This window comes from Hevea brasiliensis, chromosome 8 (assembly GCF_030052815.1).
Source record: "Hevea brasiliensis isolate MT/VB/25A 57/8 chromosome 8, ASM3005281v1, whole genome shotgun sequence".
NCBI lineage: Eukaryota > Viridiplantae > Streptophyta > Magnoliopsida > Malpighiales > Euphorbiaceae > Hevea > Hevea brasiliensis.
Genome location: NC_079500.1, coordinates 13,606,654 through 13,667,601, shown reverse-complemented (window position 1 = coordinate 13,667,601; position 60,948 = coordinate 13,606,654). Strand labels below are relative to the sequence as shown.

At 33.7% G+C, this 60,948-nt stretch overlaps 5 protein-coding genes across 6 annotated transcripts; 2 read left to right on the top strand and 3 right to left on the bottom strand.

Annotated features, from left to right (window-relative positions):
• Positions 1-2,516: 2,516 nt before the first annotated feature.
• LOC110660911 (protein VACUOLELESS GAMETOPHYTES-like) lies at positions 2,517-3,454 on the bottom strand. The gene has a single exon (XM_021819367.2). The coding sequence runs from the start codon at positions 3,445-3,447 to the stop codon at positions 2,737-2,739; it is 711 nt and encodes a 236-aa protein (XP_021675059.1). The 5' UTR covers positions 3,448-3,454; the 3' UTR covers positions 2,517-2,736.
• Positions 3,455-6,869: 3,415 nt separating this feature from the next.
• Positions 6,870-10,633, bottom strand: LOC110660913 (uncharacterized). The gene is made up of 3 exons (XM_021819368.2): positions 10,444-10,633; positions 7,412-9,810; positions 6,870-7,164 (listed from the first exon to the last, which is right to left on the bottom strand). Exons 1-3 carry the CDS (start codon positions 10,631-10,633, stop codon positions 7,090-7,092), a joined length of 2,664 nt encoding a protein of 887 aa, XP_021675060.2. The 3' UTR covers positions 6,870-7,089.
• Positions 10,634-18,844: 8,211 nt separating this feature from the next.
• Positions 18,845-19,504, top strand: LOC131182489 (uncharacterized; the record flags this gene model as incomplete). Its single annotated transcript, XM_058152045.1, has 1 exon — positions 18,845-19,504. A coding segment is annotated over exon 1 (618 nt), but the record flags the coding sequence as incomplete, so codon positions are not given.
• Positions 19,505-25,612: 6,108 nt separating this feature from the next.
• Positions 25,613-34,235, top strand: LOC110660914 (aspartate--tRNA ligase, chloroplastic/mitochondrial). 2 transcript variants are annotated; one of them, XM_021819370.2, is made up of 15 exons: positions 25,614-26,069; positions 26,220-26,363; positions 26,642-26,751; positions 28,029-28,140; positions 28,252-28,323; positions 28,666-28,757; positions 29,313-29,433; positions 30,673-30,795; positions 31,594-31,789; positions 31,908-32,095; positions 32,188-32,259; positions 32,668-32,766; positions 32,843-32,923; positions 33,421-33,478; positions 33,816-34,235. In XM_021819370.2, the coding sequence occupies exons 1-15, from the start codon at positions 25,707-25,709 to the stop codon at positions 33,983-33,985; spliced, it is 2,001 nt and encodes a 666-aa protein (XP_021675062.2). In that variant the 5' UTR covers positions 25,614-25,706; the 3' UTR covers positions 33,986-34,235. The 2 variants fall into 2 exon arrangements, 1 of the variants encoding a protein (XP_021675062.2); XR_002496026.2 differs by lacking the exons at positions 33,421-33,478; positions 33,816-34,235 and adding an exon at positions 32,352-32,391 and having other exon boundaries at positions 25,613-26,069; positions 32,843-32,858.
• Positions 34,236-41,255: 7,020 nt separating this feature from the next.
• Positions 41,256-42,070, bottom strand: LOC110660880 (squalene monooxygenase SE1-like). The gene is made up of 2 exons (XM_058150683.1): positions 41,786-42,070; positions 41,256-41,540 (listed from the first exon to the last, which is right to left on the bottom strand). The coding sequence occupies exons 1-2, from the start codon at positions 42,068-42,070 to the stop codon at positions 41,256-41,258; spliced, it is 570 nt and encodes a 189-aa protein (XP_058006666.1).
• Between the last annotated feature and the right edge of the window lie 18,878 nt (positions 42,071-60,948).

The window sequence follows — 60,948 nt, the reverse complement described above, 5'->3', positions numbered from 1 at the left end:
TATAGTAGACTGCAGAGACATTTTTATTGGCCTGGCATATATACTGAAGTCTTGCAATGGGTGCAACAATGTGCAGAATGTGCTAAATGTAAGGGAATGACTTCCGCTACCCCTGGGTTATTGCAGCCTTTACCAATACCTTCTCAGGCATGGCAGCACATCACTCTGGATTTTTTTGAGCAGCTTCCTAAATCTGGAGGTAAGGACACTATCCTAGTGGTGGTTGATAATTATACAAAATATGGCCATTTCATTGGATTGGCTCATCCCTTTACTGCATCTTCTGTAGCAAGGGTCTTTATAGAACACATTTATAAGCTTCATGGTGCCCCTGTCACAATTGTTTCAGATTGAGATAAAATATTTACAAGTGTGTTTTGGAAAGAATTTTTCAAGCAGCTGGGCACTACTCTTTCTTATAGTAGTGCTTACCACCCTCAAAGTGATGGTCAAACAGAACGTTTGAATCAGTGTTTGGAAACCTACCTGAGATGCATGACTCATTAGCATCCCAAAGCCTGGTTTCAGTGGTTGCCACTTGCAGAGTGGTGGTACAATTCCTCATACCATTCTGCTATAAAAATGACTCCATTTGAAGCCTTATATGGCTATTACCCTCCATCATTACCTGCTATTCCTTCTTTTGCATCACCAGTTCAGGCTGTTGACCAATTTTTTCAGGAGAGGCAGCAGTTGAATGATGTTCTCAAGAGTAATTTGGAGCAAGCTAGGAACAGGATGAAACAAAGAAGTCGATAAGGGTAGAGTTGAGAAAGAATTTGAGGTAGGGGATGTGGTATATCTAAAGCTTCAACCTTATAGACAAACATCTGTTGCCTTAAGAAGGAATTTAAAGCTAGCTGCTAGGTATTATGGACCATTTCAAATTCTGCAGAAGATTGGCAACGTAGCATACAAGTTACAACTTACTCCTAATGCTGCTATTCACCCTGTCTTCCATGCCTCGCTTCTCAAGAGAAAACTTGGAGACAATGTTGTGCCACAATTACAGTTACCAGAAATATTGGAGAATGAAATAATAGTGGCCCCTGAGAAGATATTGCAAACCAGAACCATTACAAGGAATGGTCAGGCTGTAATTCAAGGACTCGTCAAATGGTTTAATCTTCCATTAGAGGATGCTACTTGGGAGGATCAGTCATTCATCCAAGCCCAATTTCCCACTTTCATACATTCTTGGGGACAAGAATGTTCTCGAGATGGGGGTATTGTCACGTACAGAAGAAGGAAGTATAAGAATAAGTGAATTGATTAATTAGTTGTGATGGTAGTTGAAATTGTTGTAGCTTTCTGTTAGAGGTTGTTGGAGAAATTGTAGCCAGGGTTAGGCAGTTGTTTTTGGAGGGAAAGTGGCAATAAATAGGGCTGTGAGATATTGTAAAGATTCATTCAAATTCTCAATGAAATATTATCTTCTTCCTTACAATTCTTTTCTCTCTCTCTCTCTCTCTCTCTCTCTCTCTCTCTCTTCTTTCTGATTTTCTGTTCTTTTAATTTCAACTCTGAAATAACTGCTTGTTAGGGTTTCTACCTAACATTATTTTCACCAATTTATCCATAACCCACGTAGAAAATGCTCAGTTTTTAGAGAAAATGACTATTGGAATATATTCTTGAATTTTTTTTCTAAGAGGCTAAATGAGATCTCTTTTCCTCCCTCAAGGTTTTCATAAGCGAATAGAAATTTTATTGGATTGTTCTCATTTGTTTTATTTTATTTTATTTTAATTAGAGAAATATGGAGAAAGCAAGTTTCTTTACTAACCAACAAGCAACAACAATTTTTACAACTTGAAAGCTTGATTTAGTTAGTTTAATAGCTATCTGCTGCCAATTATATTCTTCTTGTCATTAACCCTCATAAAGTTAATTTTCTTTATTAGAATATCTTTGTTGTTTAGTCTACGCAAATAAAGCTAAAATAATTTGTAGTTTTGACAATTTTATCTCAATGTCAAATTAAACTTGATTGCATTGTCATGAGAATCGGATTGGCCAAGCTGGTTTGATCAAAAGCCAGATCAGTGACTTGTCTGGTTTAAGAGTGAAACTCTATTTTTAAGAGAATCGGGATGACTATTATGAGCCGGTGGATAACCAGGTGAACCGGCCAACCCGATTATTCAAAACGTATTGATCAACTCAATAAAAAATATTTTGAGGGAAGCTTGAGGAAGGACTCGAACCTGCACCCTAGTAATCCCAAATTATAATTTTCTTTTTTTTATTAGAATGTTAGTAATTAATCATTTCTCTCCATATTATGTCTCTAAAATGTCCATGCATTGTAATTATGTCCAATCAGTCAAAATTAGTTAAAATTGAATTTATAAATAATAGTTTATCATTGATTTGAATAAAAAGAGTTTAATTGCAACTATTGAGGAATGAGTTGCAGCTAATTTTGACTTAATTTTTTTACTCAAATTAGTGATAAAATGTGATTTTCTTTATTTTACTTTTGATTGATTGGATAAAATTTTAATTAATTTTTAAAATTAAGACAAAATTATTAAGAATAGAAGTTTTTGATAAAATTGAATAAATAAATAAAAGATTTATTTTATTTTACTAATTTATTTTGCCATTAAGCCTTACTAGAATAAAATGCAACTCATTTGCTTGTATGAAATGAGGGTCTTATGTTTATTACCAGCATACATGTAAAATGACTCACAAAGACTATTAAATTGAAATGTAGCTGATGTAATCAAGTCAACGCCATGCCCAAGTCATCAGATTTGCCATCATCCTGGTCCTGTTCAACTGATTTTGCAATCTCATCATCTCAAGCTGATCTTCCATCATCTGGTTTGCTGCTTGCCTAATTGGATCCAATGCATCATTAACTCTTATTGGTTGCCCACCCGCTGTATCTGGCTGGTTTTGATTTAATCCTGTCCCTTGATCAGTCTTCACACAGTTCAAATGGCAATCAAACCCACAATCAACACATTTGTAGATCCAAAAACGCTTGTCCACTCCACCACCGCACACATCACACACAATGGAAATGTTCCCATCATAAGGAACATCAAAGGTGAGTTTAAGCTCATGAGGGTGTGCATCAATAACTACTGTGCTAGGCAAATTGGCACAATGGGTATGCAAATCAAACTCACATTCAGCACAGCTAAAGCTGAAGGAGCTTCCAGGAACCCCACATGCATTGCATGAATAGGACCCATAAGGGTATGTTGGGGTAGGAAGGAGTGTTAGTGGGTGAGAATTGTGAGATGGGTGGTGAAGCCAGCGAGGTAGATTGAGGCATTGGTCATGGAGGAAATATTTGCATGAAAGGCAACCATGAAATGGTTCAGTAGCAATGATGAGTCTTTCACAGGCCTTGCACTTGATTTCTTCACTTTCTTCATTAAAGTGATGAGGTATCAAGAGATGTCTATGGCTGAAATGTTGATATTCCATCTCTCTTTTAATTTTCTGTCTCTTCGTGATTTGGAGGTTTACAATTTTTATATGGAACTCATATGCAGTTCACAACCAAACAGGCTTGTTCTGAAGTCAAGGTCAATTGCAATTTTAAAATTGAGGCTTGAAGATGTGCAGCTTCCATTGACCCATGAAGGCTTGCTTGTTCATAGAAAGCGGCATTTTATGCTGAAATATAATGGTATGGAAGGATGGAGTGATTGATGATAATTTTTAGAGCTGAAATTATGGGTATGTAATTTTAATTGATTTCAACTTGTTGGGTTTTACTCTTTTCATTTTCAACTCAGGCCAATCTTTATAATAGTGATTCAAGATAATTGCACATGGTTATGATTTTATCAGAAAATTAAGTCAGCCACAATCGCCCAAAAAAAATTCTGTGGAAAACATTAGAAGTATTCTGTACAACATTGCGTAAGATGCTGAATGGATTGTTTATTTGACTTAAACTAATAAAGAAAGGCAACCATGAGATGGTTCAATACGGTTGACAAGTCTCTCACAAGCCATGCACATGCGATTCATGTCTTCTTCTTCATCATCATCATCCTAGTGAAGAGGTATCAAGAAATGTCTATGGCAGAAATGTTGAGATTCTCTCTCTCTTTTTGATTGCTGTATGTATGACCTATGTACTTATGGGTACAAATTTTTGTGATGGTGTTAGGTAGGCAAGTCATGTGGTATAGAATTAAACAGGCTTATTCTGAAGTCAGGGTCAATTGCAATTTTTAAATTCATGCTTGAATACATCTTCCATTGATTCTGTTGTAAGTTACTCTTTCTTGCAGAACCATAAAGTCAAGGTCAATTGATAGGAAGATCTTCCAGAATATTCCAGTTATATTCTTTGTTCAACAAATGCTGCGTCCTTGAATCAGAATCTGTATATAATCTTTCTAACTGTGCTATTCAGTTCTCCGTTAGAAGTTGCTCACGCTCCTTTGGATCTCATCTAGAGAAATTGTTAGCCTTTGAAAGCTTATTTAGAAACTAGAAATTTTGCAAGAATTTAATTTAATTGATTTACATTTTGTTAATTCTCATATTTTGAAAACATAATTTTTCTGCTTTAAAAACTATAATTCAATTCAATTGATTTTTTTTAATTAATTTTTATATTTGAAATAAAAAATTTAAATTTTTTAAATTTAAAAAATTTATTTAAAAATAAAAACATAAATAAATATCATTGAATGAAAATTCAATTGAATTCTTCTCTTGTAAATTATTTATTTTAATAAATAAAAAAAATCATTTTAACTTAAAAAATAATTATTTTAAAGAAAACCCAAATAAAGTAAAAAATTATGATTGTGTAAAAATTTAATTTTTTTTTATTACAAATGCTTTATTCCAAAGGAAGTTTAAGCGAGCCTTGGCTGAAGAGTTTATGCAGAATTGTTAATTTTGCCCTCCGATTTTTCATACCATTTTATGTAGGCCAGGCTATGGACGGGATTCGGCTCAAAACCAGCTTGGAATCGTTGATTTTGATTCATTGAGAGTATGAACTTGAACTCATCCCAAAGGTCCTCCCATGGTTTTGATTTCAATTTAGATTCAACCTGATTTGATCCAATATTTTTTTTTCATTTGTAAATAAAATCAGTTCCAAATTGATTCAATCGCTGTTGAAGTCAACCAAAAAGTTGACCGTTTTCAGTCTAATTTAAACCAATTCAATTTCTATCTAACATACAGCATAACCAAACCGTTTTCAGTCTAATTTAAACCAATTCAATTTCCATCTAACATAGAGCATAACCAAACCGGCCAAGCCAAATTTTACTTTCTTTTTTTTTTCAATTTTCTTTTAAAAAAATAAAATAAACAAATTCTAGGTGTTACTGCTCTTGCCACTAAATTATTTGATTTAATTAAAGACCCAAAATTAAAAATAATTTATTTAAATTAAAGAAATAAATTATCTCAATATTATTATTTATTTTTAAACAAAAATTGGAAACTTATGTGATTCACCTTAAAATAAAACAATTTATCACACTAATTTAAGCCATAAATTATATTATAATAAGAGAATTTATTATTAATTTTAAACCATAAAGTATCTATTTTTAAAATAAAAATCAAGAGTTTATTTGATTTATGTATATTTTATTTTTATATTTATTTTTTTTATGATTGTAATTCACAAATGAATAATTTAAATAATATTGAGATAATATATTTATTTATTTTTTATACTACATATGTGTTTTCGGGCAATTATATCAGGACCCTGCTCGCAATGAGTCGACTCACTAAAGACAGCAATATCTAAGAATAAGTTGACTTGATTATATGAACCCTAATCTCCCCTAAATTCTCCAAATTTTTCAAATTATCGAAAAGAAACAAATGTAGGTATATGCCATATAATACAAAATTTTCAAATAATCGATAAGAAACAGATACAGATAGATGCCAAAATTTTCAAATAAAGAAAATGAATCAAAATTGATAAGATCACTTAGGTCGTTAAAATCACTGGGGTGTCTGGAAGACCAAGGGCGTGTCTCTCCCTTTTCAGATGAGAAATTCTTCAACTAAATCTTGTTTTGGCCTCCTCCTCCTCTCTCTCTGAATGTCACAAGGCCTATTGGATGAGAAAAGAGCATCAGAAAGCATCTCACAGCCTCTAGTGTGCCTAAAGTGAATCCCATAGCTACCCATGCGCTCTCCTTGAATCTCACAGACCCCCTTGCGCCGCCTACCTCTAATCTCACAAGAAGACATGAGATGTTCTGCCTCTATGCACAATATCCATTTTTCATCAATTCTTGCATTAAATGAATACATTTCAATTAAACAGAAGAAATTAACTTAATTAAACTATGAAATGCAAATAAAAATTAATTAAAAGACTAAATATTTACAAAGATTAATAAAATTTACCCTATAATTATACTATTTATCAGCTGCCACTCCTCCCATTTCCAAGGATCAATAGAAAACAGAAGAAATTGTAGATTGAGATGTTCTGCCTCAATCTACAATATCCATTTTTCATCAATTCTTGTATAAAATGAATACATTTCAATTAAAAACAGAAGAAATTAACTTTTAACTTAATTAAACTATGAAATGCAAATAAAAATGAATTAAAAGACTAAATATTTACAAAGATTAATAAAATTTACCCTATAATTATACTATTTATCAGCTGCCCCTCCTCCCATTTCCAAAGATCAATAGAAAACAGGATGAGTTTTTTCACTAGATTATGTGTTCATCTTTCAGTGTTGTATAGCCCCTCATGCATTGGTTTTCTGGGAAAGAAAAAATTGGTTAGCATTAGTAAACTGATAACTCGATTCCTTTGTCAGAAAGAGAAAATCCCAATTGTTTAAAACAAAAATGGGATACAAGTAATTGCAGCAATCATTGGTATATAAAAGAATGCAATCAGAATTACTGGAACTTCACACTATAAAACAATGCAAAAGAATGCAAGGTACAGAGAAAAGGCACAATAGTTATATGCCTATAAAATAAGTTCAAATTGGATTAAACTAGCAACCAGAACTACATAACTATAAACAGTCAAAATAAAAAACAAGCACTGCACAACAGGGAGGACGTAGCGTCACTTGAACTTCTTCTGCATTTGTGTCATGGAGAAGTGACATGGGTTCTGATTCTGCTAGAGCGCCTAACTGGAGTAAAAAACTCTTCTTCTCCATTTCCCTTGAAAACCAAAACAATAAATCAGGAAAAAAGAAGATATAAAAAAATTTTGAAATATTGTTAAAATGCAGGTACAAGTTACAAAAAGTGAAAAAAACAAAGTTCAAATTTTTGACTCACTGACGGTGAAATTTGATAAAAGGACTAACTTGTTTCTTATTAAAAAACAGAGGGACTAAACTGTGATTTTATTATAATTGGAGACTAAATTGTAAATTACCCTAATAATAAATGAATAAATACTTACATTCTTGCTGAGAATTTTCTCATATGTGGTAAAACTTCCATAAGACAGTGACCCTGTAGAGTAGTCGGATGAAGCTAGAGATTCTCTCTTGGAGTTCTTTCGAGGCTTCCTTTCATGGCTATGAGCTTCTCTTGTCCCTTTCTTTCCTTCCTTGCTATAAGATGAGATGTACTCGAAACTACTCATTTCTGATGGACATGACTCTCCAACTGTTTCAACCTCTGTTGTCCTCTCCTGGAATGTGTGTGCCGCGGTCACTGACAGGGGACTGTAATCCAGTTTCTTGGTCAGTGGCGCTTGATCATCTATTGTAATTGCGACATTTGGTCTGGTGGATGTTTTATTCTTCACATGAGTGAAAGCAAAAGCTGCAAGTAGACCCAAAACAAGCAAGGAAATACCCTTGACTAGCTGCAAGTCCACTGATTCTGAACGCTTTGGATACTTCATTGCAGAATATGAATCTAAGCTTTTAGGTTTGTTCCCTGCTATGGAGAACTCCGTTTCAGCTGAACTCTTATCATTTTCAGCTGGAGGTTGTACAGAATAAGAGTCTTCTGTCTGAATTTCAGCAGCCTGTGAGATTGGAACTGGCAGGTTTACAACATCTCTTTTACTTTGCAGCTCACCAATGCTACCAGAAGTTTCCACACTTTTTTGGGTCACCTCTGTAGTTGTATTACTGGGTTTGGTCACTTCAGTCTGCAGAGTCATATTTACTTCTTCAGATTCCAGAACACTACCGTCCACTGAAACATCAAGGTTGTCATGTGCTGCAATCACTTCATCCTCATATTCTTGGTCATTCTTTTCTTCTTCTACAGATTCTTCAATATTTTCATCAGTTTCCTTCTCATCTCCTTCTAGTTCTCCAACGTTCTCATCAGTTTCCTTCTCATCTCCTTCTAGTTCTTCAATGTTCTCATCAGCTTCAATTGGTTGAACCTCCTCTTCTTCCAATGATTTAATATTAACCTCTCCCTCCCTTGGCAGCCTTAACTCATTCCTTTCGTACTTGACTGCTGCACCAAAGGGACTATCATCCCCCAAAAGGCAATTATTATCAACCAAGCTATCCTCTAGCAAAGTGGTCAAGTTGGCAAACTGTAATGGACCAGGTTTGAGCCATTCTCTGAAGCTGAAGATCAGATTATTAATATAAGAGAAAGAATCATATATCCATTGCCGAAACTTCTGAGCTAGACCTTCCAAATTGTCTCTGATGAATTCTGAGATTTCAGGTGGCACATACGGATTAGGGAAGCTTAAATTATTAAGTATAGAAGGGTCCATAACTGGTGAATTAGTGACTGAGGCCCACAAACAAGCAATAGCCAGGATCAAAAGCAAAGCATTGAACTTTGTTTTTGTAAAGAAATGTCGCTTAGACACCCTTTTTGCTTCAGCAACCTCCTCAGATACACTCATGGGATTTGGTCCAGACACAAGCAGCTCTTCTTCTTCTTCTTCTTCTTTGTTCACCACATCACCTGACGAAGCATCTTCAGATTCTTTCTGGGAATAATCAGACAGGGTTTCTTCTTCTGTAATTTCAGCATCTGAAGTTTCAGATGCAGAACTCTCCTCAAGCTGCTTGCCATCTCTTTCCTTGTTTAGATACAGCTGGATTCGTGGGTTAGGCTTATAATGAAGAAATTGAGGCCTTGGCGAGAGGTAATTAGTCTTGGGATCGTAAGGAGGCAATGATGGATCCGCATCAAGAGGTGCCAAAGGACAGGCCCTTGGACTAATCTTAAAACTTGGATCAAGATTAACACAATCATTTTCAACAGCTGCACTTTCTGATAACGAATCCCATTCATCTTTAGTAATTGAAAAAGGTACCATAGAATCAAAATCTTCACTATGTGTCAAGTTATCTTTGTCCTCCAAACGAGTAATTGTTGGATCAAGTGAGACCTCCTCCTTCTGACTGAAGTGAGACCTCCAACCCTTTTCCACAGTTATACTTTCTGGTAACTCCCAATCATCTTTAGTACTTGAATGTACCATAGAATCAAAATCTTCATTACTTTTTGAGGTGTCCTTATCCTCCAAATAAGTGATTGTTGGATCAAATGAGACCTCTTTCTTCTGATTCAAACCTTTTTCAGGCTTCAAATCCAAATCTTCCTTCACAGGGTTTTTACAATCAGAGAATGAAACAGAAGTACAAGTTGGCTCATTCCTCTCAGTCAGGATTTTCTTTCTTGGGGATGCATTTATTTTTGAGGTTGCAGAGATTGTTGGAGACATGAAGTTCTTCGTACCCTTTGAAGAAGCTGGCGATCGAACTCTGGCCTGCTTCAAATTTTGATCTTTACTGTTTTCTTTGTCCTCGGAATCATGCAAGGACACTACTATATTTTCTCTGCCAATGGAGCTTCTTCGAGGATGATCTGCCACTCAAAGGAAGAGTAATACTAATCAGAACCAGGAAGCCAAATTAGGCCACACAATTTGGCTGCTATGAGAAGTGAAGAAATTATAAACTTTACGCCAACCTTATATACTAGAAAAACCAGATTCTAAACAAACATTATCTACTCTATTCTTTCTGAGGTAACGTTTGTTTCAAAATATAATATTTGCTGATAAAATTTTCCCAAGAAAATGAAGATCCACTCTCACGACATTGTTTTGCACGAAATTGTACCAACAAACTAGCCTCCATCAAAGTAAAAAGATAGCAGACAATCAATTTTCCTATCCTTTAACATATTCTCTCCCTATTTTCTTGATAATTAAACAAATCATTATGAACATCTGATTCCACAGCCTGAAAAATGCATAAATTCATGCCAAGACTACTTTTTCTACAAAATCAAACAGATAATTAGATGAAACCCGCATGCAATTATTCATAACCCGCATGCTACAGTCACTAGTTAACTAGAATTATCTACTCCCTATTTAAAACCAAAATAACAAATACCCATTAAGTCTTTCTCCTCATCCCATCATTTCTTCCAATTTCTCATCAACCAAACAGAAAAACAAAAAATAAAACAAAAGAAGGAAAAGTAACAAACCTAACGGACTATTAGCGGGAGTATTGGGGTTAAAGCCGGGCCTTTGACTCGTAATAATAGAAGGTTTCGTAAATGGGCTTCCGCTAAAACTCCTCCTAATGGGGTTGTCAACCTCTGAGTTTCTTGGATTAGATGGCCTGCTAGGTATTGGAAAGAAAGAAGAAGAGTTTTTGCTTGGAGGTGCAGCCATGGATGGCGGATTTTCTGTATTGGAAAGAAGAAAATTTCTTTGAATGGAAAAGAATTAAAGAATTGAGTCTTTGAATGGTAAGGTTATGAATTCGCAGTATCTGGCAGGATTTGATTAGAAGGAGATACGAGGGCTGTTTACAGAGGGAAATGGAAATGATAACGGCTAGTTTTGGAAATGAATCGCGGCCCTTGGGGATTTCAATAATGGGTTTTTGACCGTTGAAAGGAGAGGATTTGAATAGTGAAAAGGTTCAGGAGCCGTTAGATTGTGTGCGCTTGGTTGTTCATGATTTTGCACAGAGAGAGACAGAGAGAGAGAGAGATGATGTGGCCGTTTATAAATGAGATTTATTTAGTTACTTATTTTAATTTTTCCCCATAGAATAAAATAGCTTGAATTGTGTTTCGCTTGACAGTGATTCGAATCCCAATTCTTACAGTCTCTTAAAATCTAATTTTTTGAGGCCTATTATTGTGCACGATCCTTGGAGAATTGAATCGAACTAAAGAATTATATTGAATCGACAGAAATCGTACTAAATCGAATTTATTTGGATACTTTAATTCAATTTTGATTCTTTACTGATAATCGAATCAGAATCGTATCGAAACTAAACTAAAATCGTATTTAACCGAAATCGAACTAAGAATAGAATTTGTATATATGTTTTCTTATATTTTTTTTTAATATGTATTATATACTTTCAATATAATTATATATACTTATGCATATATATATAATTATGAACTAAATATAATTTAATATTACATTTTATTTTTCTATATTTTCTTAATAATTTTAGTTATAAATACGTTAAATTACCTTATCATTTTTAATTATAAATATACTATTATCTTATATATATATATATTAATTATTAATTATATTTGTATCTTATAGTTAAAAATTATATGATTAATAAATAATTAAAATTATATTATATGATATACTATTATATTATATAATATATTTAATCTTAATTTATATATGTATATTATAATTAAAGATTATATAATTTATGTATAGTTAAAGATATATTATATGATATATTATGTATTAATAATTCAATTCAAAACTTAAATGATAATTCAAGTATGACTTTTTAAGAAAATAATTACATAAAATTATTTTAAGAACTGAGAGCCGAACTAGAATCGTACCGAACCAAATTGGAACCGAAGAACCGAGAACTGTACAAAACTAAAATCGAAACAATGAAGAACCGAACCGGAACCGTACCGAAAATTTAAAATTTCAGTTCAGTTCCGATTCTTAGAAAAATCCCGAACTGAATTGAAACTGAACACCTCTAATTCTAACTTTGTGCTAAAAATTGTAATGAAATTTTATTATTTAGTTTTTATATTTTAATAAAATTAATTATTTAATTTTTATAATTTTTAAAAATATATTATTTAATTTATGTATTTTATTTTTAAAAATTATTTAATTTCTTCATTAATTTTTTTATTATTCAAACTACTATTTAATACTTTTATTTTAAGTAAACTAATTAGTTAATCCTTATATTTTAAAAAATATTATTATTTAGTTTTTTTATTTTAGTAAAATTAATTAGTTGATCAACATATTTTAAGAAATATATTTTTTGATAAAAATATAAATTTTGCTATGTGAAAACTAAATATGAATTAATATATATTTTTAAAATTTTTTGATTCTCTGAATATTATTTTTATATTTTCTCTACTTGAAAGTAATTTTCCTTGATTATTTAAAAATTTAAGAAAAATGATTAATATTTTTATGTAAATAGCTTATATTAGGGGTGACTATAGTTTAGGAATCATCGATTATGATTTTTAAACTACTGATTCAGATTCAATGAAACCATAAACTGTGAAAATCCATATATATTTATTATTATTTTATTTTAATTAGCTAACAATAATTTAATATATTTATAAAAATATATATATATTTTATTAGATGGTCTGCTTATTTATTTTTAGATATATATATTATTTTTGAAATTAAATATATATCTGCAATCTTAACAACCCAGTTCAATAATAACTCTTATCCCATTCTACACCTAATAGAACTCTTGAAATATATATATATATACCCTAATCATCTCTTCTGCTAAATTTTGCTCTCAAAACTTGTTTGTCACATCCTTTTTCTATCAAATATTCTCAACAGAGAATTCCTAAATTTTTACTTCTCTATTCATCATATTTGATTCTGTTTTCAAGGTAAGAATTCTCATTTCTTATTTAATAATGGGTGAATCTAATTTTATTTTATTTTATTTTATTATTATTTTTTATCTGTTACAACTACTCTAAAAAAATTATTTTCGATCATTAGTATTAAATTGAATTGATCATAATTATTATTAGATAATAATTGATTATTATATATATATATATTTGTTTTTGGAAGCGTCCCTGTTCACATAACAATTGAAGCGTTCCGTCCACGTCCACTGTTCACCGAATTATGAATTCGTCTCTGTTCACCCAATCATTATATATATATATATATATATATATATATATATTAAAGTTATTTTATTTTATTATTATTTAATATTTTTCATTTATTTTTGGGTATGTAGGAGATTTAAATATTCATTCTGTCAGCTGAAATTGTCTCTCTTTAATTGAAAATAACTACTGTCTTGGAAGTTCCAGGTGAGTGGTAATTATAGTACATGACACCATTTTTGTCCCTTTTAAAATTTCTTAGTATTAAGTTTGTTATTAAATGAAATTTTAAATCAATATTTTAACAAAGATTTTATATGTGATTTTCTAGAGTTTTATTTTATTATTGAATTTTATCTCGATTTTGATTAAATAATTGATTTTATCAACTATCTCTGCATTAGACCCATTAGGATTCCGGGAACAGGCCTTTAATGTATTTATATTTATTGATATTTGACTATAAAATTTACTTATGTGTTACTGAATTGATTTGATTTTATTGAATTGATTTGAGATTGATTTGATTTTATTGAATTGATTTGAGATTGATTTGATTTTATTGAATTGATTTGAGATTGATTTGATTTTATTGACTCTCTGAAACCATTGAAATACACTATTGGAATTGCACTATCAGTTATTATTTGCTATCTAAAATTTTTATTTATTTTGATTGATTTGTACAAATTGATTTTCTGCTTTGAATTGGTACCTGTGCCCAATATCTATTTCTGTTATCTGGCCCCGCCGTGTGGACTATCACGGTATTAGGTTGCATTGTTGAGTCATGCATCATTGCAGTTTATGGTTTGCATTAGTATCATATGCATTGATATATGAGAAGGAGGAGGAAGGTATCTGATATCTGGTAGCGCGCTTACCATATGGCCTTTGGTGATATGGGGTATCATCACCCTGGTGCACTGTACCATAAAATTTTTATTGAATGAATTTATTTTATATATATGTTTTATGAAATTATTTTATTAATGATTTTGACAGCATGAGCATAATTTTATTGAATAGAAAATTTATTGTGAAATTAATCAAGCGCCGCCTGCTCCTATTCCGCTGTGTGCTATAATTATCATTCATCGAGCATCTAGCTCAAACCACGTTTTCTCGTCATATCCTGCTTTGCATCAAGAGAATTCGCAAATTGATCCAAATATTCAGTCCATTTTCTGGAGAGGGACAACTTTAATTTGTTCTCATGGTATGCCCGAATTCATGTTTTCTCGGGCTAATAATTAGTTTAGTTTATTGAACAGTTTAAGTTTTTATTTGAAATCTATAGAGACTCCGCAGTTTACTTATGGGATATTTATGATGTTATTCAGCATTTTGTTTATTTGGATTTTGTCTATTTTTAGGATTAGTAAGTAACAATATATTCATTCAAGATACTCTGATAAGGCTTGCATGATTTAAAAATACTTAAATTATGCGCCGGTCACGGTTCAAAATCTTGGGTCGTGACAAAGTTGGTATCAAAGCTCGGTTGAGGTCTAGTAAACTTGCGGAGCATAGGATCCTTAACGTCTTTTCAGTTTATCATTGCTTCAGATATCTGCGTCCTTTGTACTTTTTCACCTGTCTTAATTTGGCTCACATTTTCAAATTTAATGCTTGTTTATTAAAATGAATAGGTGCCTGGGTCTATTAGACGTAAGAGGAGAACTAAGGCCAAGGGTCTTAATGGTGCAAACCTTGATCCAACAGGGGAGGTACCACCCCAAACCATTAATCAGACATCTGAACAGACACCTATGGCTAAGACTGGGGCACAACCATTCCAATTAGCTACTGCAGCTCAAGCACCTAGGGCTGATCAAGTTATCGTGGGCGATCCGCAATGGATTGCATGCAGAAATCGTGTTGTTAATACTATAGCCGAGTACCTTACAACTCAACCACAAAGAACCGCTGGTTGGCTCTACTTCAAAGACCACCAGATAGGGCTCGATTCCTTGACTCTACAGACTTTCTCAAGCTAAAACCAAAGGAGTTCACTGGAGAGGATGCATTAGCTGATCCCTTAGATTTTCTAGATGACATGGAGAGGTGCTATGACACTATGGGTTGTAGTAGTGCTAGGATGGTGATGTTGGCAGGAAATCAGCTTAAGGGAGTTGCTCGTGAGTGGTATATCTCTAAGAAGAATGGGCGACCTGAAGGTTCTATCCTCTGGCCTGAGTTTCACTCTCTCTTCTTAGAGCGATTTCTCCCTCCTAGTGTTCAAGAGGCTAAGGCCTTGGAGTTTGAAACCTTGAAGCAATGTAAAATGACAATTACAGAGTATGAGATGAAGTTTACCAAATTATCCCGTTTTGGTAAACACTTGATTCCAAATGAGGAGAAGAAGGCTCGCAGGTTTGAAAGGGGCTTACGAGACAGGCTAATTGATCGTGTAGCTCCTTTATGACTACCTAAATATGAGGAGGAGGTTGATCGGGCTAGACAGATGGAGATAAATGATGATGAATGTTGGGCTCGTGAGCAGCGCAAGCGATTTAAGAAAGATAGTCAAGGTAATCAATTTAACACAGGACAGAGTCATCAGGGTTCTTATCAGGATAATAAGCAGGGTTCTCAGTCTACAGTTGGCAATAGGGCACATCAAGTCGAGTTAGTCGTGGACGGAGCAGAGGACACATGCGTGGAATGCTCAGATAACCAAATTAGCACCGAGCCTATTACCACTCTTTGTCAAGATTGTGGTAAGCCACATAAGGGCACTTGTCATTGGGTCACCGAGCATGCTTTAGTTGTGGATACCGGGACACCGTGAGACAGGATTGTCTTACTAGTGAGACAACTGCAGTGCCGGTCAAGCAACACATTCTCGCTCCTCTCAGTTCAACCAGCCACAAGATAGTGGTAGAAGTCAGGGTTTTGGTGGTCGTGGATAGGGTGGTAGAGGTTCTGGTGGTAGAGGATTTGCTCAAACTCAGGGACAGATATCTGGTGGTAGAGGTCAAGCTAGAGTTTTTGCTTTGACTCAGCAGGATGCTCAGGCATCTAATGCAGTAGTGACAAGTACACTTCCTATTTGCTCATTTGATGCTAGAGTACTGTTTAATCCTGGTTCCAGTCATTCCTTTATTTCTCCATACTTTTCCATGAGATTTAGTACACCACCTACTTTGTTAGAGTGTCCTTTATCTGTATCAACACCTATGGGGGATGCAATAGACACTGATATGGTGTATAGGGGATGTATAGTTCACATTGGAGATAGGGAATTAGTTGCAGACCTTGTTTCTTTGGATATGTTTGAGTTTGATGTGATTTTAGGCATGGATTAGTTAGCCACTTATCATGTTTCATTGGATTGTCATAATAAAGTTGTACTCTTTAAAATTCCTGGGGAGGCAGAATTTCAATTTCAGGGAGATCGCAGTATGGCCTCTAGTAATCTTATCTCTGTAGTGAGTGCTAGATGATTATTGTGAAAGAGGTGTAAAGGGTATCTAGCTTATGTTAGAGATGTTCAGGTAGAAGGTGTAGGTTTGGATAATGTTGCAGTGGTTAAAGAGTTTCCTGATGTGTTTTCAGAAGATTTATCAGGTTTACCCCCGGAGGTAGAGTTTGGTATAGACTTAGTTCCTAGAACTGAGCCCATATCTATGCCACCTTATCGTATGGCACCCGCAGAACTTAAGGAGTTGAAGGAGCAACTACAGGACCTACTAGATAAAGGATTTATTCGCCCTAGTGTTTCTCCATGGGGTGCTCCTGTGTTATTTGTACGGAAGAAGGATGGGTCTTTGAGAATGTGCATTGATTATAGGCAATTGAATAAGGTAACTGTGCGTAATAAGTATCCTCTTCCACGCATAGATGACCTGTTTGACCAACTTCAAGGTGCAAAGTATTTTTCCAAGATTGATCTTCGATCTGGGTATCATCAATTGAGGGTCAAGAAAGAAGACATACTCAAGACAGCCTTTAGGACTAGGTATGGACACTATGAATTTCTTGTAATGTCTTTTGGTCTTACCAATGCTCCAGCCACTTTTATGGATCTCATGAACAGAGTTTTCAAGCCTTTCTTAGATCAATTTGTTGTAGTGTTCATCGATGACATTCTAGTGTACTCAAAGAGTAAGGAGGAGCATGAACAGCATTTGAGAATTGTCCAGACCTTACGAGAACACAAGCTATATGCCAAGTTCTCAAATGTGAGTTTTGGTTAGATAGTGTGGCTTTCCTAAGCCATACAATATCTAAGGATTGGGTGTGCGTTGATAAGAAGAAAGTTGAGGCAGTGCTTCATTAGCCTAGACCCACAACTGTGTCGGAGATTCGTAGTTTCTTGGGTTTAGCAGGGTATTATAGACGGTTTGTTCAAGACTTCTCTCGTATTGCAGCACTTTTAACTAAGTTGACACAAAAGAATGTGAAATTTCAGTGGTCTGAGGCTTGTGAAAAAAGTTTTCAGGAGCTTAAGACTCGCTTAACTACAGCACCAGTGTTAGCCCTTCCATCTGGATCAGGTGGTTATGTAGTATATTGTGATGCTTCTAGGATTGGTTTAGGATGTGTTTTGATGCAGCATGGACGGGTTATTGCATATGCTTCTCGTCAGTTGAAAAGGCACGAGCAGAATTATCCAACTCATTATTTGGAAATGGCTGCAGTAATTTTTGCTTTGAAAATCTGGAGGCACTATTTATATGATGAGACTTGTGAAATTTTCACTGACCACAAAAGTCTCAAATATATATTTGACCAACGTGATCTTAATCTTAGGCAAAGGAAATGGGTAGAATTGCTGAAGGATTATGATTGCACCATACAGTATCACCCTGGAAAAGCTAATGTAGTGGCTGATGCTCTAAGCAGGAAGTCTTCTGGTAGTTTAGCCCATATATCTATCAAGATGAGGCCTTTGATTGGTAAATTACATGAGTTGCTAGATCAGGGAGTAGAGTTTAAAATCATAGCTGGATCATTCTTAGCACATTTTCGAGTTAGGCCTATCTTGATTGATCGAATTAAGGCGGCTCAAAAGAGGGATTCTCAGTTGTGTGAGATTATAGATAATATTCATCAAGGCCAAGCTCAAGGATTCATGTTGAATGATGATGGAGTTCTTCATTATGGCACTAGACTTTATGTCCCCAATGTTGATGAGTTGAGAAGAGAAATCATGGAGGAGGCACACCATTCTGCTTACACAGTACACCCAGGTTCAACTAAGATGTATCGTGATTTAAGGGAGCATTATTGGTGGGGTGGCATGAAGAGGGATGTTGTAGACTTTGTTGCTAAATGTTTGACTTGTCAACAGGTTAAGGCAGAACATCAAAGACCATCTGGGTTACTTCAGCCGTTGCCTATCCCTGAGCGGAAGTGGGAGCATATTGCCATGGACTTTGTTGTGGATTTACCTAGTACACGAGGTGGTTACAATGCAATTTGGGTGATAGTGGACAGATTGACAAAATCCGCTCATTTCCTTCCTGTGAAGACTACATATGACTTTGCTAAACTCGCACAGTTGTATATAAACAAGATTGTTAGTCTTCATGGAGTTCCAGTTTTCATTGTCTCTGATCGTGGTACTCAATTTACTTCTCGATTTTGGAAGAAATTCCAAGAAGCTTTAGGAACATGAGTAGACTTTAGAACTGCTTTTCACCCTCAGACGGATGGACAGTCAGAAAGGATCATACAGACATTAGAGGACATGCTTTGTGCATGCGTTATGGATTTTGGTGGCTGTTGTGATCATCATTTGCCTTTAGTGGAGTTTGCTTATAATAACAGTTATCAGGCAAGTATAGAGATGGCTCCATATGAGGCATTATATGGTCGAAAGTGCAGGTCACCGGTTTGTTGGGATGAAGTTGGAGAAAGAAGGCTTACTAGACCAGAGTTGATACAATTAACTTCAGAGAAGGTTCGACTAATTCGTGATCGACTTTTGACTGCTCAAAGTCGACAGAGAAGTTATGCTGATCCTAAGCGTAAAGATGTAGAATTTATGATTGGTGATCATGTATTTCTGAGAGTTTCCCCTATGAAAGGAATCATGAGGTTTGGGAAGAAAGGGAAGCTTAGCCCTCGTTTTGTTGGTCCATTTGAAATTTTGGAGAGAATTGAAGCAGTTGCCTACCGTTTAGCTCTTCCACCTGGTTTTGCACATGTATATCCAGTTTTTCATATTTCTATGCTTAGGAAATATGTACCAGATCCATCTCATGTTTTACAACCTCAAACCATGCAATTTAGGGATGATATGTCATATGAGGAGCAACCAGTAAAGATTTTAGATCGACAAATTAAAAAACTCCGGTCTAAGGAAGTGGCTTTGGTCAAAGTCTTGTGGCATAATCACTCAAGTAGTGAGGTCACATGGGAGGCAGAATCTGAAATGCGAGCTAAATATCCTCACTTATTTGATTCTTCAGGTTAGAATTTTGTCTATTCAAATTCGGGGACCGAATTTTTTTTTAAGGGGGGAAGTATGTGAAAATCCATATACATTTATTATTATTTTATTTTAATTAGCTAACAATAATTTAATATATTTATAAAAATATATATATTTTATTAGATGGTCTGCTTATTTATTTTTAGATATATATATTATTTTTGAAATTAAATATATATATGCAATCTTAACAACCCAGTTCAATAATAACTCTTATCCCATTCTACACCTAATAGAACTCTTGAAATATATATATATATATATATACCCTAATCATCTCTTCTGCTAAATTTTGCTCTCAAAACTTGTTTGTCACCTCCTTTTTCTATCAAATACTCTCAACAGAGAATTCCTAAATTTTTACTTCTCTATTCATCACATTTGATTCTGTTTTCAAGGTAAGAATTCACATTCCTTATTTAATAATGGGTGAATCTAATTTTATTTTGTTTTATTTTATTATTATTATTATTTTTTGATTTGTTACAACTACTCTAAAAAAAATTATTTTCGATCATTGATATTAAATTGGATTGATCATAATTATTATTAGATAATAATTGATTATTATATATATATATATATATATTTGTTTTTGGAAGCGTCCCTGTTCACATAACAATTGAAGCGTTCCGTCCGCGTCCCTGTTCATATATATATATATATTTGTTTTTGGAAGCGTCCCTGTTCATCCACGTCCACGTCCACTGAATACGTTCCTATGAATTTGTCTCTGTTCACCGAATTATGAATTCGTCTCTGTTCACCCAATCATTATATATATATATATATATATATATATATATATATATATATATATATATATATATTAAAGTTATTTTATTTTATTATTATTTAATATTTTTCTTTTATTTTTGGGTATGTAGGAGATTCAAATATTCATTCTGTCAGCTGAAATTGTCTCTCTTTAATTGAAAATAACTACTGTCTTGGAAGTTCCAGGTGAGTGGTAATTATAGTACATGGTACCATTTTTGTCCCTTTTAAAATTTTTTAGCATTAAGTTTTTTATTAAATGAAATTTTAAATCAATATTTTAACAATGATTTTATATGTGATTTTCTAGAGTTTTATTTTATTATTGAATTTTATCTCGATTTTGATTAAATAATTGATTTTACCAACTATCTCTGCATTAGACCCATTAGGATTCTGGGAACAGGCCTTTAATGTATTTATATTGATTGATATTTGACTATAAAATTTACTTATGTGTTACTGAATTGATTTGATTTTATTGAATTGATTTGAGATTGATTTGATTTTATTGACTCTCTGAAACTATTGAAATACACTATTGGAATTGCACTATCAGTTATTATTTGCTATCTAAAATTTTTATTTATTTTGATTGATTTGTACAAATTGATTTTCTGCTTTGAATTGGTACCTGTGCCCGATTCTGCTTTACGTTATCCGCCCCGTGTGGACTATCATGGTATTAGGTTGCATTGTTGAGTCATGCATCATTGCAGTTTATGGTTTGCATTAGTATCATATGCATTGATATCTGAGAAGGAGGAGGAATGTATCTGATATCTGATAGCGCGCTTACCATCTGGCCTTTGGTGATGTGGGGTATCATCACCCTGGTGCACTGTATCATAAAATTTTTATTGAATGAATTTATTTTATATATATGTTTTATGAAATTATTTTATTAATGATTTTGACAGCATGAGCATAATTTTATTGAATAGAAAATTTATTGTGAAATTAATCAAGCGTCTGCCTGTTCCTATTCCGTTGTGTGCTATAATTATCATTCACTGAGCATCTAGCTCAAACCACGTATTCTCATGCATTATCTGCTTTGGATCGGTAGAATTCTGGTGATCCAAATATTCAGTCCATTTTCTGGAGAGGGACAACTTTGATTTGTTCTCATGGTATGCCCGAAATCATGTTTTCTCAGGTTAATAATTAGTTTAGTTTATTGAACAGTTTAAGTTTTTATTTGAAATCTGTAGAGACTTCGCAGTTTACTTATGGAATATTTATGATGTTATTCAGCATTTTGTTTATTTGGATTTTGTCTATTTTTAGGATTAGTAAGTAACAATATATTCATTCAAGATACTTTGATAAGGCTTGCATGATTTAAAAATACTTAAATTATGCGCCGGTCACGGTTCAGAATTTTGGGTCGTGACATAAACTTGAATCAAACTGTCCACCATGGGACGGTTTGGAAGATGGTTATTAAACCATCGATTTTTGTTCAAACCCCAACTTAAAACGGTTTGAGAGGTGGTTCGAAAAAGAACAGTTCAAGACAATTTGAAAGGTGATTTAGAGACGGTTTAAGGGCGGTTTAGATAAAAAAAAAAAAGAAAATTTTTTATTAATTTAGAATTAAATTATATTCGTGAAAATATTTTAATGTTTCTTAAAAATCTTTCAATCAAAATAAAATAAGGAAAAAGAAAAAGAAATTAATTTATTTAAAAAAAATTAATAAGAGAAGGCTTTGACTTAACTAAAAATTAGGGATGAAATTAATTTTTTTAAAGAAATTAAAAAAAGGTACATGAACTTAATTTTGTTTATGTATTCTCTTGGTATTTAGAGAAATCAAAGTTTCCAATTCTATTACTTACCCTTTATTCTAAAAATTGTATGATAATTTGATAATTAAAAAAAGTATAAAAAAAATTAAAATAGAGGGCATTTGAAATTTGATTGATGATATAAAATAATAATAGAGTAATTGAGATAATATTGAAAATTTCAGTGAGCGTATAAAATAATAAAATAAAAAAATTAAGAGAGTATTTATAATTAAAAAGAATATAAAAAATAATTGTTTAAAGAATTTAAGAGAAATTGAGAATTAAAGAGAGTATAGTTAATAAATATATAGAAAATTTAAAATTTATGTAAATGAATCAGTAGTGGGGGTGAGGTATTTATTTAGTTTTTTTGTATTTAAACCGTTAGTTTGGTTCGGTTTGGAATTGTTGGTTCAATTTGGTTTGGAATCGCTAGTTCACAATTCATGAAAAATATGAACTTGAACCAAACTGCAGAAGAGCGATTTCAGTTCAGTTCAAAGCCAGTTCTGATTTGACCAATTTCAATCTAGTTTTGACAGAACTAGTTTTGATTCAAAACCAGATCGTATGTACCCCTAGCCTATACCATTTTTATCAAAAAATGAAAATAAAGAGATAATAGGGGGAGAAGGTGTGGGTATAGAAAAAAAGAAACATAGAGAGAAAAATAAGAGATGATAAGAAAGAAATAAGAGAAAGAAGATTATGGTAGTTTATGTATAAAAAAATAATTATAAAACTAAATAGTTAACCAATTTAAATTACGGATACTAACTAATGTGTTTTCTCAAAATATAAAGACTAATTAGTTTCACTAAAATAGAGGGAGTAAATATTAATATTAACTTATGAAAAAATTGATGGAGAGACTAAACAGTTTAACAGAAGTAAAATATAGGGACTAAATAATATATTTTTTAAAATATAAGGATTAAATAGTTAGTTTTATTAAACTACAGAGACTAAATAATAATTTATCAAATTATAATTGAAAATAAATAAATATGCAACTATTATAAGTTTATTTTATTTAAAACAAAGTTAATGACTCTTAAATTAAATATATATTATAAAATTTATATAAAATACATAATTAAAATAATAAATATTATCTTTGTAGGGTAAGTATTTAGGTTCGCTTTGCTTTATAGAAAATATTTTCTATATTTTCTTATTTTGGGAGTATTTAAGAAAATGATCTCGTGAAATGAATAAGTTATTTTTAAGAATAATGAGTCATCTTTCATTATTTATTTTTTAAATTTTGATGATTTTATTAAAATAAAATATAATTTTTATAAATAAATTATTTTTCACAAAAATCTTAACATAAAAATAATTAAACTCACTTTTCTACGAAAATAAGCTAGCCTTATAAGCCATTCAAACCACCAACGACAAATGAAAGTTTTTTACTAAACCCAATTCAATAGGGACCAAAACAATAGTGTATATGAAATGTAGACTCTTCATCTACTATGGATTTAATTCAGTCTAGAAAATAAAAATTCAATCACAAATTATACAATATATAAACTCTAAAATTATGTTTGGAAAAGCTTTTAAAGGGAAAGAAAAATAAAGAAAGAAAATAAGAAGAAAAAATAGAAGGAAAAGTAATCTTATTTTTCAGATATTGTTTGGATAAATGGAAAGAAAAAAAAAATAAAAGGAAATCTCCAAGAGGTGAGTTGGGATGGCAGGGGTATTTTTTCTCTTAATAAGTGGTTTCAAGCTCGAGTCCTATATATTAAATATCTTTAAAAACTTGAGAGGGAGTACTTTACTCCTTTTGTAGGCCAGCTTGACATGAATTTGAATTAGTTAGGTCAATGAGCTTCGGATATCAGGTGGTTTTTACTAAATATTTATTTATAAGTGAAATAAATATTTGTTAAAATCAATGTGACAAATTTTTGTATTTTTCTTTGGTTAAATAAACCCTTTTAACTTATGTCACACATTTTAAGATTAAAGTATAAAAATATAAATAACAAAATATTATTAAAAAATATAAAAAATATTATATTAATGTCTTATAATTAAATTGGCACAAAAAATATTAAGAATTATGATAAATATATCTTTTTATATATTATTCATCAATTAATCACACATATGATTATATAATTTTATTATGATAAAATATTATTATACTTTAATTTAATTTTAAATTTTATTAAAATGAATATTTAATAATTAAATTTGTATCTAATCAAATTATGTCACATTATAATCCCATAAGTTTTTATTATTTAACTATAGTTTAATATTTGTGTTGTTATATTATATAGCATTTTAATTTCTAAAAGTTTTTATATAAATGTTAAAAATTAGAGACAATAAAATTAGAATAGTTTTTGGTAATTTATTTTTTTTTTTGGAAATAAGCTCAATGTACATTTTAAGAATATTTAATTTAACATATTTTTAACTTTTAACATAATTTAATCATTTTACTTTTTGTTTCAGTTTAAATTGACCTAATTGATATACATGCACTATTTTTTAACGGAAATAAGCTTAATTTACCTCTTATATTTTTTAGGAATGTTTAATTTAGCTCATTTTTAATTTTTGAGTCCAATTTGGCCCTTTACATTTGATTTAAGTTTAAATTAGCCCCTTTTTATTTTTTAATATTAAAATGTTATATTTATTTTTTATAATTAATTAAATTAAATAATAAAAAAATATTACTTAATATTAATAAATAAAATGAAAGTATAAAAAATATTATTTTTATATTTTCATTATTTAATTAAAAATAAATTAACAAAATTGAAAAGTAATCATTTTTTAATGTTAATTAAATAATTATAATTAGTTAATTTTTTGTATATTTAAATTTTTAATATTAATTAATAATATGGCAAAATAATATTTTATATTTTTAATTTTATTTGATTATAGTTTTTTAATTTTAATTATGAAAATGAAAATGAAAATGTAAAATAATATTTTTTTTATTTTAAATAATTAAAATTAGTTATAATCATAATTTTTATATGAAAATAAAAATATTTTTTTATTATTTATCAATTTAATTAATTAATGAAAACATAAAAATAAAATTTTTTATACTTTCATTTTAATTTTTAATATTAAATAATAATAATAATATTATTATTTAATTTAATTAATTATAAAAAATAAAAATAATATTTTAGTATTAAAAAATAAAAGATAGCTAATTTAAATTGAAATAAAAAGTAGAATGGATAAATTGGACTCTAAAATTAAAAATAAATTAAATAAAATATTCTTAAAAAATATAAGAGACAAATTAAATTTATTTAAAAAAACAACTCAAGCTAAGTTAAACATCAAATCAATTCAAATTTAAATAAAAAATAAAAAAATTAAATTACATAAAAATTAAAAACACATTAAATTAGACATTTCTAAAGCATACGGAAACAAATTGTGCTTAAATCCTTTATTTTTTTTTTTATATTTTAAGAAAATTTATAATGGAATCGAGTCAGTTGACAAAGTTTCTCATATCACGTGCATCTCTCCGTCATTCAAACGCAATCATAAATCCCTCTTCTAATCTCTAGGTTCTTCCTCTGTCTCTCTGCGCACTCTTTACAATGTCTCTTCTTCTCAAATCGGTCCCTCTCATAACCCTCTGCTGCAAACGTTCCCTTCCTCTTCTTCACACTATCTTCAAACACCATTTTCCGAAATCAATTCACAAAAACTCAAGAAATGTTTTCTCTGTTTCTGCTTCTACTTCTACTTCTTCTCCTACTCCTTCCACGGAGACCCTTCCCAAAGCACCATCAGTAGCTTTTAAGACAGCTCTCGATTGGGTTTCCCGTACTGGGTTTTGCGGTGATTTGTCTGTTAACGATGTGGGTAAGCGTGTCCGTCTATGTGGGTGGGTCGCCCTCCATAGGGTCCATGGTGGGCTCACTTTTCTCAATCTCAGAGATCACACTGGTATTGTCCAGGTATGTCTATACATTCAGTAAGCATGTGTGTGTATGTGTGCTTATACTGTGGATAGAGGCACAATCCGACATTTCATGGATTATTGTTCTTTCTGTGTATTCACTCTCTCGCTCTTTTCCCTTTTTGATAGTTTTGAGGTGAAATTTCAGGTTACAACGCTTCCTGATGACTTTCCTGATGCCCATTCTCTTATAAATGACTTGAGGCTGGAATATGTGATAGCTGTAGAAGGTGTGGTTCGGTCTCGGCCAAGCGAGTCTGTTAATAAGAAAATGAAAACTGGCTTAATTGAGGTATCATTCTATTCCATTCAATCCAATCTTTGATGTTGTTTTGTTTTCTTGTTTTTAAGTTATAATTTATAAGAAGAGAAATGAGAATTTATTTACTGCCTCCATTTTATTTGTTTGATGTGTGCACATTGTTGCTTCGTTTTCTTTGAAGTGGATAATGTGCAATCTAGGTTTTAAGTGCAGGGAGTAATATATACTTGGTGTGAAATCCTTGATAATGATACCATACAACATCATCTTTGTGAATTTTATGTCAAGATGTTGATTATGTGTGTCAGGTTGCTGCAGAGCATGTTCAAGTATTGAATGCAGTGAGATCCAAGTTACCGTTTTTAGTTACCACGGCTGATGATGCTAAAGAGTCTGTAAAAGAGGAGATCCGTTTGAGGTAGCAGACCCTTGACTATTCTTATTTTTAAAGTTTGGAATAGTTTATGAAGGTGACCATTTGGTTAATTTGGTTTATTCCATCTAAATATTATGTATGGAAACTAAACAGAAATAAAACCAACTAAATTATTATAAAAGTTGAAGTAACCAGACAGAAATAATAAAATTCTTAATTCAGTCTTATCAATTGTTTGGCTTTTATTTCCTTTTCTATTATATTCAACCCCAAAATTAAAGGACATTTTGAATTGGTCTTGAATATTAAACAATGACTAAAATATTGCTTCTTAGTCTCATTAGTTACCTATTGCTTCTTAGTCTCATTAGTTACCTTTGGATTTTGAAAGTAACAAACTGAGACAAAGTGAATTAATAATTTTAAAAATTTAACCAAAATGAAGATATTATATGTAATACCATATCAACTGAAATGCATTAATTTAGTTTGGTAATTTGGTTTAAATTGAATACCTTTATGTTATAAATTGTATGTCATGTTTAGAAAGGTGAGACTCTCGTGTTATTGGTAGCATAACGATTGGCTCTTATGTTAAGTCTGATATCAGGCTTCTCATTCTGTACATTTTTCGTTTTTTAGCCATTCACCTATGAATTATAAAATGAAAAGGAAAATTTTTTTTCTATAGTTAGAAGAAATTGATTGATAGACAATGCATTTTCTCATCTGCTAGTTGGTCTTGTGATACTATTTTAAATTATTTTTCTCTTGTTGTTGAGCTAGTTGAAGGATGTTGAGTTTACAAATTTGTTCAAAAGATTGCACCTGTTAACTCTTTAAATTCACTTGTCATTATTGAATGTCTGCTTTTCGTTAGCTTTCTGTACTTCCTTGCTGCTTCAATAACCTCCATTTGGAATATCCTCTATATCATTTAGTTGCCATTATACGGTAAATTTAGTAATAGTTGATGATATTTAGAAGGATTCTTTTAATTTATTCTCAACTTAAAAGATAACTTTTCAAACATTTTCGTGTTTTATGATGAACTATTTCCTCTTGAAGTCATTAATGGTATTTCAGAGCATCACCCTTTTCTTTGTTGATGTTGATTTGAAAGCTATCATTGATGTTCTGCTAACTAGAAATACATGCTCGTTTATCCTTTTGAAATTTGAAACTGTGTCTGCCAAAGATCACAAAATTTCTCTGCTATCTTACACATGGTATCTCAATTTTTAATTTCTATATACCTTTTACATATTTTTCTATAATTCTTGAAGTTCAGTTGATTAAAGCAACTCTCATGTTACTAGATTCCGATGCCTTGATTTACGACGACAACAGATGAATTTTAACATGATGTTGCGACACAGAGTGGTGAAACTCATTCGAAGATATCTAGAGGATTTGTATGGTTTTGTGGAGGTAAACCATGTGAAGTCTGGCAAACTTTTTGCTTAATTATTTTCTTCTGATTTGTTTCAATAATTTTTTTTACTCTGTTCTGATTGTCATCTTTTGATGATTATAAGGTAGATTGAGACTCCAATACTTTCGAGATCTACTCCAGAAGGTGCTCGAGATTATTTGGTGCCCTCGAGAGTTCAGGTATTTGCCATTTATTGAGTAGCCATTAAAATTTTATGAAATTCTCCTATATCTGGAGTAACTAGCAGATGATTATGTACAAATGCCTCTTGAGTATGTTCATAATGAGGTGTATTGTTGCTGGACTCATATGGGAGAAATTATGTATAGCTGAAGGAAACAAATCTGCTTATATCAGTCTCCCCCTAACAATTTTGGCATTATTTGGCTGATAATTACATTATTTATTGATGAATATACTTGAACATAGGTTTTCGTAGATTGTAGCTAGTGTTACTTGTGATACTTTGTCGGCTTGTCCATTGCTTGCTGCTATGATTCAATTTAATGTGTATTTTGAAGCCAGGAACATTCTATGCTTTGCCCCAAAGTCCTCAACTCTTTAAGCAAATGCTGATGGTTTCTGGTTTTGACAGATATTATCAAATTGCAAGGTAATTTCTGGCGGTTATGTGGGCTGCTTTCATTATGTGATTTTGTTCGCTTCAAATATGCTCTTAGCTTTGTTCTTTGCCAATAAACTTGAAGAAACTTGTAATTGTATTGGTCAATTCTAATGATTACCAAGGGATATATGTATATAGTCATACAAAAGAATGCTATCTAAAAGGGAAGGAGTATAAAATCAGGGAAACATTATATCAAGATTGTAAGATATTCACAATCAAGATTAAGGGAAAAAATAAAGCAGAAATCAGGTTAAATCAAGGCTGAATCATAGGAGAAAATCTTGGATTCCAACAAAACATTTTACATGTAGATTTTTTATGGCGCAAAGAGAACACATAAACTTTACCTGCTCTTGAGATTCATATGGCAAATATTTTCTGCTTTGACAGCTAAGCAGAAAATATGTTCTTTTTATTTGGTGATCTATTATTCCTTTGGGTTATGGGTTTGTTGCTTTTTTACTTGATGAGTTGGGAGGTTTGCAGTTTTGGCTTTTGATTGCAATAGCAGTCAACCAAATTTGCTTTTCTTCTTTGCAGATGCTTTAGAGATGAAGATCTAAGGGCTGATAGACAACCTGAGTTCACTCAGCTAGATATGGAGCTAGCTTTCACTCCCTTAGAGGATATGCTGAGGCTCAATGAAGATTTGATTCGAAAGGTTAGTATGTCTTTTTGCTGTGTGGTTCACAATTTTTCCTTGCAGGCTATTGCTATAAGTCAAATAAAAGGTTAGAAGAGGATGAAAACCTAAATGGAAAGTGACAAGTAATCACTTCCTTACTGTATATGATTCTTAAGATGGTTTCATATTCTCATATAAGGTTAAAGGTTCATGTATTTTTTTCTCTTGGCTTGATAAATTGAAAGAACGTACTAGTGTTGCTTTTAATTTTAGTTCGCTTGTGATAAATCATAAATCGTTAACAGTGTGACATAGAGCTCAAAGAATATGATCTCTTTATTTAGTATAAATAAGATGGATTAAGCTAATATCACATCAAATGACTTTCAAAGGTTGTACTTAAAATATAAAGAGAGAGCGAGAAGAAGAGGGGTGTTTTTTTTTTTTTTTTTTGGGGGGGGGGGGGGGGGTGGGGGTGTGTTGGGGAATGGGGAATATAGCAATTTCATTGCTAATATGACTGAAGTCAAGAAAAGCTTCATGCTGCCTTGGTCAGGCCTAGGAAGTGTAGTTAGTTTGGTTGTTTGTTTTGTGCAATTAGCACTTTATCAGGTTGTACACTTAGCTTGGAATTATGTCTGAACTTTTTAACGATAGAGAATTGGTTGGCATTATTTCTGTGTCTCAACTTCTTATCTTTTATAAGTCAATCTATGTTGTAACTGCTTTTATGTGAATAAAAGATTTGCTCTTCTCTGTCTCAACTTTTTAACAATAGAGAATGGGTTGGCATATTTTTATGCTCTCTGGAGCAGTATCATTGATAGGTGAGGATTCGGACATCTAATTATGAGGTAGCATGAATTTATAATTTTTTAAGACAATCTATGTTGTCCCCTAAGTAAATAAAAAATCAAAAGCTTTAATCAAGCTGAGCCAATCTCATCTTATGTTAAGCAACGGTTGAACCTAGAGCTTGGCTTTTGGCCTTTTGTTTTTGCGTTGTCACATCTTATATGGTTATCAATCACCAAGTCAGGTCAGATTATTGTTCACCTAACTGGATGCTTGAGGTATCTAATTAAGTAGTCCTTGAAACTTTGTGGCTTTTTGTTGGATCCAAGAAATAAGTCAATAAATTACAGCCTATATCAACCTAGCTATATATGTGACTGTACTGTGTTTCACTTTTCATTTGCAGAAATTGCTAATTTTCAACATTTGTTTAATGTGTGTGCATTACAGTTTGTGATTTAAAAGTTGAGTTTTTTACAGGTTTTTCTGGAGATTAAAGGTGTCCATCTGCCAAACCCTTTCCCAAGGCTTACATATGTTGAAGCTATGAATCGTTATGGTACAGATAGGCCAGATACAAGATTTGATCTTGAGTTGAAAGATGTAATTATGTCCTTTCACACTACACTCACACGCTTATATAAAGTTACAACGCTTCTTTTTCAGAATATTTATTATTATCAAGGAACTTTGCATGCCATGCAAAAGCTATGTTAAAGATTTAATCTAGGCATGCCTGTTCAACTGCTATTATCATTCTATTATGTTATGCAGATAAAAATAAAAAAGAAAAGATAAAATGCCATTGAATTCTTTAGTTAATAATATGTCATGTCAGGGAAGTATTCTCATCATCTTGAATTATTCTTCTTTTAACCTTTTCCTAGTTTCTATAGAATTGGGGTTGGGTTTTACTGGCCTGTTAACTTTTATATTCCTTTAGCACATGCATAGGTTCAATATGAGTTTTTGCTGCTATTTCTCTTATCTTTAATTGATCACTTCTTATCCTTTGAACAATGAATTAAGCTTCTGTCAATGCTAACATACATGTGAAGATATTTTTATCATATCTGTAGATTTTGGTCATTGAAGAAATTTAGTTTTTTCTTTTTTCTTGAATAAGTAGAGATTTTTCAAAACAGGCATTAATTTGGTCAAGCAACATCCTCGTAGGATTTTATGTTGTAGTTCAATTAGGTGATAATTTTCAAATTTGAGGTTGCAGAATCATCTCCAGATTCCTACCAAGTTTCGTTGTATGGCTTTAACTGTTGTATATCCTGTTCTTTGAATCAAGCTTTGAGGATCTTTTTTCTTAAAAAAGAACAAAAAAATCATATTCTGAATGTACATATCTTGAAATAGGTGTTAATGAAGGCTATTTTACTGGTGCTGCAGGTGTCTGATATTTTTGTAGAGTCGCCCTTCAGGGTGTTTGCAGATAGCTTGAAAAATGGGGGAATTATCAAATTATTATGTGTGCCTTCAGGTGCTAAGAGTTATTCAAATACAGCTCTTAAGAAAGGTGACATTTACAATGAAGCAATCAAGTCTGGAGCAAAGGGATTACCCTTTCTTAAGGTCTTAGATGATGGTAAAAAGACACAATTTTCTTCTCATTTTCTTTATTCCTGACCTTTCCCATCTTTCTAGAAGGTGAATGATATTATGCTTTCAGTATTTCACTCCAGAGAGGTCTTAAATTTCTATAGGGGAGGTTGAGGGAATTCCTGCACTAGTGTCAAGTTTGGATCGGACAAATAAAGAACAGTTGCTGAGACGATGCTCTGCAGGACCAGGGGATCTTATATTGTTTGCAGTGGGTCGTCATGCATCAGTTAATAAAACTTTAGACCGACTAAGGATGTTTGTAGGCAATGAGATGGACTTGATTGACCATGTATGTTTTACCTGTCTGGATTGTAATATTTTATAACCATTGGTTCTGTCTTTTTGTCTCACATTTTTCCTGTTCTTTGTTTGATATTTTAGTCCAGGCATTCCATTCTATGGGTGACTGATTTCCCAATGTTTGAGTGGAATGATTCAGAGCAGAGGCTTGAGGTTCGTAATGAAATAAGTGGTGCATTTTTTTTTTTGTTCATTTTAATTTTCATATTGAGTACACACATGAGCTAGTGACTATTTTCATTTAGTGGTACTGCGAGTGTTTTTCTTCCCCTGAACCATTATGAGGTAAATAAACTACCCATTAATTTAAATTGTGGATTCCTACCTCAAAACTTTGGAATATTGAATTATTGTGCTTCTGCCTGAGAAGATGAGTAGTGCTATCTTGTTACACACTCCTTTTGCATTAGTGTTATTAGCATTGACTAGTAACATTGGTTTCCTTGTATCTTTAACCTGGAGTTAGGTCAAGGAATTTGCACAATAAAGATAAAAAATAATCAAAATTAAACTTGTACTTATCTTTTCTATCCGTCAGTTGGAACTCATGTTGTATTGCAGGCTTTGCATCACCCATTTACGGCACCCAAACCTGAAGACATGGAAGACCTTCCCTCTGCTCGTGCCCTTGCTTATGATATGGTTTACAATGGGGTTGAGGTAGTCTACCTTTGCTTTCTGTTGTGCAAGCTTGAGGCTTATGCTTGACAGTAATGAAATTAGTTTGTGCTGTCAGATTGGTGGAGGAAGTTTGAGAATTTATAAACGTGAAGTCCAACAAAAGGTTTTGGAAATTGTTGGCATCTCCCCTGAACAGGTGAGAAGACCCTTGTGCTATTTGCAATTGGGTTTAATGAAGTTCACCAATTTCATATTCCACATGATATAATAGAGGAGGATGCATTAGTTTATGTGGCTATTTGTCATCTTTGCATCAGTTGTTTTCACTTGTAATTGTTGTCTGTTGATAGGAAAGGAGGTTCATGTGACTGGCCATAATGTTGATAATCAGGGGATAATTGTTACAGCCATCCTGGACAATTTTATAAAAGAAACATGAATCCAGAAACACTAGAAAATAAGCACTGAAAGATCAATTTCTGTTCTTGTCATATGTGAGGAAATTCAATACGAGGAAAAAGACCCAAGTGTACCAGATTACCAGTAACACCCTGGCTCGCTTATGAAATTGAACTTTAACTACTAACCTCAAACCTGTAGAATGTTATAACTTGAAGAATGCTATAACTCATCATCAGATGCTGATTACTGGATATCCTTGCAGTAATTTGGAGTTTCTTATTTTGTCTGCAGGCTGAAGCAAAATTTGGATATCTTCTGGAGGCTTTAGACATGGGTGCTCCTCCACATGGTATGGAATTCTCCACCTTGTCCCTAGTATTCTATGGTTAAATTTTATTTTCTGGAATGAATTTCACCAAACTAAATAGCCTCAACCTCGTTGGCTGCTGCCTCATCTTGGGGTGTAGGGGGTGGTGGTGGTGTGTTTTAATGTCTCATGATTGTATGGATGGATCGCAAATTGTAATTGTAATTCTCATCTCAGAAAAAAAGTTGTAATTAGGAGTTGTCTGTCGGCTGAAGCTTAGCTTCTTAATACTAATACTATATGTGCTCTTTATTATTGACCGAAGGAAAAAAAAAAAAGGGAATATCGCTGGTTTGAGATCTATTTTTTCCATTTGTAGGGGGAATTGCATATGGTTTGGATAGATTGGTTATGTTGTTGGCCGATGCTAATTCCATCAGGGATGTCATTGCTTTCCCAAAGACCACAACTGCACAGTGTGCCCTTACTCAGGCGCCGTCAGAGGTTGATCCTCAACAGCTAAAGGATCTATCTTTTCAAACCCAATAGTTTTCTTTTCATTCTAATATAATTGAGTTTGTGCCCTCTTCACTCACTCCAGTTTTGGTTTCTGAGGCGATTATGTACGATGTATCATGGAATGGAACAATATTTGTAACAATATATTTAATGTTGTTATAATTTTCTCGAACTCTTCAGGAGGTTGCATGAGGCAGTGTTTAACCAATCATTTGTAATGTAAGGCTGCCTTTTGTTTTATTTTCTGTAGAAGGTTTGCACATCCCTGTTGGCAGTTTAATCGTCCATTCATACCTGTATGATATATATATATATATATATATATATATTTTCCTGCTTTTGAAATGTCACCAGCAATACTACAGCGTAGTGTGGACTCTGGAATATGAAAAAGATTTCAATTTGTGGTTTTGGTTAGTGGTGGCAATAGGTCTGATGGCGGCGAATCGGGTATTTATAGTTGTTTGACCCGTTTGAATCATAATGAAACGAGTTTAGTTAGTATATAATTGGGTTTAGTTAGTATAATTGGGTTTTAGATATAATAGAGTATCTGTTACATAATTTAAGTTACGTAAATGATTAATTAAATATAAAATATATATTATTTATATTAATATTTATAAATTTTTATATATTATATTTTAAATAAATAAAATTTAAATATTTTATAAAATTATTAAATTTTAATTACAATTGAATTTGGGTTGAATTAGATAGCTAACGATTAATTTTAATCGGGTTTAAGTAGGATTAAGGTATTGAGATTATTAATTAAATTTAGTGTAGATAGAGTAATTTTTTTGAATATCTTATTCGTTGCTATTTTTAATTTGTCTATAAATAGGTTCAGAATTAAAATAAAGTTGAAATCAGATTAGTTTAAATTAGAATCAGAATGGAACCAGTTAAAATTGTATCGACTCTAATTGGTATTGGATTAGAATAAGATTGGAATTGATTAATTTGATTTGAGGTTAAATTGGATTTTTTTTTTCCTTTATAAAAAGATTTAAAAAATTTCAACTGTAGGAACTAGAAGAAGGGAGGGGATATTCCATCTGGTGGCAATAAAAGCTCTAGTAGCCTGAGTGCATTGGAGAGAGGCCAACTGCAATTGAATGTCCCTCGCACCGAGAATTTAATGTATCTCTCGCTTGAACAAGCTTACAACCTAAAGAAGCTTCTAAAGAAGCTTAGTAAAGTGCCAACTACACGGGCCACCTGAGCCCACAATGTCATCAATATGGTTGACAGAGAATGGTGGAAGAGAAAACATCACATCGTCTCTCTGTAACAGAGCAAGACCACCAGACCAGACCGACCATTAAAAGGAACAGTAATAGAATCCTGAAACTGAAAACGCAACCGACGAGCAGACATATCTACTCGAAATTTATTAAGATGTGTTTCATATAAAAAAAAAAAAAAAACTTGGGTATATTATTCTTGATAAGCTCTTTAGAGCACGAATTGTACAAGGTTTCCCAAATCCAGACAATTCCAGCTTAGGATATTCATAGCGCTCGACAATGAAAGGAATCAACGGAGGGTTTTTCTTACTTGAAACATCCAAAGAGGTCGAGGCCAACTTCCCACTGTCTGCTTTTTGCTTCAAGAAACTAAAGAACTACATCTTCTGAGCCATCCATGGTAGACTAATTATTTATTATTTTTTTAAAAGAGAGGAATAATGTAATTTACACACCCATTTGAAAATTTGGGTAAAATTCAACATTACATGGAAATAACTATATAAAAATTGAATAAAATTCAATATTACATGGAAATAATTGTTCTTTAATCAAAGAATGAATTCCTACACTGAATAAAAACGAGAGTAAATTCGTAGAAAATTACATGATGTAATTTACAATGCTGTTTCTTCCACTGATATGCTAGATCTCCATTTCCATTCTAAAAAGAGACGAGCTTCATTGATAGAAAGCAGCCTTTTTAATCTGCAAAACTGTATGCTTTCTAAAATTCAATAACCAGAAGGAGTTTAAGAATATGCTGGCAAGGTTAAAGGAAAGAGCATTTGCCCAACTTCTTCTGACTTCATTATGGGAAAAATGATACATGATGCAGTCTGGAAAATGGAACATGTGTTATAACAATTACTTATCCTTGTAGATAAAAGAAATCAACTAAAAAACTTCTAGAGATGTACTATTTGCTCTAACAACGGTTGCAACATACATACCGTGATGGAACTCTGCGTTGTTCTTCAAGGATTCCTATCAAGAATAGGAAGTATATGAACTAAGTCTTGCTCTTGACCAAGTCTTGCTGTTGCCTGCTGCTGTCATAAACTTATTTTTATTTATTGCACTTATTTTTAATTCTTCATTTTTATTTGAATAAGTCAAATGTGCTGTTAAGATTTACTGCAGCAAATATTTCCTATTTTTGCTCATTGTGCCGTTTGTGGCCTTAAGTGTAGGATTTGTTAGTTGTTCCTTCTGCTATTTATTCATTTGTATTGGCAATAGTAAGAAGAAGAAAAAAATACACCAAAATTCTCATTTTGAGAACCAAATTCTTTAAAGCTTTGACTGGGACCCATTAGTGGTATCAGAGCTTGCAATCCTAATTCTTTTTTTCCTCTTTTCATGGCAACAAACAAAGAGCGAATTGAAAATTTGGAGATTGGCCTTGGCCAGCTCCAAGAGGATCTATCAAAGATGGAACGGGGACTTAGCGATGAACTGCAACAAATCAAGGCAGCCATCACTAAATTCTCTGAACTTTCACTTAGAAGCAAAGATGCATCTAGCAGCATAAGCAATCGAATCAGTCAAAATCTCACCAACCAAGAAGAATCCAGAGATGGAGGAAGGCCGCTGGTTTTTGCGAAATTGGCAAAATTGGAGTTTCCAAAATACTCCGGTGATGATCCAACTGAATGGTTCACAAGGGTGGATCAGTTCTTTGAATACCAGGGAACCCCAGACTCAGAAAAGGTGTCTTTGGCCTCTTATCACCTTCGGGGAGAGGCAAACGAATGGTGGCAGTGGCTTTGCAGGACTCACACCGAAGCAGGGACGACAGTAACATGGGCAATCTTCTCTGAGGAATTATGGTCTCGATTTGGGCCTACTGACTGTGAAGATTTCGATGAGTCCTTATCAAAAATTCGCCAAACTAGACTCTTGCGAGATTATCAACGGGAGTTCGAAAGATTGGGTAACAGGGTAAAAGGGTGGACACAAAAGGCACTTGTTGGGACGTTTATGGGAGGTCTTAAACCAGAGATTGCTGAGGGAATCAGAATGTTTAAACCGAAAACTCTGAAAGAAGCCATCAGCCTAGCTCGAATGAGGGATGAACAGTTGCTGCGACAAAAGAAGGCAATTCGTCCGTCTTATCAGACGAGTTTTTTGTCCCCGACAACGAGCAAACCATCTACACCAATAAAACGGCTTTCGTGGGAAGAGATGCAAAATCGGCGGGCGAAAGGACTGTGCTTTAATTGTGATGAGAAGTTTGTTCCTGGACACAGGTGTACTAAACCCCAACTTCTTCTTCTTGATGGCGGATTTGACATTGACGACGATGATGAAGATGGTGAACCTGAAATTTCTCTACACGCACTTACTGGGTGGTCTTCATCAGGTACCATGCGGGTTGTTATTCAAATCAAATCCTTAGAACTGATTTGCCTCATTGATAGTGGGTCCACGCACAATTTCATCAACGAAAAAGTGGCCGGATCACTCAAATTGTTGGTCGAACCAACCAGACCCTTCAACGTGAAAGTAGCAAATGGGGATCCTCTTCAATGCAGTGGAAAATTCAGAAATACTCCAGCTCTCTTGCAAGGTATACCCTTCTCAATTACGTTTTATTCCTTGCCAATCATGGGTTTGGATGTGGTATTAGGGGTACAGTGGCTGCGGCAATTGGGGACAGTCCAATGCAATTGGGACAGGTTGACTATGGATTTTATTTGGAATGGGGAGCAGCGACACCTGCAAGGTTTAACAGAACAGCAAATTAAATCTTCCTCCTTGAAGGCGATGGCTAAAGAGCTGCGACACCATAGCTCATTTTTTGCCATTTGCGTTGAAACTTCATCAATAGATTTACCCGAAGGAATTCACCCAGAGATGCAGAAATTGCTGGATAAATTTTCAGATGTTTATCATCGGCCAAATCAGCTCCCTCCTGAGCGCACTATCAGCCACCATATCAACCTCAAGGAAGGAACGAATCCAGTTAATGTCTGACCATACAGGTACGCCTACTTTCAGAAGGCGGAAATTGAAAAGCAAGTCCAAGATATGCTGAATTCTGGGTTAATTCAGGCCAGTACCAGTCCCTTTTCTTCCCCTGTTCTGCTTGTTAAGAAAAAGGATGGTTCTTGGCGTTTTTGTACAGATTACAGAGCCCTTAATGCAGTGACAATCCGGGACAGATTTCCAATTCCAACCGTTGAAGATATGTTGGACGAACTTCATGGAGCTGCCTACTTTACAAAACTGGATTTCATCGCAGGATTCCATCAAGTTCGAGTTCACCCCGCTGATGTCCACAAAACAGCCTTTCGCACACATAATGGCCACTACGAATATTTGGTAATGCCCTTCGGCTTGTGTAATGCTCCCTCAACTTTCCAAGCTTTGATGAACACAATTTTTCATCCATATTTACGGAAATTTGTGTTAGTTTTCTTTGATGATGTCTTAATCTATAGTCCAAATTGGGGTGTGCATCTGCAACATGTACAATTGGCTCTTGAGTTGTTGCGACAACATAAATTTTACATCAAGCTTAGCAAATGTGCTTTTGGTCAGCAACAAATAGAATATTTGGGGCATATTGTCTCTTGTGATGGTGTACAGGTGGACCAAGGAAAGATTAAAGTTATACTTGAATGGCCTAAACCCACTAACGTGTCTGAATTACGTGGTTTTTTAGGCTTAACAGGTTATTATAGGAAGTTCGTGCGAGATTATGGAGTCATAGCTCGACCTTTAACTAATTTGTTGAAGAAAGGACAATTTTCTTGGAATGAAGAAGCAGCTAAAGCCTTTACAGACTTGAAAAAGGCTATGGCAGCTACTCCAACACTTGCCATGCCTAATTTTGACGAGCCTTTTGTCGTCACCACCGATGCCTCCAATAACGGCATAGGCGCTGTGTTATCCCAGAATGACAAACCAATTGCTTTCATGAGTCGAGCATTGGGAGCCTCCAAACAGTCCTGGTCCACATATGCCAAGGAAATGCTAGCTATTCTACAAGCTATTCGGACATGGCGTCCATACTTACTTGGCCGCAAGTTCTTCATTCAAACAGACCAACGAAGCCTCAAATATTTGGTGGAGCAGAGAATTGTCACTCCTGAACAGCAGAAATGGGTTTCTAAGCTACTGGGCTTCGACTACGAAATCATTTATAAACCAGGCAAAGAAAACACGGTTGCTGATGCCTTATCACGGGTTAGAGGTAGTCCAAGTTTAAATGCATTTTTTCTGCCTCATACTTCACTTTGGGATCAGATTCGGGCTTCAATCACCACTCATCCTTACATGATTAATATCAGTAAATTGGCTTCCAACAATCCGGGCTCTCCTTACTTTTGGCGAAATGGGTTGATTTTTTATAAAAATCGGGTTGTGGTTCCCCCAAATTCTGATTTAACTTGTCAGATTCTACAGGAATTCCATGATTCCCCTAGTGGTGGACACTCAGGCGTTTTACGCACCTACAAAAGAATTGCTCCTCAATTTTACTGGCCCTCTATGCGCAAACAGATCCAGGAATATGTTGCTGCCTGTTCTGTTTGTCAGAAAAATAAAGTCTCCACCTCTTCTCCGGCCGGGCTTCTTCAACCACTATCCATTCCACATCAAGTTTGGGATGACATTGCAATGGATTTTGTTGACGGGCTCCCAACTTCAGCTGGAAAGAATTCAATTTTGGTGGTTGTCGACCGACTTAGTAAATATGCACACTTCTTGCCCCTAGCTCACCCTTACTCTGCTAAAGCAATTGCTGAAAAATTCGTGGATGGGATTGTCAAATACCATGGAATGCCTAAGTCCATAATCAGTGACAGAGATCCAATCTTTATAAGCAATTTTTGGCGTGAATTTTTCAAGCTGTCCGGAACTAAGCTGAATATGAGTTCCTCTTATCATCCTGAAACCGATGGCCAATCAGAAGTCACAAATCGATGTCCGAGCAAGATTTCGCTGCTTCGCGTCTCAACAGCCACGCAAATGGTGCTCATTCCTACCATGGGCAGAATATTGGTATAACACTTCCTTTCACCGAACGATTGGTATGACTCCTTTCTTTGCTTTATATGGTAGACATCCACCGGGGGTGCCTCGGTATGAAGGGGGACATTCTCCTATTCATGAAGTCGATCAGACCTTGCAGACAAGAGATGAAATCTTGCGGGAACTGAAATCTCATTTGTCGCGTGCTGCTAATCAAATGAAGCAATATGTCGATTTGAAGCGCAAAGATGTTGAATTTCAAGTCGGAGATCATGTCTACCTTAAGCTACAGCCTTACCGCCAACAATCGGTGTCAAAGAGGGCTTCTCAAAAACTTGCAAGTCGTTATTTTGGGCCCTATCGAGTGTTGGAACGTGTTGGAAAATTGGCTTATAAATTGGAGCTCCCTGCTGGTTCTAAGGTCCATCCAGTGTTTCATGTGTCACTTCTTAAACAACATATTGGTGACACTTTTCCTATCTCTGATGTTTTGCCCCTACTGTCGGATGATGGTGAAGCCATTTTGGAACCAGCAACAATATTGGATACAAGGTGGATTCGTAGAGGGTCTAGAACCATTCAAGAAAGTCTGGTTTTATGGAAACATTTGCCACAGGAGGATGCTACCTGGGAAAATTCAGTTGAATTACAGGTCCGATTTCCGAATCTGAACCTTGAGGACAAGGTTCCTTTTAAAGGGGGGAGTAATGATGGAACTCTGCGTCGTTCTTCAAGGATTCCTATCAAGAATAGGAAGTATATGAACTAAGTCTTGCTCTTGGACCAAGTCTTGCATTTGCTTCTTTGTCATAAACTTATTTTTATTTGTTGCACTTATTTTTAATTCTTCATTTTTATTTGAATAAGTCAAATGTGCTGTTAAGATTTACTGTAGCATATATTTCCTATTTTTGCTCATTGTGCCATTTGTGGCCTTAAGTGTAGGATTTGTCAGTTGTTCCTTCTGTTATTTATTCATTTGTATTGGCAGCAGTAAGAAGAAGAAAAAAATACACCAAAATTCTCATTTTGAGAACCAAATTCTTTAAAGCTTTGACTGGGACCCATCATACCGTAATCAATTTAGTTCCATTCCAAATACTTTTCGGTGAAGGAAATGGAAGCAATAAGCGGCCAACCCCATCAATAGCCACAGAAAAGAAATGCAGTACCAAGTTTAATGAATGAAGTTTTAGCCCTAAGAGTAGAGATATTGGTCCCTTTGAAAATATACCTCCAAAGCTCAAATAGTCAGAACATGCTTGTCGCATTTCATTTCTTACTAGATCAGTTGATGCAGAGAAAACCTTGTAAAGGGCACCTGCTAATGCATTTATAGTAGATGCCATTGGCTGCACCAAAAAACATTTTATGCTTTGTTATTGAATCCTAATAGATGTTAAAGCAAAGATTATCAATCTCTACTTTCAGTACGCAAATCATATATAACTACTATCTAGTAATATGAATATAAATATAAAAAATGGCATTTTGTTTCACTTTGGATGCTAGAAACTCAACAATCATATTGAAAACCTGCTACAAGGTAGCCCAATAGTGAAACTATCAAATATATTTTAAATGAATGTTTTCTCACCTTTCGAAGAGTATAAAAGGATTCAAGGTATTTGCAAAGTACAGATACATCATTTAGATTTTGCAGAGACCTAAGAAAGTCCCGTAATAAAACAATATCAGAAAGTGCTATAGTCATTCCTCCTCCTGTCAAACGATGGCGCATGTTAAATGCATCCCCCAATAAGAGAGCACCTGCAGTTGGATGGGGAGATGCTGGCATGCTTCTGTTAGGCATTGTTCTTATGTTTCCTTTTTCAATTGCAAATATGAAAGCATCGTACAGCTCATTGGGGATCTCAAACATGGAAATGCAAGTTGGTCGTTAGATTGGTGTGTTAAAGAATTGCAGAGCATATAAGAAGCATAGTATGTGCTTTTCTTGAATGAAAATAGCAAATACTAATTAGATGCTCACAAGAAAATGATTCAAAAATAACCTTTTCCAAGTTACTTATTGAGCTTGAAAAACTTTGGTCTTAGTTATTTGATTCCATATATTTGATTTCAGAAAGTCTTTGTGATATAATTAGTCCAATGTAAGTGGTCATCTCAAGGAGATTCAAATTATCTGCTGAACCACAACACTTTTCAAATATTGAGCCAATTCACCATTCGAAATGGAGAGAAATTTTTGGCCTCGTATATCAACTAAACAGCGGAGCTCAGTGCTGCTAATAGGATAAAACAAGATGGGAGATGGATCAGCTAGAATAACATGTCCATGATTTGTGTAGGGAGTTCACACTTTTCCAGCACTAGAGCAACGAAACAAAAGGGGATATCAACCTGTTGAAATGGTGGAAAGTTGTGACTTTTGTTAATGTTATTTTTACGTGGGTTGAATTTTGGATATATTTTTATGGACTTGAATTGTGACTCGATCTGAAAGTTTTGCACTGTCACCAGATTGGGATAAAAAGTGAGATATGTGGTGGTAGTAGAGGGCACAGACCATAGAGTTGTAAGATATTTAGAAAACACATTGGGGTTTGGGTTTGAGAGTTCTGAGTGATTGTATTTTGCTTTTTCATCATAGTAGAATTTTTTCTCTTGTCTTACCCGTTGACGTAGATTTTACGATCGAATCACATTAAATACTGTGTTATTCTTTTTCCCTTTTCTATACTGTATGATTGTGAGATTTGTATGTGTATCTTAGATTTGCGTGCCTGCTATAACAAATTGATATTAGAGCTTTGTGCGCACAATTTGGGGTTCACAGATGGCGTCATCTTCAACGAAGTATGAGATAGAAAAGTTTGATGGTAGATGGAGTTTCAGTCAGAGGAAGATTAAAATCAAAATTTCCTTAATCTTGCAAGTTCTATAGAACGCAATCGAGGATAACTTTCCAGGTACGAAAAAGGCGAAGAAGGCTGATCTGAAGTAAAGAGCTTTGAGTGTGATTTCATGAGCATAACTGATAATGTCCTATATAAGATTGCTGGTGAAAGCTCAGTGTATGTGGCATGGAAGAAAATGGAGGAGTTGTACTTTGCTAAATCGTTGACCAACCGCCTGTGTCTCAAGAAAAGGTTTTACAATATGAGAATGAGCGAAAGTATGCCCATTAAAGAATATCTAGATGAATTTAGTTCAATCATTATGGACCTAAAAAATATTGATGTTGATATTGATAGTGAGGATAAGACCCTTATTGTGTTATGTTTTTTGTCACCCTCCTATGAGACTTTTGTTGGTATTTTGTTGAATGAAAAATATAGTATTTTACTAGACGATGTTAGTAATTCTCTAAAATTGAAAGAGTTAAAAAAGAATTTTTCAAATAATAGAGAAGATTTAAGGGGAAAGGGGAAAAACAAATTCAAGAGAGGGTTCTTCCATCATGAAGAAATGTAAGGCCAGATCTAAATCAAGAATGAAAAAGGCTAACTGTTTTGAGTGCAAGAAGCAAGGTTATTATAGGAGAGACTACATTTCAGAAGCATTGATTACACAATTGACATGGAAATTGGGGCAAGTGTATACATTATGAAAATTTTCACATTCCTTCAAGTTGTGAATAAATAAAACAGGTCAAATCATAGAAAATTGAACAATTGAGGATAAACTTGATGCATTAAGAAAAATATATCAAATGAGATTAGTTCAATTGGTAAGACTCAATCAACACTCCACTAGGTTGAGAGTTCAAGATGGATGATATGTAAACTCAACGGTAATTCCTTAATGAAATTGGTAGTATGCTACTAGGGAAGCCTTCTTTCACTTGAATATATTTTTTTAAAAGGAAATAGATAAATTAAAATATACCAATTGATATATTTTATTTAACTATTTATTAATAAATTTCCTTTAATATTCTAAATGCTACTCCTGGTTCTACTCCATCCTTACTTTTAACTTAGACAATTTTTTCATTTTCCATTCTCACTTTAATCTTCATTAATATATCCAAAGAGATTAAGAAAATGACATCTTTAGTCATATGATTTGTACAATCACCATCAACATTCCAAATGTATTTTTTAGTAACTCACAACATTTCAAGTTTAGCAAACAAAAATTCTTCAACTTGTTCATCTTCATTGAAATAATGTGCTGGGCAGATTGTTATTGAAATTGATTTTTCTTTGTTTTGCAAAATTTTTTAAAGTAACCTTAATTACTTCTTGCAAAAATTGCATTAAGTGTTTTTTCAATATCTATATTCTCAATTTGAATTGTCTTCCCACAAATACCACAAAGTGAAAATTTCCTTTTCCCATTGTAATATTGATTTTTAACTTGATTCTTCTTTGTACTTGATAGAGCTTTTCCTTTGTGCTTTGCTTGGAAATGCTTGGAAGGCTACCAGTCAGGCTGTCAATATAGTTGGAAGACTGGCAAATTATTATTATTATTATTATTATAAAGCTGAACTTTAAAAAAGGTTAACAATATGGAAAACTATTTTTTGGCCAAATGGCATCTTATCTTATGTGGAGAAATAGGTTCTCCATCTCCATTATTGTGGCCATTCCTATGCTAACGTTTTTAGTCTGGTTCTCTTTTTACTCTTTGGTTTCCTTCAGTTTCAAAAGTTATCTTCCCTTCCTTAATAGTCCTTTTATTAAGCATAAATCCTCCTACCCCTTCAAATTTCATATGTCACGAAATTGTGTTTTAATAATTAGGGACTTATAGTTCTATCTATTATACTTATCGTCACGTTCTGTATCAAGAACAACATCTCCATTGACACTACAAGCAAGTTTTGCTTCAAATGACCTTGAAGGCAACCTTTTGACACGTTCAGGAACTCATAGGAAGTAACCTACACTGTCCAGTGATGAGAGATTGGCTAAGCTTCTCATAATTCCATCTTTACAGAATATATGCAGTTGCAAAAAGAATTACAGTGGTGAGTATGGCAATTTCTCCATATTTGGGTTCACAAATTCATATTCATCAGTGAAGAATGGATTGGGAACATGAGCTCTTGTATAATCATAGACGTGTGGAAGAAGACTGGAAAATGTGATCCCTATGAAATAGAGTTACTTCAAAGGCTTACAATCGATCTGCCATGTAATATTTCCAATGACTTGTGGCAGCAAGAAAAGTCTTGTACTAAACCTATCAGTTCACTAGGAGAATCTTTTCAGCACATGATCCAAGCTTCTTTGTCTTTTTTTTTTTTTTTCCTTAACATGCTTTCAGCTAACTTCAATTTATGTCTATTTATTAGGTCACAAACTGTTATTTTTATGTGGCTTAAATTTTGCATATGTCTTTACAGACATCAATTGTGATTCGACCAAAAATATTTGCGTTGCGATCCGATCCGATTGGAATAAGAAGTCCTATTGCTCGCCACTGATTGCTTTCCGTGGCATAGACCAGAATAAATATTATAATATTCTGCCCTTTGTAGTAAATTTATGAGATATTCAGGAAATACACTGGAGTTAAGGTTTGGGAATTCTGAGAGATTATATCTCGCTCTTTTTATCATAATGAAATTTTTTTTCTCGTCTTGCCCACGATATAGACTTTATGATTGAACTACATAAATCCTATGTTATTCTTTTTTTATTTTTTTTATTTTTTTATCTATACTGTGTGATTGTGTGATTACATATGTGCCTTAGATTTGTGTGCTTGCTATAACAAACAAGGCTTTACAAAAGACAAAGCATGCTGAAATTGAATTTACTGTGAGTCACATTTTTTGCCTTCACATGCCTTTTCCACATTTTTTATTGGGATTGAAATTTGAGTACTTTGCAGTGTATGAAGAAGATTCTTGGGTTTATTTATTTGTTGAAAATTGGATTTTCAGTGCAAATTGTAACTTCTCCAATAAGCTGCGATCATGAATTTTCCCTTGGGGAAAATTTTGAATTGTTTGTGATTGTGGTTGCCATATGATTACTTCTTGCTGTGTTGTACGCTTGAGTTTAAGACACCATTATGACATTTAAGAAGTAAATCATGTGAGCACAACTCATAATCTTGAACACGAAATGAACATATAGTAGGTATAGAAGTACTTAGAATTAGTTAGAATTAGCACCAAAGTTGTTAATTTTGGAAAGCAAATATGGAGTATAGTGAGTTTGAGATGGTGCTTTGTAGACATTTTTATTTTCTTTTCGTGAAAGAAAATCATCCTTTCTTTTTCAAAATGATATTATGGTCAAAACTTTCCATTGTGGATTTGTCTCCCTCACTCATTTACTTAAATTTAATTGTTTCTTTTCTTTCTCAGTAGTCCTTTAAATATCAACTCTCGCACCCTCCAACTTCAGGTGTTACTAAATATATAATAGCAAAGTTAATAAGATTATGAAAGAAAAATTTTGGGGGTATGGAATCTAATATTCTTTCATTGAAAAGTGCATGTGAAGCATTTATGTGTAATTGTGTATTGCTTTGATATGTTTTAGAAGGAGTTAATTAGGACTAAAATCAACAAATAACCTGGGGGCATGTTTAATATCAGTAGCATAATATAATTATATGCATGTATGTTATTTTTTCTTAATAAAAAGCATCAACATACACTTCCCATAATTTTTATTTTTTACTTTTGTTAGCCGCAAGCTAAGTTTGTTTTTGACTCAATATATTCATATCAATTGATCTTTTATTATGAAGATTGATCCAATTCCCACAGAAGACATTATTTGAGAAGAGGTCATCACACTAATGACAACAAACATGGTGATATAGCGTGACTCAATTTTCAAACCAAAAAGTAAACGATTTGATTGGATGGTTCATGACATGTTCAGTAATTCTTAGAGTGATCAGATAGTTTGTATAGTGTTTGGATAAGTGGCAGTTGCATAATAAAAGCACGTCCTATGTTATAGTCGGGAATATAGGACATGTTAGTTGATACCTCTATAAAGAATGGAAAAAATGAGCTAGCATGAGCTTCCCAGTTAAGTCGAAAAGATATAGACCTTTACTCTATAAATAGGGATTACATCGATATTCAAGGTACGCAATTTTTTTATGAACTCTCTAATTAGTATTTGCCCTCTTGACATTTATTAACTAGAGCATCAGAGTGGCCTAGTTCAGGCCATCGACCTCATCTTTTCCCTATGATTTCAGATACAATCTGATCAAGTTCAGACTCAAGAATCCCATGCAACATCAGTGGCACCATCTGTGGGAAATTTTGCCATTTGTTTTTGGCTAATTCATTGCTTTTCATCTCTCTCATTTTTGTTGCTTGTTTTCTTGGGTTTGGTCATTTTTATTAATCTATTTTTGAATTTTTAATGGCTAAGACAAACATACATTCTGGGAGAACATGCTTAGAGGCTATGGCCAATAATGTAGGGACTTGGACTAGGATTGGAGAAGCTCCCTTAATGGTCCATAACCAGGAAGCTCCGGCAGCAGGAACACAAATTCTTCCTAGGATCCCATGTTTTTGAAAATCAAAGAGATGGAAACAATGTTGGCACTCTTAAGAAAAGAATATGAGCAGTCTAATAGGGGAAGTACACTGACAACTCTAGCAGCAGCAGCACCACCACCTCCTTCAGCCCCACCAACGATGCTTCTGACGATTCCTGGGGAAAATCCCTAGGAAGACAGGTTTGGAGGTAATAAGAAAAAGCCAAAATGGGAATACTCTAGGGACAAGGAATTCGATAGTGAGGACATGGCATTGAGCTAAAAAATTGCCCAGGCAATTAAAAAATACAAAAAAAAATCCCAATGATGATGATTTTGGCATGGGTGATGGATCTCCTCTTTGCGAGGTGAGAGTAGCTGAAGTTTATCTACCTAAGTTTAAATTGCCAATATTAAATATATATGATGGCACCATTGACTCTAGAAGTCACCTGGCTAATTTTCGCACTACAATATTGTTACAAAATGTTAATAACTATACTTTGTGCATGGTTTTTCCAACTACATTGATCGGGCTTGCCTAGAAATGGTACCAGAAACTCCTTATGGGTTCGGTTGAAAGTTTTGATCAGTTGGCAAGCTTATTCCAAGACAAGTTTGTTAGGAGTATCCCACCAAAAAAGCTATCTTCCGATCTCAGAAAGATTTGGGAAATGGAGGGGGAATCCTTTATGAACTATATTTTCAGATTTAATACCGAAGCTATTCAGATCAAGAATCTCAATCATGAAACAACATGTGAAGCGATCAAGAAAGGATCTAGAAACGTGAAGTTCATTGGCTTATTAATTAAAAATCTCACATGGGATTATTAGTAATTAATGAAGCAAGTTCAGATATCAGACTTGATGATGAGCGGGCAACCTTGTGAGAAGAAAGGTGATCTTTGCAGAATGACAAAAAGTTTGAAAGGACGAGCTACAGTGGTGATAGGCGACCTTATAGTCAGGATCATGATTTTGAGTGAGTAAAGGAACGGTACTAAACTTACATCCCTCTTATTGAGTCGAGGGCAAAGGTGCTTTTGTGGATCCAAAAAATGGGTCAAGATATTAAGTGGCCAAGGAAACTTAAGCCCGACAGTGCTGGAAGAAGGGATTGGTCCAAATATTATTGTTTTTCATGATGATTATGGTACGACAGTAGGCAGCTCAAGGATGAGATCGAGTGTTTGATAAGAGAAGGAAGTTTGAAAAAGTTTACTAGAGATAATCGATCTTGAAGTAGAAGGGAAGAGAGCTCGGCAAATAAGACTCAAACAAAAGTCATAAGGAGGAGCCTATGGGCATTATTAATGTCATTATGGGGGGACTTGATGATTGCAAGTATCGAGGAAAAAGATTGGCAGGAAGTAGTGACAGATTAAAAGTCCTCTTAGTGGAAAAAGAAACTTTATGTTCGGATCTGATCATTTTTAGTGCAGAGGACTATGAGTAGGTAAAACATCCCCATTCTGGACCCTTTGGTGGTAAATATTTTATTAAACAAGTATATTGTGAGAACTCTAGTAGATACCGGCAATTCAGTCAATCTGATCACTATTGGAGTATATGAAAAGCTTGGATTACAAAGAAATGATATCGCCAAAGTGGTTTACCCTTTGGTCTGATTGGGAGACAAGAAAGTCCCGATGGTAGGAACGGTTAAACTCACTGTGGGGTTAGGTGACACTACTTTTCAAAGGAACATTTATGCTGAGTTTGTAGTTATTGACATTCCATTGTCTTACAATGTAATATTGAGAAGACTTATTTTAAATACTAATGGAATTCTGATTAACATAGATTGCCTTTGCATGAAGTTGCCTATAACAGGGGGAATTGCTGTAGTTCGAGGGAGCCAACAATCAGCTTAGGAGTGCTATAGGCAATTCGCCAAAGTGCTTACTAAAGCTACTTTTCCCATTGATCTCCTTGAAAAGCCCCAGTCCCATATTTGCCCAGAGTTAGCTGATGAGATTGAGGCTGTATAGTTGTTCCCGAATAGGAGCATCAAGCTTGGAACTGTTTTAATCCATGTAAAGCTTTCTTGAGTAAGAAAACTTTATCTTCTTTTCCCTTTACTGGGAAACTTGGAGGCTGCTCCACAAATACCTCCTCTTGCAAATAACCATTCAAAAATGCTGATTTAACATCCAACTGATAAATTCTCTAATTTTTCTGAGCTGCTAAGGCAATCAGAAGCGTTATTGCATCATACCTTGCAACTAGTGCAAAGGTATCAGTGTAATCAATACCAAATTGTGGTCAATATCCTTTCATAGCTAACTTGGCCTTGTGTTTGTTTGTAGAACCATCAGGGTTTAGTTTTGTCCTATAAACCCACTCACTCCAATTACTTTTTTATTTAGTGGCCTATCAACCATTTCCAAGTTTCATTCATGTGAATCATCCTCAATTCCTCTTGCATTGCATCCATCCAACTTGATGATTTCATTGCTGCTTCAAGACTTGTTGGCTCAAGGAATCCCACATTGCATCTTTCATAAATATCCTCTAAGGATCTAGTGCCCCTCACTGTAAATTCTAAATCTGTGTCACTATCAGACTCAGTTTTTTGTTATGCTTCTATTGTTTCTTGTTCTTGAGGAATGTCTCTTTGAATTGAATTGTTATTCAAAGGCTCTACTTGTAATTTCTCCCAATCCCAGTATGCTTCCTCATCAATTTTTAAATCTCTACTAATCATCACCTTTTGTGTTTGAGGATTGAACACTCTGTAACCTTGTTCATTACTTCTACAACCGAAAAAGACTCCAACTTGAGACTTGTAATCCAACTTATCCCTTTTTGCTACTGGAATGTGAGCATAACATATGATTTCAAAGACTTTTAAATGCTCAACAGATGGTTTTACCCCAAACCAAGCTTCAAAAGGAGTCTTATCTCTCAAAGCTTTTCTTGGAAGTATGTTCAGAAGGTAAACTGATGTGTTTACTGCTTCTAACCAGAATTTTTTTTGTAGCTTCTTCTCAAATAAGAGGCATCTAGACATCTCCATAATAGTTCTATTTTTTCTCTCACTTACTCCATTTTGCTGTGGAGTGTAACTGACTATAAATTGATATTGAATTCCAGCATCTTCACACAACTTTGTAAACCCTCTGTTGTAGTATTTCATCCCATTATCTATTTTAAGAGCTTTAATCTTGAAATTGCTTTGATTTTCAACCATAGTCTTGAATTTCTGAAAGACACTTAAAACTTCTAATTTTTATTGCAGAAAATACGCCCAACTAAACCTTGAAAAATCATCAATAAAAAGCACAAAGTACTTGCTCCCATTGAGTGAAGGAGAACTCATGGGGCCACAAACATCACTGTGAATAAGTAGCAACTTTTCAGTAGCTCTCCATGATTAATTTATAGGAAAGGGCATTCTTGTTTGCTTACCAAACTGACATACACCACAAACTCCAACTTGATCTTGCATAAAAGGTAAATCATGAACTAAACCTTTATTATGCATGTGTTTAAGTGACTTGAAATTTGAGTGACCAAATCTTCTATGCCAAAGTGAGGATTCATCGACAACAATAGAAAATGCATGAGTATCTAACTTATTCCACTTCAAGGAAAAACTTCTATCTTTCATTTTTACTGACATTAATTTAGTTCTAGCAAGATCCATGATAGTGCAAGTCATATCTTTAAACAGTAATGAATAATGCTTTTCAGGCATTTGACCTACACTTAATAGATTTTGATCTAAACTAAGTACATACAAAACCTCAGAGATGAATTTGATACCTGTTGAAGTTCCTACTGCAATTTCACCTTTCCCTTTGACTTTTAGAAACTCTCCACTCCCAATTTTAACTTTGGAACAAAATGATCTGTCAAGCTTCTTGAATAAATCAAATTTTGAGGTCATATGATGTGTGCATCCAATGTCAGTAAGCCAAGAATCACTGCTGGTAGTAGCTTCATAACATGTTGCAACAAACAACTTGCCCTTTTCCCCTTCTTGGTTCTCTGCAACTTGTGCTTATTGTTCCTCTTGAGTTGCTTTTGATTTGCAAACTCTCTCAACATGTCCAAATTTTTTACAAGATCTATACTGAATGCTAGGTTTGTACCAGCAAAACTTTTCTCGGTGATTAGTTTTTTTACAATTTGGGCATGGAGGGTATTTATTTTTTCTTTCCCCTACTTTGCTGTTGTCACCCTCCCTTTTATTTCTTCTATCAGTTGTCTTTTTGCCTCCTGAGTTGAACTAATCTCTACCTTTGTTCTTCATGATAAATGCATTCTCAGTTTGATCTTCTAATCTCAAAGATCTTCTCTGTTCAGTAGCTTGTAGGGCATTAACTAACTCTGCAAGTGATATTTGAGAAAGATCCTTTGAATCTTCAAGAGAGGAGATTTTTGCTTCAAACCTTTCAGGAAGAATCACAAGAACTTTTTCTACCACCTTTTTATCTAGCAAATCCTCTCCAAGAAGTATGATTTGATTGACAACTTTGATAACTTTATCACAATATTCTTTGACATTTTCTGTCTTCTTCATCTTTAAGGCTTCGAATGCCCTTCTCAAATTCAAGACCTGCATCTGTTTTGTATTCTCACTCCCTTGAAACTATTCTCTAAGCCTATCCCCAGCTTCTTTTCTAGTTTCACATGCCATAATGCATGTGAATATTGACTCAGATACAACTGAGTGTTTGTAGAGGAGAGCTTTAAACTTCTTAGCTGATTCTTCAACATAATGCTTGAGTTGAGTAATTGTTGGGTTTGCTCTTAAAGGTGGAGGATCAGCTCCCATTTCTATAACCTCCCATAAATCCAACCCCTTTAACAAAGCCTTCATTCTCATAGCCCATATTTGATAATTTTCACCATTAAAGATTGGATGTGAAAGAGCTCCAGCATTGCTTGAAGCCATTTAACACAACATATTTTTTATTTTATTTTTTTTTATTGGTGAGGTTTCCTTGCTTGTTTTCTGTAACGCCCTCACCACAGGTAGTTCGTACAATTTACTGTTCCGACGACTCATGTCTGTTCGGACAGTCAAAATGTCTGGAACTACACATAAACTATAGTGAGGAGGCATAAATTAATGAAATAAATATTAAAAAAATATAGAAAAAATTTTGAGAAATAAAATAAAATTTAGAGAATTTATTAATTGGTTTAAAAAAATAAAAATAATCCGATGAACACCATGAAATGCATTTTGGTCATTTCACCCCTAAAGGTGAATTTTGACTTAAATGCCAAATTAAAATTTGGAAATAAAATAATTAACATAAATTAATTTTATGAATTTGAATTTGAAAAATGAGAAGAGAAAGAAGAAGAAAAGAAAAGAAAAGAAAAGGAAAGAAAAGAAAATAAAGGAAATAGATTTATGAAATTTAAAAACAATAAAGTACACATAAATGTATATATATAAATAATCATAATATGACAAAACCTACCAACCTTTTCTCTTCATCTTCTTCTTTTTTGTTTCTCCATTGTGCCGCCACCCTTGGTCTTCATTTCCTCCATTGATATTCAAGCTTCCAAGCTTGATTTCTCAAGCTTAATCCACCCAAAACCCATAGCTCACTTCACAAAAAATTTAACCCACACCATAAGGAAGCTTTAGATACCCATAAGAAGAAGAAAGATTAAAGTTTGAAGTGAGTCACAAGAGTTTAGTGCCTAATCTTTCTTTCTTCCTTTATTAATCCTTGAGTTAAGATTAAAATGAAGTGAAATTTGTAAGAAACTAAAAGAAATAGGTGAGTTATGGGGGGAGTGAATTTTTGGTACCCATGGTGAGTGATGGTTTTTGATGACTATGATGTATATAAAGTGATTTAATGATGTTGGTTGATGCATTATAAGTATTAGAAGTTGATTTACATTGAGATTTTATGAGGTTGAAATTGTGAGCTAGGGTTTGGCCTAGCTTTAGTATTTTTGTATTATACCATGCAATTGGGATTGTTGAGATGTGTTGATGATATTTAGAAGTGCCTTGAATGTCAAATTGAAGCAAGGAAGTTGGAGGAGAAATGAATTATTGGAAGTGCTATTTTCTGCAGGTTGTGTTTGTTGAGGGTAGTGTACATTTTAGACCATAAATAAAATTGTGTGACCCTAATTGGTATGAGGCCAATTGGAGGTGAAACTAGACCCAAAATAGCCCATTTTCCATGAAGAAACCATGCCCAAATTCTGTCCAAAACTTGACCTACATACTGCCCAAATTCAGATTTCCCTGCACCAAACCCAGAAAATGACCAAATGAACATTGTCATAACTCTCTCTATACTGGTCCAAATGACCTAAAATTTCACCCATGGAAAGTTTAGACATAGGGCTACACTTTTTATGAAGACCACTTAGCCCAGTTTTGCCTTTAACCAATTCAAATTGGTAGCACAATTTGGGTCACTGAAACTGCCAACCCAAAAAATAACCAAATGAACAGTACGTATTCATTTGGTTATAACTCTCTCTATACTAGTCCAAATGACCTAAAATTTCACCCATTGAAAGTTTAGACATAGGGCTACACTTTTCATGAAGACCACTTAACCTAGTTTTGCCTTTAACCAATTCAAATTATTAGCACAAGTTGGGTCACTGAAACTGCCAACCCAGAAAATGTCCCAAAATACTATTCCTTTGGTATTTTGACCATAACTTGAGTTTTATAACCCCAAACTCAGTGATTCAAAAACTGAAATTCAAGTTTAAACATAGAGAAGCAATTGTTATGAAGGAATTGTGACTAAATAGACATCCCAACCTAGTCAAATTCCTAGATAAAGATAACACATCAACATGAACCTAAAGAAAGGTTCATGGGAAAAATGCTACATATGATAATTAAAATACTCATAAGGAGAATTAAGGATTAAAAATGATATGAATATGTAAATTGGGACTAATGTCCTATTAATATGAAATTAATGGTACCAATGAACAGTACTAGAAAATAGTAATAGTGAACAGTGCTAAATTAATTAAAAATGTTTAATTACCCATAGTATACCTAGACTTATTTATTTAGTTTGGATAAATTGGTATACCAATTAGGGACTACAGATAGCAGTACTGCCTACTGAGAAAATCATGAACTGACAATATATGTCTGGTATGATTGTTCTACAGGCTATATGCCTACTTACGGGCCATTGTGCCTACTTTATTTCTGGCTTTACAAGCCTGACAGCGGGTCTCATGCCCGATAGCTAGCCTCGTGCCTGACAGATGTATACTGGATAGACATATGGCTGTCTAACCAGTATACACCCATACATCCAGCTTTTATAATTTGTTATAGGTTTTTTTGGGCACTGATAAAAAAATTAATTAAGACTTAAAAATACAATAAGTAATCATAAAAGATCCCGATAATGTTAATTATTTCCAAAGAGCAATAAAAATGTAAAAGACTCAGAAATTATGAGTTGCATATATTGTTTCAAATTATTAAATTATTGTTATTATAAATTATACACCACTAAGCGTTATGCTTAGCGCGTTGGTTTTCCATCGCGTGAGTCTTGGAGATCACCATCATCGGTCCAGCGGCAGTGATAGCATCGATGGTGCACCAGCGGAGCTTTGATCAGATCTGCCATTGTCCAGAGTCACCTCACCGGTCTTTTGTATTTTGGTAGGGCCCATGTATAGACTAGTATTTTGGTTCATTATGTTTAGTCATTGTAATTACTAGTTTATGATGTATTTCATTTTGGATTTGAAATTAAACTTGAGATTGAAATGAAAACTTGTAATTTATTATCTATGAATTTCTATATGAATGCAATAGATATTACTTCATTTTTAGATCTCATAAATAATTATAAATGATATGATAAATGAGAATATGATATGGAAATGTGTGAAATGAATATGGACATGTTAACAGGTGATTAGTGGAACCCGCCAGATGTTAATAAAATAAGGGAGGCTATGTCCGGGTCTCCACAGAAATAAGATATAAAAAAAAAAAATTTCTACACATAGAATACATGCTTTAAATGACATCAAAAGTTTACAATAGATATGATAAAACAAGATAGGGTGCTCCGGCACCGAATGTGTCACTTCTTGCTTGGCTATACAGTAGACGGGTAAGGGGCGCCACATTTAGTCTCAAAACTTACAGTCCCTCAAAGATCATGGAGGGCTCTAATACCATTTATAGGCTGTTTAAGACAAAGAAGTGGAGAAAACTCACATTGCATTAATTCAATACATATGCATATATAGCATTACAAAAGGTGCATCAGTCATCACATGTTTAGTTACTGTTTACATTAGCTTTTCTACCTAAAAATAGAGAAGAGTTGTAACACCCTGCCTGTAGCAACTCCGTACATTCTACTGTTCCGGTGACCAGTGTCGGTCCGGACAGCTAGAACGTCCAGAAAAATATTTAAACTAAAGTGAGGAACCAAAATTAACTCAAATATTAATAAAAAAAAATTTAGGAAAAATTTTAAAAATAAAATACAACCAAGTTAAATGAGCCGGTGCCCTAGCGATGGGTAACCTAGTGAGAAGTTACGGTTCTCGCAACTAGGAGCCCTAGACCCGGGGAAAAAATTATAAAATAATTTTTGGGACTCCAAAGAAGGGTTATTGAGGGTTCTATGGCATTAGAATGCCAAGAAAAAAGTTTAGAAAAATTTTTCAATCGGTACAGACAATTTTAGTCTGTTAAGCCAAACGGAGGGCATTTTGGTCATTTCGTCTTCAGAGATGATTTTTGACCGACTTGTCCAGTTAAGTAAATAATTATTATGATCTAAAATATGAATAAATATTGTTAAAAATTGAATTGAAAATGAGTAGAGAAAAGAAAAAAAGAAAATGAAAGAAATACCTAAATATGACATCACATGATGTCATTAGGAAGGCCTCCACCAATCACCATTCAACAAGCTTACATAAAACCATTAAAAAGAGATAAAATTGACAAAACAAATCTGTTGTCTTCCTCATTTCTTCAGCTAGCCGAACCTATTCTTTTCTCTCTTCCTCCATTAGTTCTTCATTCAAGCTCCATTCTCCCACTCAATTCTACCATAAAACCTTTAGTCTTCTTCACAAAAACTTGATTTTACCTCTTGGGAAAGTGTTTGGCTGCCAAGAAAACTAAAGAAAGTGAAGGAAATTGAAGGGAAAATTCTGCCCTCCTAAGGTTAGTGCCCAATTTATTCTCTCTCTCACTCAATTCATGTTTAAGGACATGATTTAAGTTGAAATTGTAAGTTTAATGCATAAATTGAACTTTGAGAACTTGGAGACTTGAACAAAATTAGGGTTTGCTCATGAAATGGTATATGAACATTGTAATGGTCAATTAGTGACCATTTGAATGTGTGTGAGGAGGGAATAAGGTGAGTTGAGGCTTGGCATTTGTGTATGGGTGGGCTGCCCATGGTGACCTGCAGAATTAGACATGAGTCCAGCAGGTTTAGGCAGCCATAACTTGAATTGTAGAGGTTCAATTGGTATTTGGCCAATTGTACATGAAACTAGACACATAATGGCACAACTTTGATGAAGAAACCATGCCCAGAAAACCAAACCAACTTGACCAAAAGTTCGCCCTAATCCGGGTGACCTGCAATCTGCCTGGGCAAAATAACCAAATGAACAGTATTTGGTCATTTGGCCATAACTCAATGTAGAAAGGTCTAATTGACCTGAAATTTTACCAGAAACAAGGTAACATATAGACCAACAACTTTCATGAAGAAACCTGACTCAAATTATGACCATAACCTAGTCAAATTGCCAACCAAACTTGAGTTACCAAATCTGGCAGAAACAATTTTACCCAGAATTTTGAGTTCTGCCCAATCCGGCCAGTTATGGTTTTTGGGCCATAACTTGAGCTACAAAACTCCAAATGGAGTGATTCAAAAAAGAAAATTCAACTAGACAAAATGAGGAACAACTTTCATGTTGAGCATTTTTCCAAATTCCTACTGCAAAAATGACTAATGGAACAGTAAACCCAAAGCTTGAAAACTGAAAATTTTGTCCAATTCACATTAAACTTAGAGATGGTATTGGCAACCAATACCAACAAGTTTAAAATGTAAAATGTGGCATGTTGATGATATTTAAACTAATTTACCTATTGCCAATGCAAAAGTCAACATTTTGGTTGACCAATGAAATGAATAGTAATCATAAAAATTCAATTTCAAAGAATTACATGAATAAAAAGTGTTAAATGCCCTAGTAGGCCTAATGTGATTGGTTTGGATAGGTTGGCATGCCAATAGGGTTCTGTTAGCAGTACTGCATATGGCTTCATGCCATTCTGTATTTCATGGCTTCCCATGCCATTCTGTGACATAATAGCCTTTGGCTATGATATTGAGTTGTTATACTCGGGTTTAATCCCCGATAATTATCACAGCTTATTAGTCGCTCATTACACTGCCGGAAACACAATGTGACCGATGGTGTGATGGTCCGAGGTACTTAGTACCCGATGCGATTTACCCGTTTATCCAGTCCAGTCAACTAGTATAGGTTACTCGGGCAGTATTAATAAATTTTACCAAACTTCAATTGAATAATATTGCAATAAATATTTGAGACTTAGTTCACCCAAAAATATAAACATACATTCTGTACACATGTTTTTATTTTATTTTATTTTATTTTATTTTATTTTTTATATGGTCACCACTAAGCAGAATTGCTTAGCGCGTTGCTTTTGCCACGCAGCAGTCTGGAGACATAGTCGGGAGTCAGCGGGCCTCATCTGAGGTGAGCCTTCATATCTGCACTCAGAGTTCAGAGTCACCTCACATTACAGTGCATTTGGTAGGACATTAGGCCATCTTGATATTTTGATATTTTGATATTTTGTATTTTGTAACTTTCTGTAATGTATATTATAAATTCATATAATTATGCTTTTGATGTAAGTATCTATGAAATATGTTCAGTAATAAATTGAGCATTTTTCATTGAGTTGATTGTGTTTTGAATTGAATTGAATTTTTGAGATACTGAAGTGAATTGAGAAATTGTTGAGAATATATTGGAGGTTGATTGAGAATAATGTGATGATATTATTGGAAGTGTTTTTCACAGGTTCAGAAGAACTGTTTTTCCAATTTATAGCCGGCACTCTGCCGGATTTTCTATAAAATTTGAGGAAAAATTTAGATTTATCAAAAATTATAAATAAATGAATTAAAAAGGATTAATTGAAATTGAAACATGAATTGGTGTTCCGACACACTGAGTGACATAACTTGCTCGGCTACACTGTAGACGGGTAAGGGGTGTCACAGCCATACTTAGCCATAGTTCCAAAACCAAAATACTAGACAAAGTACATTAATGAAAATGATATAATTTCTGCATAATGTGATAGCAAAAATGTCATAACTATCATCAAGTGTCTTATGGAGAGAATAAGTTCTTTACTTGTTTGTGCTCTAAGCCCTAGCTTCCTTTCTCCATCATCCCTCTTCTTCAATTATAATTATGAAATCCCTCTTTTGTTTTGTCTCCCTCATTCTTTTGCTTCAGTTTAATGGTTTTCATCTCCCCCTTAATAATCCTTCAAGTATAAAACTGTTAGTGATTTTCCAACCACAAAGAGAAACACAACTTCATTGATCTATTATCCGAGGTACAGAAAACTATTCCTTCCTCTACTATTTATTCACATCCAACGGAGAACAAGAATGATGATAGATCTATTGGAAGAATAACACATTAACTGCTAGGTATATCAATTGCCTAACAATTCAACAACTTCTTTAACTCCCTTCTCAACAGCTTAACAAAACTCCCCAACGTTACTCTATATTCTCATAACTATGCTCCCCACTTAAGCTTCCTAGTCCACATGAGAGAAACAAGTAAATTAGCTGTAAACAAGTGCACCTGGAGTTGGATATGGAGATGCCAGCATGCTTCTGTTAGGTATTATTCTTATGTTTCCTTTCTCAATTGCAAATATGAAGCATCATATAGCTTAGAGGGGATTTGAAACATGTTATGAGATAATTTTAGAGTGTGATTGTATTATAATTAATCCAAAATCTGAGAAGTAATACGAAAGAGATTCCACATACACGCTGAGCCATGCTTTGTAAGTATTGAACCAATATATCAAAAACACATTAAAAGTCATGAATTTTTCCACTCTTGAAATGAATAGTGCAGATTTGAGTGACAATTTTGCAAATGTTTATTGTTTTGAGGTTAAGATGGTAGAGTAAAAAAATTTCCCTTCTCAAAAATGGCATCGTGTAATAATTGGAAGCAAATTTTTTTTTTTTTTCCAATAGTATATACCTCTTTGCATGTCATACTCCCATCATTTATGCTATCCTATAACAATGTCATTTTAATATAAAATATGTCAATTTTCCTTCCAAACTTAAACAAGTTTTTTCCTCCAAGCTTATGTACTTTTTATGCTTCAACTTTGAGCATTTTTTTCCTCCAAGCTTACATACTTCTTATTCTTCAATGATTCCATTCAAGCAAAATTTAAAGAGTTTGTGCCATTTTGCCTTCTAAACTCAAATAACTTTTTTTCTTTCAAGCTTATGCATTTTTTATGCTTCAACTCAAATGATTTTTTCCTCCAACCTTCAATTATTCTTTTTAAGCATAATTTAGAGAGTTGCTATATTGCTTTGTACGATGGACTTTGTATCTCTACATTTCCCTATCTCTAAACGACAGAGTGTATAGTGGCAAGAAAATTTTTTTTTCTCCCATTATATATATCTCTCCATGCTGCACTCCCTTCATTTATGCCATCTAATAAAAATGATGTCGTTTTAATCCAAAAATTGTCACTTCCAAGTTATTTTTCCCTCCAAGCATATCTACTTATGCTTCAATAATTCTTTTCAAGCAAAATTTTAAGAGGTGGCATATTGTTTTGTGTGGTTGACTTGGCATTTGTACATTTTCTCAAGCAATTTTACCCTTCAATCATATGTATTTTTATGCTTCTCTTTAAGTACTTTAAAATTATTATCCTTAAAGCATGCTTCCAGGCAGTCATATTAAATAGTATAAAATTGAATTGAACAAGCAAACCAAACTATATATGTCAATTTTAGTGTAGTTGTTCAATATATTTTTGAAGTATGTAATTTTTATTTTTGAATGATCATTACATTATTTAATTATCTTTTATTCTTATTTAACTTATACTATTTAGTGTTGGCATATTTTTTTTGGTAAAAATTTAAGATTCTCTATGCTTTTGTACAGTGTATGCAAGTTGGCATCTTCTTGAAAATTTTTCTATCCTTGTGTACCATGAAGTTGGCATCCCTACAATTTCATT

Coding starts and splice junctions, on each gene's coding strand:
- LOC110660911 (XM_021819367.2), bottom strand. CDS start 3,447: ATGGAATATCAACATTTCAGCCATAGACATCTCTTGATACCTCATCAC.
- LOC110660913 (XM_021819368.2), bottom strand. CDS start 10,633: ATGGCTGCACCTCCAAGCAAAAACTCTTCTTCTTTCTTTCCAATACCT. Junction 9,811..10,443: donor TCCCGCTAATAGTCCGTTAG/GTTTGTTACTTT, acceptor TTTGAGTGGCAG/ATCATCCTCGAAGAAGCTCC. Junction 7,165..7,411: donor AGAAAATTCTCAGCAAGAAT/GTAAGTATTTAT, acceptor TTGGTTTTCAAG/GGAAATGGAGAAGAAGAGTT.
- LOC110660914 (XM_021819370.2), top strand. CDS start 25,707: ATGTCTCTTCTTCTCAAATCGGTCCCTCTCATAACCCTCTGCTGCAAA. Junction 28,758..29,312: donor AGATATTATCAAATTGCAAG/GTAATTTCTGGC, acceptor TCTTCTTTGCAG/ATGCTTTAGAGATGAAGATC. Junction 32,096..32,187: donor AGATGGACTTGATTGACCAT/GTATGTTTTACC, acceptor TTGATATTTTAG/TCCAGGCATTCCATTCTATG.
- LOC110660880 (XM_058150683.1), bottom strand. CDS start 42,070: ATGTTTGAGATCCCCAATGAGCTGTACGATGCTTTCATATTTGCAATT. Junction 41,541..41,785: donor CCTTTTATACTCTTCGAAAG/GTGAGAAAACAT, acceptor TTTTTGGTGCAG/CCAATGGCATCTACTATAAA.